The sequence below is a fragment of the Helianthus annuus genome, chromosome 5 (assembly GCF_002127325.2).
Source record: "Helianthus annuus cultivar XRQ/B chromosome 5, HanXRQr2.0-SUNRISE, whole genome shotgun sequence".
Taxonomy (NCBI): domain Eukaryota; kingdom Viridiplantae; phylum Streptophyta; class Magnoliopsida; order Asterales; family Asteraceae; genus Helianthus; species Helianthus annuus.
Window position 1 is genome coordinate 143,329,904 of NC_035437.2, and position 72,089 is coordinate 143,401,992.

General features: G+C 37.8%; 2 protein-coding genes and 7 non-coding genes across 19 annotated transcripts; 7 read left to right on the forward strand and 2 right to left on the reverse strand.

The window, feature by feature from the left end:
- Positions 1-6,704: 6,704 nt before the first annotated feature.
- LOC118492179 (protein FAR1-RELATED SEQUENCE 11-like) lies at positions 6,705-8,114 on the reverse strand. The gene is made up of 2 exons (XM_035990002.1): positions 7,908-8,114; positions 6,705-7,538 (listed from the first exon to the last, which is right to left on the reverse strand). Exons 1-2 carry the CDS (start codon positions 8,112-8,114, stop codon positions 6,705-6,707), a joined length of 1,041 nt encoding a protein of 346 aa, XP_035845895.1.
- A 5,416-nt stretch (positions 8,115-13,530) lies between these two features.
- LOC118479432 lies at positions 13,531-13,623 on the forward strand. Its single transcript, XR_004859567.1, has one exon. It is a non-coding gene; the product is annotated as a small nucleolar RNA snoR20a (small nucleolar RNA).
- Positions 13,624-13,683: 60 nt separating this feature from the next.
- Positions 13,684-13,767, forward strand: LOC118479421. The gene has a single exon (XR_004859556.1). It is a non-coding gene; the product is annotated as a small nucleolar RNA R38 (small nucleolar RNA).
- A 74-nt stretch (positions 13,768-13,841) lies between these two features.
- LOC118479420 lies at positions 13,842-13,922 on the forward strand. The gene has a single exon (XR_004859555.1). It is a non-coding gene; the product is annotated as a small nucleolar RNA R38 (small nucleolar RNA).
- An 11,519-nt stretch (positions 13,923-25,441) lies between these two features.
- Positions 25,442-25,512, forward strand: LOC118479431. Its single transcript, XR_004859566.1, has one exon. It is a non-coding gene; the product is annotated as a small nucleolar RNA snoR64a (small nucleolar RNA).
- Positions 25,513-25,588: 76 nt separating this feature from the next.
- LOC118479433 lies at positions 25,589-25,681 on the forward strand. Its single transcript, XR_004859568.1, has one exon. It is a non-coding gene; the product is annotated as a small nucleolar RNA snoR20a (small nucleolar RNA).
- A 60-nt stretch (positions 25,682-25,741) lies between these two features.
- On the forward strand, positions 25,742-25,825 carry LOC118479419. Its single transcript, XR_004859554.1, has one exon. It is a non-coding gene; the product is annotated as a small nucleolar RNA R38 (small nucleolar RNA).
- A 94-nt stretch (positions 25,826-25,919) lies between these two features.
- On the forward strand, positions 25,920-26,002 carry LOC118479418. The gene has a single exon (XR_004859553.1). It is a non-coding gene; the product is annotated as a small nucleolar RNA R38 (small nucleolar RNA).
- A 1,564-nt stretch (positions 26,003-27,566) lies between these two features.
- LOC110941520 lies at positions 27,567-42,038 on the reverse strand. 11 transcript variants are annotated; one of them, XR_002594137.2, is made up of 10 exons: positions 41,494-42,038; positions 40,779-41,333; positions 40,614-40,698; positions 40,491-40,545; positions 40,050-40,114; positions 39,698-39,741; positions 39,342-39,481; positions 39,003-39,177; positions 38,067-38,156; positions 27,567-27,798 (listed from the first exon to the last, which is right to left on the reverse strand). XR_002594137.2 is itself a non-coding variant. In XM_022183159.2 (5 exons), exons 2-5 carry the CDS (start codon positions 40,923-40,925, stop codon positions 40,069-40,071), a joined length of 333 nt encoding a protein of 110 aa, XP_022038851.1. In that variant the 5' UTR covers positions 40,926-41,333; positions 41,494-41,705; the 3' UTR covers positions 40,062-40,068. The 11 variants fall into 11 exon arrangements, 1 of the variants encoding a protein (XP_022038851.1); XR_002594144.2 differs by having other exon boundaries at positions 39,003-39,158; positions 39,342-39,385; positions 41,494-41,708; XR_004894509.1 differs by having other exon boundaries at positions 39,292-39,385; positions 41,494-41,708.
- Positions 42,039-72,089: the final 30,051 nt, after the last annotated feature.

A 72,089-nucleotide genomic window follows, 5' to 3' on the forward strand; every position in this document is an offset into this window, starting at 1 on the left:
ATATGTGATTCTTTAAAATGCATTTGTGCTTCTTTAAAATACATTTGTGCTTTATGATGTACAAACGTTTTTTGTATAATTTTTTTTGTTTTTATTTGTTTGCACATGTGCATCATAATGCATTATTAAACCGAAAGTGTAATGCATTATTAAAAATAAAATAAACAAAAAACTGAAATGCATTATTAAACAGAAACGAAGAACAGAGTAGTTAGAACAACGAATAAGAGAGGAGCTAGAACGGAAAAAAAGTCAGTGATTCAAAGATCTGTTCGGGCAGTTAAATGGCGTTCCATACGTACACGTTTATCACCGCATCAACTTTTTGAGGGGGTAAACGCAATGTCCAACAAACAGAAGCAAACAGTACAAAACATGGGGTTCGGGAGTATATTAAAGATCAAAACAGACAGCATACCACGAAGACTGGCACATTTTGTAGTAGATAGGTTTAACGAAAAAGATATGGTGATTAAGTTGAGTGTAGGTAATATAGAGGTCAACGAAAATGTAGTCAGCGGTTTGTTAGAATTAAGAAACGGGTGGAGTTGTGCTGAATTATCAAAGAAATTAGAGTAAAAAATGGAGAAGCAAGGATAAAACAAAGAAAAATGAAAAGAACGAGGAAACCAATGAGCACGACGAGGAAGAACAAGTGAATATTGATAAAGAGACAAAGAAAGGGAAAAAAAAAGGGAAAACACGCAGAAAGAAAGAGGTAAAAAGTAAGGAGGATTTAAAAGGAAACATAAACGATGTAAACGAAGAAGAAGAGAATGAAGATGAAAGGTGTGGGACATATGCCATGTGGACCCATTTGTACAAAGGGTGTCCAATGACACCAAGTAGGATAGTTGAAAGAATAGTATGTAATCAAGATGACGACGGGGTATTTTTCAAATATGACTTTTTAGCGTTGTTTATGAACACAATGGTAGAGACAAAAAAGATGGAACGTGTAAAACTGATTTTCTCGAGTGTTTAGATGAAGACATCGCCATGGAAAACGTGAATTGGTGCAAATTTATTTGCGACACAATCAAGAACAGCAAGGATGGTTGGCAGCGAGACAGCATGTCCGTATATTTCAATGGCGCGCTCACAATTATGGTGGTAAGTTAATTGTTATGTTTGTAAATTGTATAACGTATTATTATTATTATTATTATTATTATTATTATTATTATTATTATTATTATTATTATTTTGTTTATATAATTTTGTAATGTATGGTGATAATGCACATGTGTAACACCCTTGATGTTTCTACTGGAATTTAGTAATAAAACATAAGATTTTATTCAAAAGATGTCAAATTAAAGCCTTAGTTTCAAAAAGACAAGTTCTAAGGTAACAAACATTAGTTATCTACCGACCAATTAAAACATCCATAAATTATTTAGCAAACGGATTACATCATAACGTTGTTTAAACAGAGTTAATTTATGCGGAAGCTTCAAAAGTAGTGTTCGGTTCTTCAACAAGTTTGCTTGATCGCCATCCGTAGTTTTGCAACACCTAGAAACTGAAATGTTTACATTAAACATTAATGTTAGTGTTCTTAGAAACATTATATAAACAAAATTGTGCTTAAAACGGATTCGATTTAACTATGATATGCATAAATTACAGAATTTTCAGAACTCTACCGTAACTTTCGGTGCCTACCGTAAGTTACGGTAGACACTGGAAACTTCTGATCTACCGTAAACCAGTAGAAAACCACCGTAAGCATTCTGATCTCTACCGTAAGTTACGGTGGACACCGTAACTTACGGTAGTCCCTGTAACTTTATGTTTTGACTTTTTGTTTGTTTTACCCAAACTAGTTTCTCGGATTTCTCATTTTAACCAACCAACACACACTGATTTTTCATATTCTAATGGGTCTTTTATAATTGTTAACGAAGACCGAGTAACCATGCTACAGTGCATTACCATGCCTTATTTGGTTATTCGACCCGTTTGGCTCATCTAAGGAATTCTCCGCTTTGATGACTACCAACGAGGTCTAACCAGATTCTTGACTTATAATTCGACATAGCGAATATCCTCGCTTTAATCCAACTCAACTTTTAATAAACTATCCAACTACATATATGATAATTATCAAAATTCGTTTAATGTAACGAGTCAAGTTACATACCTTCAAAGCGCACCCTTTAGTCGTGCGTCTACACCGGCTTGTCCGCTCGTAGCTCTGGCTTCCTTTCCTATAGAGTTCAATCACATTGTATTTAGAACTCCATTTCAATCATATATCGCATAATTTGTCAAATTATCAAAATTATGCGTTTCGACTTTTAATTTCAGTTTCAAGCCTTCTTTGAGGCATTTCCACAAACACTATAAGGGCAGAATTTTATGTTATTCATATTCAAGTTCATAGCTTGCTATTTAGCTAGACTTAACAACAACGAAGCTTTCATATAGCATTTAAACATCATACTTTTTCTGAAATCACTTTCTATGATCAAATTACACTAGAATAATCATTTTAAACCCTAGTGTTCTCATCATCTTGTAAAACTCATAACCTACCTTCAATGTGTTCATGGAATTTCCTGAATTTGGACATGATTTCACATGTGGTTGTCTAGGTTTTACTTCTAGACACTATATCATCCCTAATCTAACCAAATCATAAACATGCATCATCAAATTTCAGGTTTCCTAAATTCATGAGAATTTCAAGTAGAGGATTCTCATCAAATTTTACATACCTTATAATCCTCTTGCGATGAGGATCACAATTCTAAGCTCGGATTTCGTTTTGGACCAGATTTGCACCTTCAATTTATGAGATTTCGTGGATGTTAGGGTTTGAGAATGGGGGTGTCGCGCCCTGCTTGTTCTTGATCGACTGGACCCCCAAATGAGGTGTTTGGTTTTTGTTTTTATTAAAATTAGTAACACAAGTTTCAATTTTAACATCATTGGTCCCTCCACTTTTGTTTAACACATCGTTTTGGTTATTTAACCCTATTTCAAGTTATTGTTAGACTTGTAGTTAACTAGGTTATAATTTTCCTAGTTAGTAAGTTCTTGTTTATTTATGCTTTATACTTCTAATATAAAGTTTTATATTTTCGGGGTGTTACAACATGCGCAGTTGATATACGTGGACCAAACCATATGTGGACATACAAATTCAGTTCGCACAACAAGTCCGCTATCGTTTTGGACAAAAGACATGTTGAGTATTAGGGAAAAATACGAGATAAAGAATGGGGGGGGTTTGGGAAATGATCATTACGAGAAGGATATATGGAGGATAGAGTTTCAGACAATGTTTCATTCAAAGGGGACGAATCAGGGGCACATGTGACAGATGTTAAAGGGGTTGGCGTTGATGTCCATGTCAGAGACGCAGATAGGGGCGTAGATGGTAAGGGTTCTGTCAAGTCAGATGATATCGGCAAATTCAACCGGTGTCACTTGATGTATGTACAATAATTATGTTAATTTGAGAATGCACAAGTGCATATTTGTGATGATCATATTAATGTTATGCATGAAGAATGCACATGTGCATAATTGGTTATAACAAACAATGTTATTTATGAAAAAAATGCACATATGCATTGGTAGTATAAAAAAAGGTGGATGCAAATGTTATGTAATAAAGAATAGTTAAAATAAAGTTGATGCACTTACAAAAAAAATTTATGCACATGTGCACAATGGTTTGGTGTTAGCATTAAAGTTAATAATTATACTAGTTATATATAATGCACGTGTGCATAATGAATATAAATAATGCATAACATGTAATGAATATAACAAATAATATTTCAATTGTACATATTAGTTTTATTACATTTATATGTGTTCATAATCAGGAACATATGGGATTAATCCAACAATTAATGGATGAGACATTGAGGACGAAAGCATTACTAGTTAAAAAGTTGGATGAAGCCTGTTCAAAATATCCAAAAAACGAGAATGTCATAGAGCTTGTTAGACATTATGATAAGGTGTTTAGAGGCGAACACAAAATGGCAGAATTGATAATTAGTACTAGTACAGTTGATGGTAACGAAAATGACAAAGTGGATACCGTGACGGGTCGTGTGGAAGGATCGATGGAAGGTGCGGGTAAGTTGGCAGATACGTTGGCAAATGCGGATAAAGGTGTCGTTAAGGGACAAGTGAAGGGAAAATTGCATGATGAAAAAGAAGTCGATTATTCGATACCAAGTTTCATGCTCTTATCACAAAGTTCACATAGCTCGCCAGATCTAGAAGTTGAATCAAGTGTGCATGGGAATGTTATTGAAATGAATGAACCGTTGAACGATGATGAAAAATTGATATGGCAATATCTGTTGACGGTTATGGACGATAAACGAGGGTAAGTATAATTACGAATGTTGTAGTTTTATAACATGTTTTGTATTGACATTATGACAAATTGAATTACAAACTTATGTTATAGGGGAGAACGTAATAAAAAGAATGATGATGAGGAGATAGACGTCGAACAGGAGATGAAGGAGATAAAGTTGACGTTCAAGTAAGTTTACATATGCATTATGACTATTATTACTTGTAATATTAATGTTGTTATTATTATTAGGATTCCTATTATTATAGTTGATTGATGCACATGTGCATATACAGTTATGCATTATGACATATGGACACCATATGTCACATGAATTATATTATTATAAATATTGCTTATAATGCATGTAATGTGTTTGATGCACATGTGCATAAAAAAAAAGAAAATTAATGAAATGTATGTGATGTATGCAGCAACTATATATTTGAAACTCAACATGGAATGTCAACCAGAGCATTTTTGATAAACACACTCGAAGAAGAAAAGTGGATTTCACAAAATGTAATAGATTGTTGGGCGGCACTGTTGAACTATATGGAGAAGAAAAAAAACCCGTCAGGAAAAAAGAGGTTATGGTGTTATACCACAACAATCGTAAGTGTGTCATAATTTATGATTAAAAACAATTGTGAATACATTAAATATTATTTGTGCATGACATGTATTGATGTAATATGTGCAGCAAGAGTACATGCTAAAGGCGAAACAAACAGAAAAAAGGGCGTTTGCAACAATAACATCGCATCTGAAAGAGGTGGTTGAGTGTGACAACGAACTGTTGAAGTTGAGAGATTTCAACATTATAATTGTACCCATGATTGAAAAAAACATTTCTACATGATTTGTTTTGATTTGGATAACGCAACGGTTGAAGTGGTTGATAATATGCATGATAGCTTCGCGTATTACAAGATGACATCAGGAAAAGGAAGAGGAAAAGGAACGAGTTTTATAAGTTTAGGGTCGCCTTCTAAAGTGGTAAGTATGTATTTTATATTTAGTGTTATATTTGTGAATAGTTATATTGATTTATCACAATGTATTTATGCATTACAGAAACATTACATTGTTGGGTATTTGAAAGATGTCGGACACCCAACGGTATCACGCATGGTGAACGCAAATGTGACGAGAAAGAGGTTGGGATGGGAAACGACTGACAATTTTAACGACTGCGGTGTGTTCACGATGCGACACATGGAAACGTATAAAGGTAGCGATGTTAGCTTTGAATGCGGTTTTAGTACCAATAAAGTTATTCAGAAGATGCAGCTGAAAAATTTGAGGATGAAAATAGCGACAAAGCTGCTGTTATCAGATGCAAACGTATATAAAGGAACTGTTATGGAGCTCGCAAGGGAGACGATACATGGAATGAAAGATGAAAGGGTGCGGGAGATGTTAAACGAAGAGGCGTTGAAACAAGAAGAATGTTGGAGGATGCTTAGCAAGTGGAAAACGGATCAGAAAATATAGGTTGTGTGTGTAGGTTACAACTTATTTCACATTTCATATTTCATGTTTTTGTTTAGTTATACATTTTATGTTCTTCGTTGGTTAGACATGTATAGTTGTTGTGATGCGGGTTGATATCATTCGGTACTTGGTTGATAATTACTTAGTTGATAATTGGAGTGTGTTATGGTTGATTTGATATGCGCATGTGCATGGTTAGACGTTTTATGTTTTATTATTTCACGTTTTATGTTTAGTTTACATCAGTTGATACTTAGTTAATAATTAATTAGTTATTAGTTGATAATTGGATTATGTTATGGTCGTTTTGATATGCACATGTGCAATAATATGGTTAAATGACCCATATGCACATGTGCATAAAGTGATATAAATGCATGTTATTAGTTAAAAATATATATGTTTGTTAAAATATGTCATGTTACGTTGATTAATAAATTAAATGACCCGTATGCGCATGTGCATACAGTATGTGCATAAAGTGATAAAACGCATAGACTAAATGTTAAGTTTGTATAATGTATTACAATTGGGTATATTTAACAAATGGTTCAAATGCATATTAATAACATGTATAATGTTAAACAATATTATATAGATAAACAAGTGGGTTAAAAACGGTATATACAACTTGTAAATACATATGCACATGTGCATACTGCAAGTTAAGCATCAATATCAATAATGTAAGTTAAGTGGGTATTAATAAAAAATAAACAAAACAAACATTGGTAGTCATAATTACATAAGTTCGGTAATCATAAATTGTAATATATAATACATCAATCAAGAATCACGAGCTATGTTGGATGGTTTGCGACGTATGGTTGAACGCCTAAGGGTTTGACCAGGCTCAAAAGAATGTTCAGATTCACGCCTAACATTTGTTCGCACGAGTAGATGCGGGTTTTTGCATGGAGACGGGGTATTCAGATGCATCGTAATCAGAAGAATTATACTCATTGATGTCATCATTGGTGTCATCGTCGGTGTCATCGAGATCAACATCAGTATCATCAGAATCGGAATCAGACGGGGCGGGCAGTCCAGCGGCGATAGCAGCAGCACGTTTAGCTGCTCGTGCAGCAAGTTTGGCAGCTTTGATTTTGTCGCAATTGCGGGAATCGTGGTCAAATACATACTTGTTGCATTTTTTGCATAAGCGGACAGCTTTTTGTCGTTTACCGGCCTTCTTTCGTTTATCTTTAATGTTTTGACCGCCAGGGCCGATCCGTTGTTTTTTGGTCCCACAACCTTTGTTTCTAATACCTTGCGGAGGATGGACACTTGTGCTTAGATTTGAAGGTATGTTTAATATGTCACTGATGTTTGCAGTTTTTTGAACGGAACGAGGCTGAGGATCACACGAGAACGATTCGAATACGTGGTTTCTGATGCGTTTGATCTCAGAAGATAAGGAACGTGGCTGATCAGGATTGCGTCTGAGTCGGTTTGTGCATTGAGTGACTAAATCCATTATTTCATTGTGGATGATAGCAAACTCGTTGTTGTTAGATGAGTAAATGTTAGATATGCTATGAACAACTGACGGGAGCGCATCTCGTTTCCAACGTGGAATGATGTAGTGGGACGGTATCCGTTCAATTTGGTTGTAACGGAATATGCAGAATACATGTCGGCAAAGGTATCCAATACGAGTGAACCCAAGACATGTACAGCTTACTGTTTGTTCAGGAACATTGAGCGACACCTGCACATGTGCATAACATATATTATAAGTAGAATGAATACATGAAGGGTAATATGCACAAGTGAATAACATAAGACAAATTTTGATGTATGCACATGTGCATAACAAAAAATTAATCAAACATACGGTTATAATAGATATAACATAAGACAAAATTTGATACATGCACATGTGCATAAAAAAAATAATCAAACAAAGGTTAATATGTAGTAATAATATGTAGTAATGGTATATTGGGGGTATCATGCACAAATACGTTTGTTGATACATGCACATGTGCATAATTAGGTATTTAAAACATATTAAATCATTTAGGTAGTTATGTTGTGTATATTGAACATTAAAACATATTGGATAGTAAGGACATACCTCGAATTCATTAACATAAGACATGTTTGATTTGCAGTGACGAACGGTGTAATTTTTTATGTCAGTCATTCCAGGACGTTCAATTGGCATGCAATGGAACATGCCCATGTATATCTCTTTTCGAACTTCAAGAAACATGGACCATGTGTATGTTTCGGACGCGTGTGCCTCTTTGCGAAGACCGGTAGATAAGCGAGGGGTCGACATATTGCTTTTAAATTCGAGATCTCGTTGCGTGTGCCGTTGAGCATCAATACTGGTTTCAAAACACATTAGAAATTGAACTAATGTGTTAGTTTCTGACGAGTTGACTTTAAAACGCGCGTTTGAGCTCTCGCATCTTGATGTAGTCTTCATCAAACAACACATCAGTATCTCTCTGAAATAACACGGGACCCATTCATGCCATATAGCAAACATCTCACAAAGCCACGGATGATTGTCTTGGTGATATTCATCCATTAATACATGCCATCTTTCTTCGAATGTTTGTGGTGTGATGAATAAATTCCACACCAGCTTATGTATTGACGAACGAATAGTGGTATTATCAAGGATGTCATTTGAAATCTGTAAATGAGGAAACGTGAATAATAATAATTTGAATTATTTAATCATATTATATAGTTTAATCGAAACCATGTTAATACTAAAATAGAGTGTTTACCTTGGATGGAAGTTTTCTCATTATGTGCCACATGCACAAACGATGGATAGAGTATGTGAAAACAGTTGACACGGCTTGTTTCATTGATGCGTCTTGGTCGGTGAGAACCAATATTGGTTGTTTCTTATGTGCAGCCAGAAAGGTGTTTAGTAACCATGTATACGACTCTATAGTCTCATCATATAACATGCCAGCGGCAAAGATAACACATTTCTTGTGATGATCAACTCCGGTGAATGGCACGAAAATCATTTTGTATCTGTAAGTAAAACATATGATATTAAGAAATATTAATAATTCACATGCTGAAAAGTATAGTATCTTACTTGTTGGAGCATTTTTGAATGGAGCATTGGGGTCAGATTCTGTGACCCGTGGTTGACCTTCTCTAGAACATAATATATATATGAGTGCAGATTTTCATATTAGGATTGTCATGATATTTTTTGTTCTTCGATGTGCCGATACGAGTCGAAAACCCGGATTGTGTAGCATACGTATTGTACATCATAACAATATCTTCCCAATGGGTAAATGTACTGTTTATAACAGGAAGATATCTAACATCAACTTGAGGTATCAAATACGGGGTGCCGTTAGGTGTAGCATGTATGGCAGCCGTAATTGTTCCTGTGAGAAATAATTAACAAATTAAAAAATTGTCAACATGATATACGGACGAATAGTATAATTGTGATTAATATGCACATGTGCATTGTCAGTTAATGTAGTTAATGTACGAGGTCATAAGTTATTTTTTTTCAATCATAATGCACATGTGCATAAATTTGCAATGTAACATAATTTGAAATATGATGCATAATTTGTAATATGCGGCAGTTAACACAATGCACATGTGCATATAACATTGAGTAATCATATTTTACAACATAAAACAATTCATACTTTATAACATAAAACAATTGTAAACATGCAGTTAACACAATGCACATGTGCATATACTAGTGAGTAATCATAATCTACAACATAAAACAGTTGTGAACATCATGCAAAAGGAGTATATAATTGAACAAGTCACAATTTACATAAAATGGATATAAATACCTTTAGTTTCAAACCGAATGAATTGTAAGTGTTGATGTTCTGTGCTTGTAGGTGCTGTACCAGTAGATGTGGTGTTACCAGTAGATGTGGTGTCAACTGTGGTGTTAACTAATAACGATTGATAGGTAAATTAGCAGTCTCTCGGAGCCTATGTTGCTTGATGTAAACATGGAATCAAACGTCTGTATTTCAAGCTCATAAAGGGTGTGTCGATTTGCAACTGTTGTAAACATAGGATTGAAACTTTCATTTGGATTAACAGCAGGTAACGTATTGACATCAACATCAGACGGACCCACGGCAGAAATAGGGTTGACCTTGACATCAGATGGGCCGCAAAAACCAGAATCGGGATGTGGATTATATGCAGAAGATGTTGTATGATCATCAGATGTCGTAGGTTCAACTCCAACACGAGATGAGTCAGACGAAGCCATGTGTAGCCAAAATCAGTATCCCAACGCCGTAATCAGTATCCCAACCGAATCCCTTGTAAGATCGCCGCCGTGAAACGCACTGCCGTAGATCTCCGTCGCCGATTAAGCAAAAATCTCCAGCGAAACCCTAGATTGTGAATGACGATGGTAACAGGGGCTGAAATAAGAGGAGCGCGTGTTTTTTTATTAAATGTCACTTAATTACAAATTTCCCATGTGTTCACATTGGTTCTCGCGGTTCTCGCAATTAAGGGTGGTTCCTAATGGATCTGTATCACACACACACACACACACACACACACATATATATATATATATATTAAAAAAATTGATGTGGCTTGGCCACGCCCACCATACCCCTATGAACTTGGGTTTATGTATTGAGTGCCCCATAATCCACGTGTCAACCCATGCCCCAAACCCCCGTCCCACCATACCCCACGGTCTAAGGGGACCCGGGGTGGGGCTATTTTTGTGTGTGATATATCAGTTTCACGCGTGGATGTTTCAAACAAACCACCGTCGGTACATGAGTTTAACGCGTGGAAGTGGTTTGGCGTGATAAAATTGACGCATGATAGAAGGAAGGATTTGAGGGGATGTGAGGGTTTATTGTTGGGTGTTGTGAGTGATGGGCATTTCCACTAAAAAAGGTTGTGAGTGATGGAATAATGGTCGATGACATGGCGGAACTTGATTGGATGTTGTGAGTGATGGAATTTTTGCAAGTGATAACCACCCCTACCCCCGTAAGTGTATCATTTTTCTTTTTCTTTTTTTAACGGTCAACTAACTCACCGGACAAGCATACTGGATTGCCCTCAATCGAGCCACCAGTTTCGGGGAAAAACCCGTCCGCCCGAAGACCCACTGCAGTAACACCCGATTTACCTTGGTTTTGAACTGATGACCTGAAGAAACACCAAACTAATCAAGTGATTAGTTTGTGTTTGTGTCTCGACAAATAAAGGTTATTTTTTTTTGTCTCGTCCAAGCTGCCGTGAAGATCCTGCAAAACAGTCAACACATCGTAAGCTCATTACAGGGAGGAGTATAGGGGGTTCTCTTTGTAACCACCCTCCGGCGTGAGAATAAGTAGGGCTGTAAACGAATCGAACGAACACGAACAAGGCCTTGTTCGTGTTCGTTCGTTAAGGAAATAAATGTGTTCACGAACGGTTCATGAACACTTACCGAACGGGATTTTATGTTCGTGTTCGTTCATTAAGGAAATGAGCGTGTTCGCGAACGGTTCACGAACACAAACGAACACAAATAAATCTGGCGAACGCGACGAAGGATAAAGATAGATGGTCCAGAGAGTAGCACTCAAACTTGAATCTCTTATTGTGAAACGGAGGTCGATCGTATTCGCCGATGTAAATAATGAGAAATGAAAGGGGAATGATGCATAAACAAGGTGAAAATGGGTTTCCTAGTTTAATTGTTAGGGTAATAAAATAAATAAAAGTTTAATAATATATAAAGTACAAATAAAATATAAGAAAGTACAAAGATCTTCAATTAAAACACAAACATACGAACATAAACGAACGCAAATCAATGAATGTTCACGAATACGTTCACGAACACCTTACCGAACGTTCACGAACACAATCGAACGAACGAGACCTCTGTTCATGTTCGTTCATTTAACTAATCGAACGAAATTTCTTGTTCATGTTCGTTCATTTATTAAACGAACGAACATAAACGAACTTCCCGCCGAACGGTTCACGAACTGTTCCCTAAACGTTCGGTTCGTTTACAGCCCTAAGAATAAGTATATGTTTTGAAGATAATAGTGTGTGTGTATAAAGTGAGAGAGCAAGAGAGCGATCCTTAAACCTGGAGGTGGAGTTGACTATTTATAGCCGAGGTGGTTTGTGAAGGATATGGGCTGATGGGCCTTGGGCCTGTGGTCGACAACAAGGAATATCCATTATGTCCCCTCTACCACGACCGTTAGTGATTTTAGGCGAGAAGATAGCTGGTGCATGCTGAATGGATCCATGTGTCTTGACAATTATCCTTGTTGTCTGGTCTGTCATTAGTAGCTAAGTGTAGATCGTGGAGCAGTGGTCGGCGCACGTTGATTGGTGCCACATGTGCGTCCTTGTGTACCTTTTTGTCTCTTGTACGATTGTCCATCATGCAGCATGATCGCATACAGCCTATTGGACGCTCATTGGCCCACTGCTCTGTCACTTGTACCTTTGGTACTTGTCCGAGGTTTGGTGAGTGGGTTTTATTTTTCCTTTGGTGAATCATGGAGGATAAAATAACTAACTTGTATTTTTTGAATAAAATGGGGGAATACATGGTGGTTACATCATCGGACAAACTAAACGAGACCATGGCTAATCGTTGAGGGTGGTCGATCTTATAAAAGTTGTAGTATGGTTCCGCCTGGAATAATACATCCAAGGGGTTTGAGCCATCAAAAGTTGCAACCGATAGTTTGGGATGGCAGAATTCCAGGTTATGGGTGGGTGATGGTTTTTTGGTGCCGAAGGACGAAGGTGTGTCAATGTTGATAAGATGGGAACACAATTATGGGGTTTGTTCAAACCGGGTTACGAGTTGGGACCGTTACCTATTTCAACTATATAACGTCAGTTTGGCCTGATTTTTGAGATCATGATTATCCATACGCCTCAACGAAAATGGCAAAGATGAAGGGGCTGTTTGGTAACCTCTTAATGACCATTCAGATGCTACCTCTTAATGGTTTAAAACCTCTGAATGAATAAGAGGTAACCTCAAGTCTGAATGGTTAAGAGGTAACCTCTGAATGGAAAATCATCACATATCAAATTCTTTTACCTTCTCATTGGTAAAATTCTTAATGGTTCCATTAAGAGATAGCCTCTTAATGACCATTCAGAGGCTACCAAACAGCCCCGAATATTCGAATGTATCACTCGTACTATTCAATTATTATTTATAAATACATTCCGTAATTATAATGTCAACTATTGCTCGGCCCTTTTAAACCCTTAATCCTATAAAATTCCTTTGAAAACGACAAAGCCCAATAAAAGGCTCAAGATGTAGCCCATAGTCTCAAGTGGGCTTGGGTCAACAACTCTGAATCAGTCCAGTTTTTTTTTTTTAACGATAAACAGGCGCATCAAACCCTTGCCGAACCAACCACGCTCTATAAAACCACCAATAACCTCAACTTCTTGCATATCCACCTCAAAACCCTAATCAATCAAGCGCCGTTTTCATCAATTTTTATTATATTTGTTCATCTTTCCTTCTTTTTTCTGTAAGTTTGTTGGAAAAATGGCCAAATGATGTGTTTATAATCGAGTTGAATTCCTGCTATGTGTGGGTATAGTGATTCTGACTCTGAATAGGAAGATCTGATGCCTTTTTCTTTTCAGTTTTACAGGTTTTGTTTTATTTCAGATTTTCATTGATTTTTTTTTAGTTTCGTGATTTATTGGCCAGTGATGACAGTTTATAAAATGGTTGACTGAAAAGCAAGTTTTTAAGCTTGCAAAGTTGCTGAAAATCATGAACTAGGACGGTCTGAGGCTATTCTGATTTTGGGTTTTTGCAAAGCTTGAATCTTTTTAATGTTTTTTTTGGTCATGTGGGTTGTGTATGATGATATCATATGTTCAATACAGTTATCCCTGTCTGATAATTCTTGATGTATTACATTTGATCTGACTTGTACCCATATGGTATTTTCTGTACCCTTGTTTAATCTTTTTTTTTTTTTAATTTTTATAATGATTTTTTTGTAATGTGGGTTGTGTATGATGATATCTTATGTCTAACAGTTATCCCTGTCTGATAATTCTTGATGTTTGCATTTAATCTGACTCATACCCATTTATTATGCCTGATCTTTGTTTCTTGGTGGCAGTGGCGGATCTAGAAAAAACCTAAAGGGGCAACCTTTCTATTAAAAGGGGGCAGCGACATCGAAAAAATGTCAAATTTTTCCAAAATTTACACTAATTTTACTCTACGGCCGGAGCGTCAAGGGGCAACAAGGGTTGCCCCTTGTTCTATGCTAGGTCCGCCCCTGCTTGGTGGTCGGCTGAAAATTTATTTCATCTAATGCTTATATTGAGATTTTATCGCAAATGTCATACCTTTAGTGATACGTATATTATGAGATTTTTTTATCTTTAGTTTTTTTTGTGACGACATTACTAGTATGTTTTAGTCAAAATGTAGACATAAATGAGATGCCTCCACATGATGTTTAGTTTGTTCAGCATGATTGAAATGCTACAAACATCGGCACAATTTGTCTGATCTTGTCTCAAATGGAATTTTATTTATTTGATTTTGATGGCTAATTCAAAATTAATTATCTTTGTTGTATTTTCAATTAATTTTTTGGTAAATTAATGTTCCGGACCGAACAAGAAGACATTGGTTTGGCTATGACTTGGATGCCTTTTACCGAGCAAAGCGACCGTCAAGAAACTATCATCTTGCAGCTTAAAGAATTTTGTGCGCTTACTTTAACAATTAAGCTTTTTATTTTAATTAACTTTTTATGTATTGTTTCTAATTAAATTGGGTTGTAATCTTTTTCTTTCTAGTTTAATAAAATGTTTTATATTCTTTTCTAACTTACTTTTTGTAAGTAACGAGTTTAGGCTAACCTGCTCGTTGTGAGACGTTGTGTATAATTTCTTATATGTTAGCCTCAAACCAAAAGGCCACTATTGAAAGTGAGAATATAATTTAAAAGTTTTTTGCGTAGTAACAGTTTTTACGTAGATAGATCCCAGTTGAGGTGTTCCTATCATTAGAAGAATAAATGGTTATGCAAGAAGCGTAAGAGTAGATTTATTGGCAAAATTTCTTATAGCCAAAATTTCTTATGCGACAAGAGGTTCCCTGATAAATTGAAAGGGAAATTTTTTAGGGTTGTAATTAGACCCTCTATGTTATACGGAATAGATTGTTGGGCCATCAAGAAAATTCATGCACGAAAGTTAGAGGTGGCAGAGATGAGGATGTTAAGATGGATGTGTGGGCATACTAGGTTGGACAAGTTAAGAAATGAGGTTTTTAGGGTAAGATTAGGAGTTGCTGGTATTTCAGACAAAATAAGGGAGGGAAGATTGAGATGGTTTGAGCATGTTAAGACGAGGTAGACGACAGACCCGACTAGAATAGTGGAAACACTCACTGTAGATGGAAGGAGTAGAGGTAGGCCGAAAATGACTTGGGAGGAGCGGATTAGGCAAGATTTGCTAGATTTGCACATCTTCGAGGATAGAACTTCGTGGAGACGTAGGATTAAGGTTAAGGAATTTTAGGAGTTTGGTCTGGTTTTTGGTTTAGGTTCTTCTCCTATGAGTTTAAATTTTTTCGTTTTCTATGAGGTGTGATATAGTTGTTTATAAGTTTCACTTATTCCCGGTGTCGTAGTTTTACTAACAACTACTTATTTATGTCTGTGGTTATTTTTATTATTTTTCTTTTCCACATTTTTAGTAGTTGTGCGCTTATATATGTTTTTCCAGAAGCTTTTGTCTTGGTTTTGGTTTTTTTGGAGCTGGGGGTCTCACTAGAAGCAGCTTCTATATTTCTTGGGATAGAGGTAAGGCTTGCCTACATCCTACCCTCCCCAGATCCTATCAATAGCTTTGCTATAAGTGAGATTATACTGGGTATGGTTGTTGTTGTTGATGTCATAACTATTACTACAATTAAATACTAAATTGATTGATATGTGTGTCTTCTAGCAAAGATTAAAGGATTGAAATAATCATTTTAATGAATTCCAGTCTATTAATTTAAGAAAATCTTTACAACTTACAGTTCAAGTCGTTTAATGCAAGAAAATCTTTACAACTTACTGTTCAAGTCGCTTGTGTTATTTGTGTATGATTAAAACTCATGTGTAGCCGGTTAAAATATTTTAGTGATTATATCCTAGTCTCGTAATATACATATTTGTTTCCCCTTAACACACATGTTTTTGGTTTTATTTTGAAAGATTGGACTTATTTATTTGTTTAGGAAAACTACCAATTTATAAGCAATTCAATTTGTTTTCAAGTCTATTTGCAACATAAAAATAAATCGAAACTATAAACTATTTTTATAAATAATTATAAAGAAAAATAATACTTATAATAAATAAATTAATATGCAACATAACACATTACACACGTCTCACATGAAATGCCAGTGACACTTCTCGTAAACTCACAGCTATAGGCTGTAGCGGTGAAATTTAATAAACTTTGAATCTCTCCAATCCCTTTTACATACATTATCAACTATCAATCTAATTTATATTAATACAAAAATCAATATAGTAAAGTTGGGTGATATTTTTAGTGTAAACAAACATGTGTTACGAATTAAAAAATTGTAATAGAAATATGTTTAAACTAATTTAAAATTTAGTAACAATTTCAATTTTGTGGGTTGTCCTTTACGAAAACAGTGTATACAAAAAACAGAGTTCAATTTCTAAGCATTATATTTTCATGATTGACATTTCTTGGAGATTTTTTTTAGATAAACTGATGCTTACTCAATTCGTTTCTCAATTTTAATTCCAAATTGGAATTGAGTCATAAAAGAATGATTATGGGTATCCTTTTATTTTGTTTTGATTAATGAATCAATTTTTTTATTTTGTTTTGATTAATGAATTAATTTAATTATGTTTAAGTTGTGATTTTTTTCGGCTAAGGGAACTTTCATTGTGCCTTTGTTCCGACTTAATCGATGATAAAATTTGACGGATTCAGATTTGAACAAAATAATCTGTATGAAAAGTATTTGAGTAAGCTATTTGCACTTGATGTACAGGATACATTATAAATTCATAACATATTGTACAAACCAAATAAGCCTAATGCGATAATAAAAACCCAAATTTCAGTGGTTTTGTAAAAGAACTAACATAAAAGGAGATGAAAGAAACATATACGGGTTAGAAATCTAGTTTTGCATTTATTCCGTATTCAATCGCTGATTAGAAATGTGAAGAAAGACATGTGAAATCGATCGTGACGATACAAAAGAAATCGAATGCTTCGATTATGTAGGAAAAATGCGAAATCAATGAACCCCTGTTCTTCGTTGTGTTCTAGTGTAATCTAAAAAATTACCATGTCAGTCAGAATTGAAACAATAAAAGAAGTATATGATTAATTTCTTACTTGAATCATGAAGATCCCGATCAATATTGATCAAATGGAAAGCGCCTATCGTTTCGTATTAACCCCTGTTTTGAAAGGTTTCAAATTCAAACCATTAAGATCAAGATTTGCAGATAATATTCAACAACAATTGAAGGTTTAATTGTTTGTTACCATCCCAAGACAAAGAAAGGAATGGTTTTCTCTGGGTAATTTCTTTTTGAACAAATTTAACGCCTCTATCCCTTCGAAATATTAACCCCGTTTCATAATCGCCCTTTCCAAATGTAGACTTCCGGCTAACCGTCACAGCGTTTCATCGACCGGAAAGCCAACACCCATTAATCATTAACTGTCACATTATACTCGAAGTCGGAGTCGGCAACATTGATATTCATTCATCCTCTATTTCCTCACGTAATTCTAAGAAAAACTAAGGAAAACAACGTCATACAATATGAAACTTCCGGTGAACGCCGTATGCGAAGCAGTCAGGCAACACGATTCATATTGATACGCCGTAAAGAACAGCAAGGCGACACAACTCTTCGATTCGAAGGGACCGACGATGACGAAACCCAATGTAAAGACGAAGAAAACGGTGTTGAAAATTCTAATAGGCACAAAAACAGGGCGAAACGGTTATTACGTGAAGATTCGAACCCATAGAAATCGATCTACTTTGCTCCGCCCTTATTCTCTCCGCCGGTTTGGTAAGTTCCGAGATGGATCGAAATCATTGTTTTACGTTATTTGCAATTGAACATGCTTGTTTATATATTTGTTAACTAAATTCACATACGCTTCTCTGAAGTTGTTGATCTTGTCTGAAACGGTTGTAAAGAAGGATGAGACATACATATTCACGTAAATGGATATCTATTATCGTCATTTTTGTTATGTAAAAAGTATATAACAAGTTTAGCCATTCAAAAAAAAAAAAGTATATAATGCATTAATGGCAATGATATGTAATTTTTTTCAACAAAAGGATAAGAATGACATATGACGGATGAAAATTATAGGGGTGCTAAACGGGTCGTGTTCGCGGGTTGGCGGGTTCAACCCGACCCGAACCCGGAAATTTATACGAACCTGAACCCGAACCCGACCCGAACCCGAAAATTGTGTCATCCCAATGAACCCGAACCCGACCCGAATATTCGTAGGTTGACCAGAACACGACCTGTTCAACCCGAAAACTTTTATTTTTTAATTTTTTTACACAAATTAATGTATTAAATTTAAAGTTTACTTAAAAAACACAAATATATATAATACAATTAAATTTAAATTATAAAATCTTATATGAATTTCTTTTTCTTTGTTATAATTATAGTATAATATACATACCCAATTTAATTTATAACATAAAACATATTGTAAAAAATATTATATAATATAAAGGGGTTAAACGGGTCAACCCGCCAACCTGACCAGGTTGACCCGAACCCGACCCGTTTAGCTAAACGGGTTCGCGGGTTCAACCTGAAACTGACCCGAACCCGTTTAGACTAAACCTAAACCCACAAATTTCGTGTTAGGTTCGTGTCGTGTTTTCAGAAATTCACACCCCTAGAAAATTATAATGCTTAAATTAAAGACAATACCTACAACAATGAACCTCCCATAGAAAATCACTCCTTCAACGATATCATAACCTTTCTCCATCTCTCAAAAATCAAAACTCTCTCAAGGCCGCCAACACCAACACTAACCTCTTCGCCACCACGCACAAAAACAAAGTCATAGAAGAACCCCTCAAAGTCGTTGTTTTCTGGTCAAATGACGTTTTTTTCCGACAAAAAAACAAAACGTCAAAACCCATGATGGTTGTACGTTTGTACTGGCTGGTAGATGTCTACCAAACTCATCGCCATTTGTTTGCTCCGTACACAAAAATCCATCAGATCTAGGGTTGGCCGCTTCTAGTGTTGGTGATCAACATGTGTTTGCAAAAAGGGCCGATAGAGACATAGTTGCAGGTTTTACTCCCATGGCTAGAAACGATGAGGATGTTCGGAGACTGAAATGCAAATGACGGAAAAGGCCGGCGTTCTATCGCCTGAAAACGATAATCGTCTTCGCGAATTCGTTACGAAGACGGTTTGGTTTCTTCTATGCCGCAAGTTATATATATCCCAATTTCTTTGTTTGAAAATTTGCATGTAAGTTTATTTATATATGAATGTGAAGGGATATGATGGTTGACTGTTCATATTTACGACGGTTTCCCGATCGGAAGTCGGAGGGGATGCAACCGCTGTTTTTGTGACGGTTAATGGATAAGTGCGGCAATCCGAGTGATCTGTGACTGCAGGGTTATGTATTAAGTTACTTTTGAATGTAAACGTGACGGTTGTTTTTGGTGGGTGTGACGGTTTAAATGTAAAACGCAACCCATGTTGCTTTTTGTATTATAAGATAATTTTATTAATTTTAAGATTAGTTTAAATACATTAAAAGATTTATCAATGTACACAACTAGGACTGCAAACGAACACGAACAGGTCCTTGTTTGTGTTCGTTTGTTAAGAAATATATGTGTTCACGAATTGTTCATGAGCGCTTACTGAACGAGATTTTATGTTCGTGTTTGTTTGTTAAGGAAATGAACTTTTTCATGTTCGTTTGTGTTTGTTTGTTAATTTTAGGCAACGAATGAAAACGAACGATGATGAACAAAAATGAGCACAAACTAATGTTCGTGAACACAAATGGTAACAAACGAACACAAACAAAGTTCATGAACAATATATATAATACGTTAACACTTATTAAATATTTTATTTGTCGGAATTTTGAAATATTTAACTAAAATATAAAAGCTAAAAACACTAATGAATTATCGAACACAAACAAACATGTTACCCCTGCAGTTCCTTCCAGCATAATCTTTAATCTTTCCTGTTACGCCTTCGTTCTCGGGCTCTCTGTCTCCTCTTCTCAGCTTTTTCCTCTAACATTCTTTTCCTTATAAACCTTCCTTCCTCAATCCACCATTTTCTGTAAACCGGATCACCATCACGCTTCCTGTCCCATTTGGGAATCTTGTTCTCTTCTTTCTCGATCGGCGTTTGATCTGTTGGTGGCGGCCTCATGAACTTCATCTTTCCAAGCTTTGCTGTTCTTTCTGATATAGCCTTTGATCTTTGTTCTCGTTTGTACTTTTTCAGGAACTCATCAATCTCAAGATCTCTCCACTACGAACATAATGAACGAACGCGCCCTCTGTTCATGTTTGTTCATTTAACTAAACGAATGAAATTTCTTGTTTGTGTTTGTTTGTTTAATAAATGAACGAACACAAACGAACTTCCCGCCGAACAGTTCACGAACTGTTCGCCAAACGTTTGGTTCGTTTACAGCCCTATACACAACTGCTTAAGGGTAAGCTATTAGTGTAGTTCTGTCACCAAAGTGGGTTGAGTCCCCTCTAATAAGAATCTAATTGACATAAACATGCACATACCAATAGAGCGACAGAGAGTATGGAAAACTAAGTGCGCGAAGTTTGCGTGATACAACAGGAGACCTTATTTAACAAGCCGACACAACGTGGACTAGTGAAGTTAACAAACCAAAGAGGTTGTGCTGTTTGTGTATACAATCTCAGATAAACCATCATGAAGAAACACGTTGACATCTACTTGTCGAGGCGCTCATCTATATGAAAAAGGAACATATAAGACCAACCGTATGGTGGTTGGTTTACATATGAGAATTAACCAACTTCCAACTTCATAATGTGCATTGGATATGTTTATGTGATATCTGTACAACTTATTAATTTAAAGCTACACTCAATTAGTTTTTTAATATATGTGTTTCTTAACCTTTAGAAAAGGAGTAAATTACATAAAAGAACCTTTATGTTTATAACAAATTTCAGTTAAACATCCACATCACTAACCTTATGATCAAATGCAAATTTGATAAATTTCTTGACATCTCCTTCATTACCCTAGGCTTGAATGCCAAAGTCTAAATCACTACCTAAAATAATAATTAGTAGTCTGATGCAGAAATCCCCTGGTGAAGTTCTAATATAGAGAACTTGTCTACGTTGAATAAATCAACAAAATGCACATACTCATTCTTGTACCTACGATGGGAAAGCTACTAAAAGAACCACCATGATGTAACTTGATAGTTAAGAGATTAGTATAGCCCCCCACATATTTTTTAAAAATCATCTCCCAAAATAGGGTATATCGACCATCTTGATTATCATCGTTGAATGTAGAACTAGTACCTTATATATCATCAATGTTGTAATCATAATAAGATTCCGGGCTATGAAAGTTCCCCATGTCGTCAATGTAGTCATCGGAATTTAAATTGTTGCAGGCAATAAGATTTCATTTCAGTCATAGATTGTTTTTTAAGGAAAGACAAAAGGAAAAAAATAACCAAGATACCTTCAGGTACCAAGGACCAAGGTTAGAACCAAACAAAAAGATAAAGGCTGTCCAGTATAAGTTATAACTAGTAAATATAAATGTGAACAAGTGGAATTAGTTATAAACATATGGTTCTTTTCAGTAATTTACTCTTTAGAAAAAAGTCACCCAAGGGGCGGTGTTTGGGGGCGCTATATGGTGTGATGGAAGCATTTGGCGTTGTATAACCTTCCACTACGGAGGGACTTAGGTAGTTTAGAGTAGTGGATGAAGTGAGTGATGTGATGGGTAACGATTAGAGGATGTTAGGGTAGGAAGGACAAGTGTTGATATATACAAGTGCCAGTCGTCGAGTTTTTATAACGACCGGAGGTTGTTCGACTTGGTTCATAAGCCGTCGCTTAAGGTGCTGGTCGTCGAGTTCGAGTTCAACACGAGGTACCAGCCGGTCGACCTGAGGAGGAGGATGACCCGTATCACCCATGGATCAAGGTTAGCTTTCGTTTGGCGATACATACATTTGAGATGTCATTGCGCCGTTTTGCTACCATCTGCGGCTTATATTGGGCCTCACTCCAGACCAGGATCCCTTGGTCAAGGTCGGTGAGTCGATCCACATAGTACACTGGTCGGCATGCGTATGAGATGTCATTGCGCCGTTTTGCTACCATCTGCGGCTTATACGGGGGTTGGCTTTCGCGGCGACCGCATTTTTGTCCATCACCAGTTACCGGAGGCCAAAGCTTCTGTGGAGCGTGCCGAGCTAGTCAATGAGGCTAGCGACGAGGATGATACTCAGGTCGACCGAGACCTCTCACCACCGCCACCGCAGCCGTAGTCGCCGGGGGTGCCTCAGTACCCCCAACATGTTTATGATGATGAGTTGCCTCCGGCTATTGCGAACGTGTTACAACGGATGGAGGTTCAGTTATATGCCCGAATTGACACCCACATCGCCTGCACTGAGGCGCTTTTGCTATGGGTGATCAAGGGGGATATCGAGGCAGCCACTGATCGTGGTTCGAGGCCCCTACCGATACCGTAGCCGGCCGTCCTGTCGCAACCCCCGTCTCCTATCTACCCGGGAACGGGCGGCCGCGAGATCAGATTCAGTGGTATCGGTGTTTATCAGTTTGGCAGCGGAAATTACATCAGGACATTAGTTAGGAAATATTTTATCAGAGTAAAATACCACACTTTTATAATATTAAACACATGGGAAAAACCCAAGTTTCCATTACACACATTTTTATAGGGATAAACCCTATTTTATTTAAATAAAAACATCACTTTATTTAGGTAATTTTTATAGCCACTTTTCCAAGCCTTCAGTGCTGTCCAGCTGGCTTCTATTTGGCTTTCACATTTTGTTACCTGAAACGCGTTTAAAAACATTTTGTCAGTGGGAAATACTGGTGAGTGAATCCCAGTTTAATCAGGACAAGTAAAACCGTTTACAGCATTGATGGCGGTGACGCAATTACATTTGTTTATTTTCTACTTTAATTACCACCCACGGTACAGTCAACCCGACTTGTGGTCATTTTACTACTCACAGTGTAGTAACAAATTTTGTATACAAAACCCCAACATACCGACGATAATTGTAGAATACAAATACTCAATCACTGTTTAATATAATGTAAAACATTTGAGGTTTTGTAAAAACAGTTTGCAAAAAGGAGGATTACTCACATTGCTGTCTTAGGGTTTTCCTTTAGGATTTCCTGGTGATTATCTATTAATTACACAATGCACACGTGTAGTATAATAACCCAATATTTACATTAGTAATACTCTCCCCGAGACAGAATTCCAACGACTACGTCGGGCAGAAACACGACAGCCGTTACGGAATCCGAGATCAATCGGGCAGCGTATCTAATACGTAAACGGGGGTTATGATACTTACAACGAGGCAGAACTTCGTTATTTAGGGGCGTATTATGCCCGAAAATTATGTATACTATGCAGAAATTGAGAGAGAGATCGAGGGAATGGGCAACGGATTTGAACTGCCGATGCCTCTGCTTATAGGGCTGATTCGGCCGTCCCTTGCGCCCCGCGTAGACCACACAAGGGGCCTTCGCGCCCCGCGACCTAGGGTCCGTAGGGCCTAGCTTTGATTTGTCACCGATCTAGCTTCGCCACGTGTTGACACGTGGCGGCTTCCGGGTTATGCCGCATGTCCAGGCACTCGCGACCCGCGTAAGATAGAGAGTAGGTCTTCGCGGCCCGCGACAGATCATAAAAATTGATTTTTATTTAATTTTTAATTATATAAGGTATTTTGGGCACGGTTTTCGTATACGGGGTGTATTTTAAGACGTATAAGGGCACTCTAAATGTATTAGGGGTGTCGAAAATAATTTTGGAGGGTTGTTATACGTCCCTCGTCAGGATCCGCAGTCGTCAGGCGCCGATTAGGATTAGCCAGTTTAGGACAGTTTGTTGTCCTTTTTTAAATATTTACTTTTTGATGTTTTTGGATTATTTTATGTACAAACAAACTTATTATCTAGTTAAATTTGCAGTTTTAGTTTATTTATACATGTGATGTTTATTTACAATGTTTGGATTTGTTGGCTTGCTTCGTATAATGTACAATAATATACGACACATTATGATACAATTCGATACGACACGTATGGATAAAATATGATATGACACGATATGATACAATACGACACGACACGTAATGATACAATATAATACATATTATATAAAATACGATACGATATGACATGGTACAATGCGTCACAATAAAAAAACAAAACAAATAACATTAATTAAAAAAAAAACAACAATAAATGCCCATCTTTTACATAAAAAATTTATATGTGTCGTATAGCTCTATATGGGTCCAGTGACGGATCCAAGAAATATTTTGTGGGGTGCGAACGAGGGGTTTAACCAAATTTTCAAGGGGTGTGATTAGAATTTTGCTCTATAAAATACACTATCTGTTTTTTCAAGGGGTGTGTCCGTCCACCCAACCTCTACCTAGGGGTGCAAATCAGCCGAGCCGAGCCCGAGCTCGAGCTCGTTTAACATATGAAAGCTCGAGACCGAGCTCGGGTCGAAGGTAATTTTTCAAGCTCGAGTTCGACTCATTTAGTATATATTAATTAATTTATATTAATTATAATATTACTATACATATAATTTAGTTATTTTTTATATTTATATAAAATGGTAATTATTATTGTATAAATATATTTTTAATATATTAATAAAAAATATATATACAGAAAGCTCGTTTAGGCTCACGAGCTGGCTTGAGCTCGATAAGTGAAGCTCGGGTTCGAGCTCGTTTACTAAATGAGCTTGTTTTTAGGTTCGGGCTCAAGCTATTTTAAGCTCGGCTCGTTCGAGTTTTTTTCGAGCCGAGGTCGAGTAGCTCGCGAGTTTGCACCCCTACCTCTACCTAGGTCCGCCCATGTATGGGCTGTCTACGACCAACCGCCATACACAAATTGACAATGTTGTTTAAGGTTAAACCTATCCAACTCATATAGATCTACAAATCGTATGAGGGTGAGTTGGTGTCGATATTGACCAAATAGATTTGGCTAAATTATTTCATTTACATCAATTATTTATGCACTTCAGTGTCTTCATTAATTTCTTTTTTAATTAAAAAAATGGGTTTTCTACCAAAACCCAAAACCCTTGCCGGGGTCTATAAAACGACCAATTACTTCAACCTCTCTTTTCATCTTCAACACTACATGCGCCGTTTTCATCTTCCTTTCTTTTGCTTTACAATTTTAAGCTTTTATATACTATTATCTGCTAGAAAATTGGCCAAATGATGTGTTTATTATCGAGTTGAATACCTGCATCTGTGTGGGTATTGTGATTCTGACTCTGAATAGGAAGATCTGATGCCTTTTTCTTTTCAGTTTTACAGGTTTTGTTTTATTTCAGATTTTCATTGATTTTTTTTAGGTTTCGTGATTTATTGGCCAGTGATGACAGTTTATAAAATGGTTGACTGAAAAGCAAGTTTTTAAGCTTGCAAAGTTGCTGAAAATCATGAACTAGGACGGTCTGAGGCTATTCTGATTTTGGGTTTTTGCAAAGCTTGAATCTTTTTAATGTTTTTTTTGGTCATGTGGGTTGTGTATGATGATATCATATGTTCAATACAGTTATCCCTGTCTGATAATTCTTGATGTATTACATTTGATCTGACTCATACCCTTATGATATTTTATATGTGCAGGAATTGTGTCTGTGTGAGTTTTTTTTTACAGTTTTAATCTTTTATAAGTTTTAATTATTTCTGTTATGTGGGTTGTGTATGATGAGATCTTATGTCTAAAACAGTTATCCCTGTCTGATAAATCTTGATGTTTGCATTTGTTCTGACTCAGACCCACTTGTTAGGCTTTTTCCATTTTTCCTTGATGGGTTAATTTTTCGTTAAACAATGTGGCCATGTATGTATCACAGATTCACAATATGTAAATGTTTATGAAAGATTCAAGATTTGATCACAAATGATACCTAAAACAATACTATACCAAAGGAGTATACATCGGATTTTTTTTTTGTTAAAAGTCCTTCCTTAATTGGAACTAACAATTGAATTTGGTGTATACCCTTTGATATAATATCAGTTTGGTATTTTCTGAAATTGGGGGACCAGTGTAATTAATTGTATTGTAGCGACGAGTCTAATTTAGGCTGGTTATTGTACGAAACTTAATCATAACCCAGTTTAACTAGTTTAATACCTGTCCATCGGACGGGTACTTTGACATCAAAAAGACATAATTATATTTTTCTTTGCATTCTAAACAAAAAAGATTATTAGACCATGTGTAGTGGTTAAGTCAAATAATGCCCCCACCATGGGGCGTTTTGCGACACGTGACAGTCCAGTCCAGTCAGCATGGGGCATTATTGCAAAAGTGACGTAGTGCGAATAATGCCCACCATGGGGCGTTTTGCGACACGTGACAGTCCGTTTTTTTTTTTAATTTAAAACATAAAAAATTTTATTAATTTAAAATAAAAATTACTTTATTAATTTAAAATAAAAATTACACTACTTGAAATAAAAAAAAAACCGAAAAAAAAAACAGAAAATAAAAAAACCGAGTAAGCCGGCTTGTTGTTGTGAAGGTTGCGACCTGCCGGTTTAACCATAGCCGAAGGTGGGAGGCATGAACGGAGTGGCGCCACTTAAGTAAGCCGTGTACGTTAAAACACTCGGGTCCAAGTCTTGAAGGTTATACGGGTGTTGCGGTTAGGTTGTGTTCGGGTTCATGGGTCTTGCGGGGACACCAAAGGGAGGTCGGAATGGATGCATATTTGTATAAAATATAGAAGTAGGAGAGAGTGTGATTTTTTTTTTTTATAAAAAATAGGAAGAAGTGGGTATTATTTATATAGTGGGTAAATTTTGGAATTAAAAAAAAATTATTAAACAATTGACCGTTGTCAACGGTCATCTCTTGGCCCAAAGCAATTTTCAGCGTTTTTTTTTAAAACGCCAAGTTCAATTTTTTTTTTTCAAAAATCACGCTAAATAACGCCTACCGTAATGGGGGGGGGGGTGTTTTTTTTCATTTTTTTTTTAAAAATACCGCCCCACTACGGGTGGTTTTAGTTAAAAAAAGATATGGTATGTTTCATCAAGTTTTCAATGTTACCCATTCTACTCGTAAGAGATAAAAGGTTACACTGCCAACCCATCATAATAACCGAGTCAAAATTGTCGTTTCTAATTGAGAGACACTAGTCGTTTACCCGCGCGATGCGGCGGGAAACATATCACTTAGGTTGGTGAGTTTAGGGCTATGTACAGAGTGGTTCGGTTTGAAACATATCACTTAGGTTGGTGAGTAGGGACCCGTGCGTTTCGACGGAGTTGACGATTTGCATGGTTATCCTTGTTTTCTGTTAGTTTGTCGATTGTTTTGTGTAGTCATGAATGGCTTAAAAGAAGTGGTAATTAACAATTTAGTATTAACATGAGTTATAATACCTTTGTTCAAATCCACCTACATGGCTACATCTAACAGCAAGGAACCAAGTCCCCTCACCTAACAAAATACAAGGTTGATAATTCTCATTAACAATAGGAGAGTAAGATAACAATTGTAGATCAAACGTGAGTTGTTCTGGTGCAGTAGTTGTCAAGCAAAGATTTGTACTTCAAAAAATCTACAACAAAAGTTAAAACATTTGTATCATATAAGACATATCAAATAAACAGTTTAAGTTAAAACATTACAACATAAGAATTTCAATTCTCTTTTGATATAAGCAGGTACTTCAAAAAATCTACAACAAAAGTTAAAACACTTCCATAATATAAATTAGCAACATTTTAAACTCCACTTTTAGAAGACTTCCTCCTACCTAAATATCGATCCAAAAAGTTTTGCCCATGCCATTACCTATTTTTCTTCTTTTTTTTTCTAGGCATGAAGACTTCTACCTTATGCATAACTCATGTTTTACACTCTTCAAAAGACACGTTGCTTTGTCTAGTTTGTATCATATAAGACATATCAAATAAACAACTTAAGTTAAAACATTACAACATAAGAATTTCAATTCTCTTTTGATATAAGCAGATGCGAAAAATTCACCCCATTTACTGATGGACAGGTCAATTTGGGTTTTGATCCCAAACTGGTCAAATGAGTTAAATAAAAAAGCTAGCTAAAAGTGGAGCATGGCAAACAAGTTGGAAATCCTACGGAATCTATTTCTTATGTATTCAACCTCCTAAATCGTTATAGTCATAAATATAGATTAATATTGTAATAATAATATTTTTAAATCATAAGTAAAGCATTACAGTTTTATCAAAAAGTAAAAATAAAGTTATAAATGAGTGCACGGGTCGGGACAATCCAATCCAGTCCCGTACTAAGAGATGACCCGTTGCAACCGAAACCCATTTAACCTGTTACCCAACTTTCAACCTCCAGATCCAATTCATATCTATCGATGCAGAATATAGAAATATATTAGGAGAACTTTAATTCAAGGCAACAAAAGAAATTAGAACAAGTGGCATTTCGCCTAACTAAGCTAAATTTTGGTAGAAACTTGAACAGTTAACAAGTTTTCAAGACTTGTAACCAACTTACAGTGAAAGTTAAAAACAATTCTTTATTAATAGTTTTAGAAGCTAAAACAGCCACTACAAAATGTGTCTCAACTGCACTTTACGTTTAAGAACTGACAAGGCGGTGATTGGCCGCATAATGAAAAAGAGGCTGGTGACAGGTGCTTTTACATATCTAGCCATCTCTTTAGTATAATTTATATCCCTGATATCATATTTTTACTAATACTTCAGTTTACAGAGGACACAGTAGGTGGCATGAGTGAAGGATAAATTCAATCTGCTCTGTTAATTTCAAAGAGACATGGTTCTTAGGGTGTGAGGGGTGCATGCCCAAAGAGATTAGGCAAACTTTCCACCCACCCAATCATATTGTGGCATGTATTTCTCCTCTCATTCTTGCCTAATGCCCAAAAAACATAAGGGGTGCATGCCTAAATTTGAGATTAGGCAAACTAATTTTTTTAAAAAAAAGGATGATTGGTTGACAAGATATGGGCCCCACCACCGATCGGCAAGTTAGGGTTGGCAGTGGACATGTGATACGTGGTCGAAAACCGGTGATCGTTTATGCTTAAGTTGATGTTTTTACGTAGCTTTTAATCTTGAATAGCTTACTTTTAATGAGATTTGTGTTTTACAGGTCTAAAAGAGTTTAAGGAGCTAATCGGGAGCTAAACGGAGCACCGGGACGCGAACGGATCAACCGGGGATGTGAAATGAAGAAAACCGGGTTAATCACTAAGAATGGATGTATTTTGGGGAATGTTGATGGATTTAAAATGAATATATTGGAAGATGGCATGATAGAGGGCTGAATTACGAGAACGTGGGCGAAAACGGTGAGTAAAACGGAGCTATAACGAAAAAGTTATGAAGAAAACAGTTTTGGACGAAACCGACAAAACCAGGCAGCGTCGGGGACGCCCAAAAGGGCCGTCGGCGACGCCCTCTGGATTGTTCCGTCGGCCAAAAACCTCCGTAAACAGCTAATTAAGCCGTCGGGCGAAACTGAGACTTCCAAGGGCCGTCGGGGACGCCCTAAATGGCCGTCGGCGACGCCATCTGCATTCTCATATCGCGAAAATACTTGATTTTTGAGTTGGGGACGAGTTATAACATCAATTTTGACCAAGAAACGTGGGTTACACATTATTTTGAAGTTTGAATATCATATTGGGGCCCCTAATCACCATCTTCACCTATCATTCCATCTATCATCCTCTCTACAACCCGAATCAAGAACAATTCATCATCATCTTCTTGATTCAAAACCCTAGCTCCACGAATTCCCTAATCCATCAATTCACTCATCCATTCACCATCACCAATCATCCAAATCCCTAACCTTCATCCATCAATCCATCTTCAAGCTTCACAATGATCCAATTCATGCTTCCAACATCCGGTGATCAAGTTTCTTCGATCATGCTTGGCTAATTTCTTGGAGGTTTCACCCCGGTGTAGACTTTTGTAAGGTTTAGGGTTTATTATGTTTTGTTAATTGTTTTGTGACAACTTGAATTGCGTTTGAATCTTAGACAATTGTCCTACGTTGGTATTGAATTTGCAAACTGTCGAGTGAATGATTAAATTTGACTTTGTGAAATGAGTACACGTATTTATGCCTTGTCTTTTGGTAGGATTTGCTAGTCCAAAGTAACGAAGTGTATCATGGTCCGTTGTTTACGACGTTGATAGCGATTGACACCTAAGCTTTGTGATTGTGATCCGTTAATGAACTATTTCAAGTGAAACTAATTAAAATACATAGTAACCCTAAGTCTTGCAATTGTTGAAACCGGGTGTGAACCTTGTTTTCTCAATATTGTTCAAACAATCATTTTCAATTCTTGCATTTAGTAATCTCGAGTAGTTAATTTAATTAATCATTTTAGTAAGTCTAATTCACATCTTCCAATCAAACAAAAACACAAAAATATATCTTAGCAATCTTCATAATTGTGATAACTTCATAATTCAATCAAATCCGTACACAAACCACATACTCTTCGTGGTTCGACCCCTCACTACCACTAGCTATTTGTTAAGGGTAATTAGGGTATATAAATATTATCTTTGACCGGAGCGCGACACTCCGATCAAATTTTGGCGCCGTTGCCGGGGAGTGCGTGCGCTTTGTGTTTGGATATTGTTTGAAGTTGTGTGATTAACTGTTTAATTTGTTTTGCTTTCTTCTTGTATTGTCTTTTTCCTTGTTACGCGGGGTTTGTTACTTGTGCAGATTACAGGTAGTGCATGCGTACACGAAATTCCGGGAGGACTTCACCTCTAGTCTACGAACCGGAAATTGAAAGACTCGCAAGAAGAAACTTAGCAAGCCGGTTAGAAGCAACTCTTGCTTCTAATCAAACCAACCGAACACCACCACTCACACCGACCATTGAAACCGATTCAATGGCGAACCACAATTCCAACCAAAAATTTAACCCAAACCAAAACCTCCACCCAAATCAATTCCAAACCCGAGGAACCTTTTTCCCCGCTCAAGAGATACCGGGTGGTAACACCAATGCAAGACCACCCACTCCACCTTTCCGAAACCAAAACACCAACAACACCCAACGAACACCTCAACAACAACCTCTTCACCGACAAGCATCGTTACCTATTAACCTTGATGATCGGAATGTCAACTCCGATCGAAGAGGTAACCGTGATCACGGCAATCCCGTGAACGAAGACCCATTCTTCAACATTGACGATTTAAGGAATGCAATTCCCGATGACGAACCGTATAGTGTTCCCGGTTATCAATCGCCGGAACACGTGAGCATTCATACGGAAAATTCGGACGATGGGGGTTATTATGATGATCGAGCCAATGATGATGAAGATTGGGGTTACTTGAATAGGGGAAACGTATACAATGCTCGAAGGTATGACGATGAGGAGTTTGGGTCTCAAAACGCCAACTATGTTGGGGAAGAAGAATATGGTTACGGGGGTGGAAGAAACAATGGGTATGGGAACAACCGTCAACCACAAAACAACAACCAACGGAACCGGAATGAAGGGTTTTACAACAACAACAATAACAACAACAATGTAAACCCTAACCGGATTCCTCGTTTTGTGGGAGGTGGTAACCCGAGAGATAATCGAAGAGAGGAGAGACGGGATGAAAGACGGGATAATCGAAGACCGGTCGATCAAGAAGTTAATGGGCCACAACGTCGTCAACAACCTCCACGGGGAGTCAATGACCGTTTCTGACCGATAGTGACCGAAAACAATTCTCCAATAGTATGTGAAAGGAGGATGTTTGATTGTAAACCCCATTACATCAACATTCTTCCTCATTTCAATGGAAGGTCTAACGATGAGCCGTACAACCATTTGACGGAGTTCTCATCCATTTGTGACACTATTGGAGGACACAATTTCGCATTAGAGGAAGTGAAGCTTCGCCTATTCCAGTTTTCATTGAAAGATAAGGCAAAGCAGTGGTTCTTTACCCTTCCGGCCAATAGTATTCGAACTTGGGAGCAAATGCAACAAGCATTTTTGGACGAATACTATTCCATGGCCAAGACCGACGATGCTAGAGATGAAATTCGGTCATTTCGTCAACTTTCAAGTGAGCCTTTACATGAAGCGTTCACCCGATTCAAAGAACTCATGAGGAGATGCCCACATCACCAAATAGAAAAATGGGAATTGGTGAAATGCTTCGTACGGGGGTTGGATGATGCAACTTGGAATCGTCTTGAGACGACAAGCAATGGTACACTCTTGAGCAATCATGAGGATGACGATTGGGAATTCTTGGAGAGGATGAGCAAACGGTCCAAACAAAAAGAATCGGCCGATAGAGCAAAAAGGCATCCGGTTTCCCGATCACTCCCCGATCTCGATTCCAAGGATAGGATTTCCACTTTAGAGCGGGAAATAGCTCGGTTGAAGAAAAAGAAGGAGGTGAACGCGGTTCAATTCGATGTGTGTGAAGATTGTGGTGATATTGGGCATAGCACCAAACAATGTCCAACGGGGTCGAGTGACTACGCCGAAGAAGTCAACCAAGTGTGTGGGGACCGAAAGCAATATGACATGAACTCCAACACTTACCATCCGGGTTTGAGAAATCACCCTAACTTCCGATATGGTAACGCTTCAAACCAAATGAACCCGAATTTTCAATCGGGTAATCAAGGAGGTCAAGGTGGGTCCTCATATAACAATCGTCAAGGTGGTAACCAAGGGGGTTACCAAAGGAATTACAATCAAGGGGGTAACCAAGGGTATCAAAACCGTGAAGGTAATTATCAACGAGGTTACAACCAAGGCGGAAATGGGAGTAGTGCTTCAAATTCTCAAGGTGATGACTCGATAAATTCGAAATTTAATGCTATTATGAATGCTATCAATCATTCAAATCAAGAGATGAAGAAAGAGTTTGAGGTACGAGATAAATCCCATAAGGCGTTGGAGAAGCAAGTGGGGCAACTTGCTCAAGAGATGGCTCAAATTCGCGGAAGTAGAGGAGGACTTCCAAGCGATACTACAGTGAACCCGAAGCATCAAGGTTTTAGCACAAGCAACGTGAGGGATGCACGCGTTAGCGCGGTAAGTATTCTTTTAAATGATGAAGTTTGTAGTGTTGAAAGCATTCCACCACCACAATTCGTTGATGGTGTAGTGGAAAATATAGGTGAGGAGCCGGAAAGTGAAAATGAACACAAAACGATTTCACAAAGTAAAAATGAAAACGTAACTAAAAATTCTTTTTGTGAAAATTGTTTAAATCAACTTAACCCGCTTAATGCATCGAAAAGTGAAGAACGGTGCCCACCGAAGGACGAGGGGTGGGAAAATTTTAAGCAAGCTAAAATTAATTTACCGTTACTAGATGACATTAAAAAGGTTCCGGCTCATGTGGAATGCTTAAAGGAGTTAAGCATCGAAAAACGGCACAACAAATTACCCGAACCGGTTGATTTGATATCTCATGTGAGTGCCGTTTTATCGAGTGCCCTTCCCCAAAAAGCTCAAGATCCGGGAGACCCTCTTATTCCAATTCAAATCGGAACATTTAAAATCGAGAGGGCGCTCCTAGATCTTGGAGCTTGTGTGAGCATCTTGCCCGGGAGTTTGTATGACCAATATGATTTTGGTCCATTAAAAATTTTTGATACTCCCGTGGTATTGGCCGATCAGACTCCCACGCATCCAAGGGGGATGGTGGAGGATGTGATTGTTAAGGTGGATGATTGCTACTACCCAGTTGACTTTTTGGTAGTAGACTATGTTGGGTGTGTTGGGGACACCCAACCAATAGTTATACTGGGTAGACCGTTCCTGGCAACTGCTAATGCCATAATAAATTGCGCAACGGGGACGGTAAGCATGAAGTTTGGGGACCGGGAATTAAATTTAAATGTTTTTCCAAAATTTACTAACCCACTCGGTGAGGATAAGTGTCCTAAAAAGGACATGAATCCAAACAAAAAGGTGTGTGCTATGGTTGGTAGGTTTGTAGAAACAAAGAAGAAGCCGGTCAAGAAGAAGAAAGCAAAGAAGTCACCTCTAGAAAAGAAGAAGGAAGAGGAAGTGAGGAAGTTTGGACCGTTTGGCAACAAATGGTATGAATCACCAGTCGGTGATTTCGAGGAGCTTGTGGACGGCAAGCATGCCATTCGACCACCATGAGGTGGTAAGTTAATTGTTGTTGTATATTTTATTTCGCATTTCGTTTTAGTGTTATCCGTAGTTTAGTTAGTATTGTTGTTGTTGTACAATTTTGTTATTTCATTTTAATAGTTAAATGAACGTTGTGGGTGTGTTCTCTATATAACCCTCACGAGACCTACTCGTCCTCCCAAGCTATTGGGGGGTTTAAAAGGGCTTGTTGCATACGCTAAATGCAACCGTGATTCCTACGAAAGTGAGTTAGGCTTGTTGTTGTTGTAAATTATTTTCCACATAATTCAAAGTGAAATAACGCATGGCTTGGTAAGGTGTTTCATAAAAAGGGTAGAACTAGGTAACTAACAAATTTTGATGGTTGTGAGGAGCATGTTTCTACACAAGGGTTAGAATTTGTAGGTACAATATGTTCGCGGGACAACCGTTTTTATGAAGAGACAAAGGAGATATGAGTATCAAGCGACAAAAATCAGGTGCATGTGCTTCTTTTTACTTTGAGTCTTAGTTAGGAATAAGTGGAGTGTATTTTTGTATTTTATTTCCGGGGTGAAAATTTGGGGGAATTAGCCGTGTCACATCCCTTGTGCATCTAATACTCTAGTTTTCACACATTGAGGACAATATGTACTTCAAGTGTGGGGATGGGGGAGTAGTAAAAATTTTCGTTTTTGACCCGTTCATTTAAACACTACACATTGAGGACAATGTTTACCTCAAGTGTGGGGATGGGGGAAAATTTCAAAAATTTTTCAAAATATCTTGTCTAAAAAAAAGCGATCTTAAAAGCACAAGTAACTAAGTCAACGAGGGATGTCACAAACCATTTGGTCTTTTGTCATGGTCAAGTTCAAGTTAATAGCATGACGGGTATTTAGTGGGTGGTTATTTGGGAATAATCCGCCTAAGAAATTAGTAGTTTATGCATGTCACATACCATACCCTTCTAGATATGTGAGAATTTGAGCCACTTTTATATCATAGATTACATGTTTGTGTTTCTTTGTTTGAGTGGACCATTAGTCATATATTGTAGAACTTGCAACTTTTGATACGTTTGAGACTATAGACCGAATACAAGCACGAGAATGATTAAGGCATTAGGTAAACCTTTTCTCTTAAAACCATTTATCTATCCTTACCCAAATAAATCCCCTAGTTGCCCAATTTGAGCCTAAACCTTTCGTTTGACCACCTATTGCCCATAGCCGCTAAACCTTTTCTTTTAAGCCCGTGTGATGAAAATTCGATTATAGGAATTGCATTTGTATAGTTGTTTTGATTGTAAAAAAAATCAAAATTAGAAAATGTTATGAAAAAGAGTTGAAAAGGCATTGAGAAAAATACAAAAAGATGTGTTAGTAGTCGTTGAATAAAAGGCGAAAGTTGTTGCTTATAGTTGATAGTTGTATTTAGTTTTGTCTAGGTTTGTGGTTTGTAATAAAAATCGAATTTTCATCGCCTTAGCCACTTTAAAAATATCCTAATTCATACCCTTTGCCTAGCCCCATTACAACCCTTACAAGACCTTATGACTTGTGCTTAGTGTTCGTGATCAATAGTGGAGAATGATTGAGTTGCAAGCTTATGCGGGTATATGTTCTAATCGGTTTGAGTGCATATTCTTTGAAGTGCTAATACATTATAAATATTAGCCAATTTATAAGCCGAGTGGAGAGAACATTGTGAGGGATGTGCATGAACTGTTGGTTTCACGGGCGGGTTAATCTTGGGTAACCATTTGTGCAAATAAAATCACATTACCGCTAAATATATTGAATACTGTAAAGAGTTTGAACTTTAGCATGACATTGGACCTTAACCTTCGTCTCGGGAATGGGGAGTGTATTCGTTGTTCGACCCACGTGAAAGTGAAAAACAGATTTGCTTGAGGGCAAGCAAACGACAAGTGTGGGGATGTGATACGTGGTCGAAAACCGGTGATCGTTTATGCTTAAGTTGATGTTTTTACGTAGCTTTTAATCTTGAATAGCTTACTTTTAATGAGATTTGTGTTTTACAGGTCTAAAAGAGTTTAAGGAGCTAATCGGGAGCTAAACGGAGCACCGGGACGCGAACGGATCAACCGGGGATGTGAAATGAAGAAAACCGGGTTAATCACTAAGAATGGATGTATTTTGGGGAATGTTGATGGATTTAAAATGAATATATTGGAAGATGGCATGATAGAGGGCTGAATTACGAGAACGTGGGCGAAAACGGTGAGTAAAACGGAGCTATAACGAAAAAGTTATGAAGAAAACAGTTTTGGACGAAACCGACAAAACCAGGCAGCGTCGGGGACGCCCAAAAGGGCCGTCGGCGACGCCCTCTGGATTGTTCCGTCGGCCAAAAACCTCCGTAAACAGCTAATTAAGCCGTCGGGAGAAACTGAGACTTCCAAGGGCCGTCGGGGACGCCCTAAATGGCCGTCGGCGACGCCATCTGCATTCTCATATCGCGAAAATACTTGATTTTTGAGTTGGGGACGAGTTATAACATCAATTTTGACCAAGAAACGTGGGTTACACATTATTTTGAAGTTTGAATATCATCTTGGGGCCCCTAATCACCATCTTCACCTATCATTCCATCTATCATCCTCTCTACAACCCGAATCAAGAACAATTCATCATCATCTTCTTGATTCAAAACCCTAGCTCCACGAATTCCCTAATCCATCAATTCACTCATCCATTCACCATCACCAATCATCCAAATCCCTAACCTTCATCCATCAATCCATCTTCAAGCTTCACAATGATCCAATTCATGCTTCCAACATCCGGTGATCAAGTTTCTTCGATCATGCTTGGCTAATTTCTTGGAGGTTTCACCCCGGTGTAGACTTTTGTAAGGTTTAGGGTTTATTATGTTTTGTTAATTGTTTTGTGACAACTTGAATTGCGTTTGAATCTTAGACAATTGTCCTACGTTGGTATTGAATTTGCAAACTGTCGAGTGAATGATTAAATTTGACTTTGTGAAATGAGTACACGTATTTATGCCTTGTCTTTTGGTAGGATTTGCTAGTCCAAAGTAACGAAGTGTATCATGGTCCGTTGTTTACGACGTTGATAGCGATTGACACCTAAGCTTTGTGATTGTGATCCGTTAATGAACTATTTCAAGTGAAACTAATTAAAATACATAGTAACCCTAAGTCTTGCAATTGTTGAAACCGGGTGTGAACCTTGTTTTCTCAATATTGTTCAAACAATCATTTTCAATTCTTGCATTTAGTAATCTCGAGTAGTTAATTTAATTAATCATTTTAGTAAGTCTAATTCACATCTTCCAATCAAACAAAAACACAAAAATATATCTTAGCAATCTTCATAATTGTGATAACTTCATAATTCAATCAAATCCGTACACAAACCACATACTCTTCGTGGTTCGACCCCTCACTACCACTAGCTATTTGTTAAGAGTAATTAGGGTATATAAATATTATCTTTGACCGGAGCGCGACACTCCGATCAACATGCCTAGCGGCATGTGGGGTTGCCGAATGGGGTTGCCGAAGGCACCCCGCACACCCTTAGGCTCTTAAGCTAGAACAAAAGGCATACCGACATGTAACCCTTGAGTTTATAATCAATAATCACAAAGATAATTCCAAGTCAGCAATCTTATACATGTCACAAATTGTTGCAAAAAAACATATAATACAGAGCACACTTACCAATTGAGGACCATCGATTATACATCTACTCCATAAATGATGGATCTTTCACCTATTTCGGTCCACCTGACTTTCTCCATCCTCTTATCTCTGAAACATCAAAAAAGTTATTATAATTTATAAACTTTCTCTACTCTACTTTCAGCTTATATTTTAACACAAAAATACAGGGGTAGGTCAAAAGATCCAAGGGCATACCAGTGAAGTCGGTATCACCGAACAAAAGTCAATTAGTTTTTAATCAAATTACCTTTCTGCTTGGCATTTCAAACTTAAAAAAAAAAAGAAGATTTTTGCCAAATCACTGAGCTGAGCTAGGGCTTTGCAGTAGATGCCAAAGCTTCAGTCGAAGTTATCATAATGATGAAAGCCCAGGCTTCAATTGGTTCAAACAAAATAAGAAAAAACATAACAGTTAAACATCTAACTTCTACAATATGTCAAAAATGAACAAAAGAATCAGAATGACCCATGACCCAACATGTAAACCAGTTGAACTCACCCAATGCATTTAAAAACACAGCAAATATAGTCAAAAAAAAAAGATGAAGCAGATCTGAAAATCCAAAGCTTTCAAAAGTGCTCGAGTAGGATCAAATTCAATTTTCATAAATCAAGCATGCTAATTGCTAAGAAACCATGTTGGATTGTAATGAGTCACTCCTAAAGACAACCTTCCAAATGGTTAACAATGAATAAAACAAATGATTTAGGATGCCTGAAATTCAAAAGACAGAAAATAAAACAAAAGAAATAAAGGTTACACGTAAAAATGAAAGTGACTATAAATTCTTGATGTACTATCACTAATGTCTTTGAATTATGTTAACCGAGAATCAATCACTCAAAAAAGTTAATCGAAAAGTTCGTACATTGTTCAAAACACAATATCAAAAATCAATCTGTAAAATACGAAGTCCAAAACAAAACCACTACCTTCAAGCCTTGTTTCTTAACCAGGTAACCAGGTTGTATCCACTCTGATTGTTAGATATGTTCCGCCTACAACTGCTCCGACCCGTGCTTTGCCGTACATCTCCCTTTCTTTGAATTGTGTAAAGGTTTCGAGATATAACTTCGCCTTTTGGTCATCTTCAGAAGATGGAATGAACTACATGTCAGCCCATACAACCAAATCAATTAACAGTTACATAAAGATACACACACACATATCTATACTATATATAATATGCATACCCATTCCACCCAATCATCAAGCCCATACCCACTGTGATTTCCGGCTACAAAGCAAACATGGTGAAGTGAAACACTAACCAGCCCCATAGTGTCAAGATCGTGCTTTACGGCTCTTCAACGCCCTTATAAGAAAGCCAAAATGACAAAACCCGTCAAACATTCTATTTCCAAACCGCCAAGCAGGTTATCATCCTCAAATTTTGGAATACCAAATTCCTCTACAACTCGAAAAATGATACTTGTATGTCAATACCAAAAATATATTAGAAACTGATTATTGTTTATTTTTTATTTCTTCTTGCATCTATATAATTTTCTTGGATCATTAAATAATTGAGCAAGCCTGCCTATGTGATTCAATAGCTAAGGTCATTTGTGTAAAAGGGCATACTTATTTGAACTTGAAAGTTGGAATCATTCAAAGAGTTGCTTACCAACATCCAAGCCAGTTAATTTAAGCATGAATCACCTAACATCCCTGCAAGAAAAAAGCTTGCATGAAGGCAAATAAATAATCCACATAGAAGTGGGGAATTTTGTCGATTACATTCTAAAATATATTATCTTTTATGTAAAGTGTGTTTATCCCTAAATTGGTAGAACACAAAAAGAGCCTTCTTCTGTTGTCATGTTTTATGGATATACTTCTTTTAAATTCAATAAATATAAAATTATCATTGGAAAACTGGTAATCATGGGATAATGTTTTTCTCCTCACACTACTTCCATCGATTGTTTTTCAACATAAATATAGGTACCAAATAAGGAAGCAAATGCCGAAGTTACCTGTAGTAAATCTTTTTTTTCACCAATTAGGATTCCTCTCCTCATGGCATCTCCAAACATTATATCTGTACAAATATCAAGTCCCATAATCTCAAAAAACATGATAATAGCGAAAATATTAACATATTGTGCATATCCATATCTGAATCATTCAGATCTAACCTTCAAATCTAGATCCAAACAACATAATTTTAATACAAACTACCAAACCTTCAAATCTGGATTCAAATATGTAACCGTCTAAGCTACCAAATCAACAAGAATAACAAATTTTACTCTCAAAACCTCACCAAAAGCCAGAACTAAATCCAAAAATCAATATCAGGAAAACAAATCTGGATCTATCTACTCATTTACAGCTTTAGGGTTTCAAACCCAGTTCAAATCCCTAATTTTCCTCTGTTAAGACTACAATTACGTCTAGATGGTCAGAAAACAAACCTGTGTTTCAATGAAGAGAGGACAAAAGTGTCAGTTGCACCTCTTCTCCGTCGATCTGTGGTGAACACATGTTAAATCATAAAATTTTCAAAGGAAATAACCACAATCAACAACAAAGCTTACCTGATACCAGATCTGAATGTTTGAACGCATTAGGGGTTGGGGGCCGTAGATCTAAAAGTGTCAGTTGCACCTCTTCTCCGTCGATCTGTGATGAACACATGTTCATAGGAAATAACAACAGTCAAATCTTCAAAGGAAATAACCACAATCAACAGCAAATCTTACCTTACGGTTGTCGAGTGGTCGGAATGCCAACTTAACCAGACAACCACCATCAATAGAACCCGCAACAAACGCACTCTTCCTTCCATCATAAGCTAACAGCAAATTTCCGAGGTGTGAAGCCCGATACAGAAAGCTGAGAAATTTCATGATTTCTCAGAAGAAATTGATACCTAAAACCAAACTTGAAATAACATTAGCACAGAGTATCATTTATCAATGCATTATCACCTCACAAGCAATTAAGCATTATAAACGGAACACGACAAATAAAATAATAAAAATGTAATTTCCAAAACTGAAATAACATTACAGAAATAAAATTAAGCATTATAAACAGAACACAGCAAATAAAATTATAAAAATGTAAGTTCAACACTTATCTTCTTCGACGATGACGGCACCAACAGTGAGTCAGCCGACTGTTGCTGCGCCGGCGGCGTCTGAACCGGACGCTGTTGCATTGCTGGTTGTTGCGAACCAGAACCTGTAGCGGGTAACCCTAGGACCAGCCGGGAACTCTTCTCCGTAGCCACCGATCTTTGCAGACTTGATTCACTATAAAGTACACGATGCCCGATTTGGTGAGTTATGAAACCCTAGGTCTCAAAATCGTAATTATTGTTCCAAAACTCATGGATATTGAAACCCTAGACCTCGAAAATCGTATTTTTTTTGTTCCAAAACTCATGGATACTCAGATTAAAAAAACACAAACCTGATGGTTGTTGAATCGGAAGAACGAACTTATTCGAAGTCATATCTCCCTGATTTAATCTTCAAATCGGAGATTAAATCGGTGGTGTTAGAGAGGAGATGGAGCCGTTCAATACACATGAGAAAGAGATCTGGCATGATGTTCTTGAGTCGCAGAGAGAGAGAGAGAGAGAGAGAGGGGGGGTCTGATGAAGTTTTGTGACGTGTGAGTTGTGAGAGAAGGAATGGAAAGATTGATATGTGTGAGCCGTTAGATCACGATCCGTGTGAAAAGTGAGACAAATGGATGGTTGAAGATGAACCAGTTGAAGGGTAAATTATTTGTGTTTCTTGATGCTTTAAGTGTTGTACATTGTGCATTGATGGTGTTTTAAGTACAAAAATAATTACCTTAAGTTGCCCCTTGGATATGCTTATTAATATAGTATAGATAAAGCATGACCTTAGTTTCTGGGCGTAAGTATTGCTAGCTCCAGAATATCCATTGGCAACCCATCAACTTTTAGTTTTCTTTTAAAGGTATAAACAAAAAAAAAAAAAAAAAAAGAACAGCTTTTCAAAGTTCCTAAAAAAGTGCTTGTTCTTTTTAGTTTTTATCAAAATCCATTTTATGGCATAAAGAACATAACTAATGAGATAGTTCAACAAAAAATAGAAGCACCATTAAAACATGTTATGTCATCAGTGCAGAACATTTTACTTCAAATTAAGAGCATGTGTAATGGGGCTCCATATACCGCCCAAAAGAGAGATAGCGCCCCCATAGCGCCCCGCACACAGCGACGGGCGGCGTTATGGGGGGAAAAATGGGGGCAGGCGCCATATATATCACGGCGTTTTGGGCTTTCCTTTTCAACCTTTGACCAATCAAAATAAAGCATGGTTTTTATAATTAATTAATAAAAACAAAAATTAATAATTAGGTAATGATGGGTAGGGGCTTTATGACTACGGGCTCTAGTGTTATAACGCCCCATAAAGCCCTTGTGTGACGTGGCACGACACGTGTCGCATAACGCCCCACAAGGGGCTTTATGACTACGGATGGCCTAATAACTCACTGGAAGCTAAAAAACATAACAAAACACTTTACTTCAAATTAATAAACTTGACCGTGAATCCGTGATCTACTTTTGAAATCGATTGGGCTTCTACAAACTCCTCAGCCTCGAGTGCTAAGACATACCTGCCATTATCAGGCTTCTATTGAAAGAGTTAGCTTCATATTACTTGTTTTTAGTGTCAAATCATACAGCGGGTCAATGGTCGGGCTATCAAACAGAGATAACTCAAATAACCATAACAAACAACTTTCTTTTCTAATATAGTTTTAAGGAAAGTATATCAAACTGAATATAATTTTAACCTATGAACATGATGAGCTCCATCAGCATGTCTATCCACAAGAACCACACCAGCTGTAAGTGGAGCTCTCTAGAGAGTCTCTTGACTGTTTCAAAATAGTACGACAATCTGATATCAAATACTATGATAAAATCAATTGTTGGTGCAGTTGTCTGTCGACTACATCTTCGTTCGAGTCTTAGGGTAGGGAAGATCGTATTGTGAACAGAAAACGAGATTGTATAGATATTAGGCTTAGGATCGCTTATATGACCCAATTAGAAGTTAGGACCGCTCGAACGACAGGATAATGGACCGCTCGAGTGACATTATGTTGGACCGCTCGAGTGGCAATTGTCTGGTTCGCTCATATGGACTTGTCCATATAAGCGAACCCAAATGCTTATAAATAGGGGTTCATTTGAGCGGTTCATGTGTGTGTTTTTCAAGGTGTAACGGCGAAGCCCTGCCCGTTTGTCTCCGAATCTTGTATATTTGACATATTATCAATAAACGAGACATTAAATAGTGAAATCAAGCTTTACGAAGACTAATTCAATGAATTCCGCCTCTGAATTAGTCTAAGCGCTCTTCTGAACGACTCGTCAGGTCGGAAAACGTTCCTACAAGTGGTATCAGAGCTCAGGAGGAAGAGTTTTTACCGTTTAGCTCGATTTTTGCTCAAAATTCTGGTTTCTACACCTTCTTTTCTTAGTTCGGAAAGTTTTAACGGTCGGAATCGTCTCAAAATCTCAGGGATTGTGCGCAACTATACAGAGACAAACCCTTGAAAGTTTGGTGTCAAAATTCGAAGTTTTAGTGGGTCAAAAATGGATTCGAAGTCAGTCCGCTCGAACGAACACCCGGTCCGCTCGAACGGACATTGATTGGGATCGCTCTTTTGGACCGCTCATTTGAACATTTTCTGGTCCGCTCGAACGAACAGTTTCTGGTTCGCTCGAACGGACATTGAGGCTTATCCGGTCAGTTCGCTCCAAGGTTATCCGTTCGGTCCGCTTATCTGACCCACCTGGTCCGCTCAATTGGACCGCTGATTCGGACAACCGGTCGCTCATCTGGTCCGCTTATTTGTCACTCGATCCGCTTATCGATACACGGTCCGCTCAACCGGTTCAGTTCAAAATTTCCGGTCTGCTCGATTGACTGGCTCGCTTATTTGACAGCTGATTGTTTCGTTTTTGGTCAACAAACACGTATTGGGATTTTGTGAAAAATGACGATGGTATTTGATGAACAGGAAAACAATAAGCTTGAAGATTTCAATAATTGGTATATGAGAAATATGGATACCGATTATAGAAATGTGAGTTCGGATATTTGGATTAAGAGTTTTGAACTATTCATATGTCAAAAGGAGGAAACGTTGAAAGAGATAGAAAAACGGTTTAAAATTTAACGGACAACATGTGGAGTACGGGTATTAGGATGTCAAATGATGAATATCTATCAAAATTGACAACTGCATTACCTGCTAAATGGGATGAGTTTATGGTTGAGCTAAAACAGAGAGATTTCTTTCCAGAGCTTTTTCCATATCAGTTCTTTAATGAAGTTAGAGCAGAGTTTTATAAGGAAGAAAAGAAAAGGAGGGATTTTTTGGCTAAGATGGAAAATAATTTAGATAAACTGGAACTGGATGTACTCATTGAAGTTGATAGAAGAGTTTGTGGTTTTCTTGCAACAAAGAGTAATCTGAAATATGATATCAAAAGGAAATGTTATATTGATGATAGTATGAATCCTTTTGATTTTGTTAAACTCTTTTGTGCAGGAACAAACAAGATGGAAACAAAGGACGCTCCAAAGGATGAGGAATCTGTAGAGTCTGGATCTTCAAGTTCTGCATTAGTATGCTCAAAATGTGACAGCTTCAAGACTGAAAATGACAAACTCTGGAAGGATGCGGAAAGTTTGACATCAGAAGTCAAGAAGTTGAAAGAAGAAAAACAAACTGATGAAAAGCAGATTCTTATTTTGAAGGAAAATTGTGAGAAGTTGAAAGCTGAAAATGACAAACTGTTAAGTAACATGAACAGTTTGACATTTGAAAACAAAAAATTGAAAGAAAAAGCAAAAGTTTTTGAAGGAAAAATTAAGGATTTTGAAATGGAAAAATCAAGAAGTGAAAAAGAATTTCAAAACCAAATGAAAATTCTTGAAGATGAGAGAAATGTTTTTAGTCAAAATAACATTGAGAAGCAAAAATTGATCAATTCTCATCTTCAGAAAATTATAAATTTGGAAAAAGAAGGTGAACGTGCTCAAAAGAAAATCAAAGAGTTGGAAAAAGAGCTTGAAAGCAAACAGAAATCTTCAGAAGATTTAGATTTCTGGATTAAGTTTGAAAACAAGAATCTGAAAGCGAATGAATCAAAATTTCAGGAACAGATAAAAGTTTTGATGAATGAAAAATCTGTTCTTGAAAATTTGAAGAATGATAATGAGAAAACAATCAAGTCTCATTTTGGGAGAATATCTCAGCTTGAAAGTGAAGCTGAGAATTCGAGGAACAAAATTGATGAACTTGAGAAGAAATTGATAGGTTTTGTGACTAAATCAGACAGTTTGAATTTTCCCTGTCCAAAACCAATCAATTCTGTTCCAATAAGTGACAATGTCACAAACTTTGATAATGTCAAAGTTGAAGATTGCGATGAAAAATCTGATGATGTAAATGAAAAACTTGAGAAACAAAAATTATTTTTGAAAACAAAAGAAAAGTTTCAGAAAACTGTTCTGCAATCGACTGAAAAAGGAGAATGCTCTAAGCAAAAACCTTTGAAGAAGAAAGTGGAACAGAAACAAAAAGTTAATAAAAGTTCATCAGATCGAGCATCCAATCGAAATAAAAAATTACAAAAAATGAAAAATGAAAACTCAAAAATTGTTGGTAATAAGTGGTGCAGGTTGGACCACAATGCTTCAAAGCCAAATCCAGCAAACTTGAGGAAAGAACATCACCAAGCCAAACAATGCTTTGATCTGAGCGTTTGGACTCAAAATGGTGATTGGTACGATAACAGAGTGTGTTACAGCTGCGGATATCACGGACACATTGCTGTTAACTACCAGTATTGGAGTTATGAGACCAGGAGGTGCTTTAACTGCAACATTAAAGGTCACATTGCCAGAGATTGCCCAAGTAGATCAAATGAAAGATCAAGGGTTGTATCTCAGAAAGTGGCAAAGATTCCAGTCAAAGTCAAGCCCCAGGAACAGAAGGTTCTGAAACCTAATGTTCAAGAACAGTCATTTCAAGAAAAGAAAGTTAAACTTTCACAGGGGCAGAAAGACCGACTGAGGAAGAAGAGGAAGAAAGCAAGAGAATATCTAGAGAAGATATTGTCCTCGGGTTCATCCGTTGGAAAAAATAAAAGTTCTGATGAATTGATTTCTTCGATTGAAAAGTCTAGCAAGACGAATTCATCAGATACAAATCTGAGGACAGAACAGAGAGAGAAAAAGAAGAAAATGGTCGGCGATGAATCTGACAGGTCAAAGTCAGACAAGCCACCTGCAGGCAATGATTCTGGTTCGTTAAAACCAGAGGAGCCATTGGTTGAGATAAAAAAGGAGAATTCAGGTTTAACAATGGATGATGCAAATTTTCCACCATTGTTGAACAAGAATTCGAAATCACCCAAGGACCGTCAGGCTTGGGTGAATCTGTTTAAATGAAAAACCTGACTTGCCGGAGATCCCAAGATGGTATTGTGGATCATGAATCGGCATCCTTCTTAATCTGTGTTTGAGGTTTTGCAGGACTTGCCGGAACTCCCAGGTTTGTAAGCGAGGAGTATGAATCGGCACCTTGAGATTCAACCAAAAGATGGTAATTGGTTGAAAAACAGGTTTGAAAAGCTTAATTGCTAAATCTACAAGTGGTTGTATGTTTGTGATTGTTATAAATGGTTCAGAATGAGAACTAGTTGTTCGTACAAGTGGTTAAATCAAGGTCATTAATTTGAACTTGATTTAATTATCGTTCATGAAATTGGTAAACAATGTGATGATTTTGCCCCAATTTTACAAAAGGTAAAAACAACTAAACTTATTTTCCGAAAAAACCATTCTGATTAATACAAACTTAAGTGTTTTGAAATCATTATGGGAAAATAGTTTGTTGTGAGGGGGAGTTCTGATTGTTTAAGCCAAACGGATGGAGAATTGAGGTGTTTCGATATCAGTTGTCATGTTCTGTACAGTTTGTTTTCAATTTTCTTTAGATGTATTTGAATTTTAGGGGGAGTAAGAATTTTTAGAAAATCCAAAAACATCAGAAAATTTGAAAAAGACAAAAACATGATAAAATTGAAAAATGAGTTTTTGTTGCATATAAGAGGAAATGATAGTAAATCAGTGGACTATCACAGCACGCTAAAGAAATGTAATGTCAAATGTGATAAACGGTCTCACTGATGATGTGACGATAGGTTTTCGTACATTTAGTAGATTTATTCGGGATATAAACTTAAAATTTCAAACTTGTGAAATTCGTGGGGAACACTACTTGGATATATAGGTAACCCCTGAAATCTCGTTTGAAAGGTCTCGTATTCTGATATACTAGGTGTTTATACTCTATGATGTCTGGGGTATTATTCCGGGACTTCTGCTGAACGGTAGTTCTGACCTAGTCCTTGGCTAATACTTTCCGCAAAATGCTTGAAACATAGCATAAAGCATAAGAATTTTTAGAAAATCCAAAAACATCAGAAAATTTGAAAAAGACAAAAACATGATAAAATTGAAAAATGAGTTTTTGTTGCATATAAGAGGAAATGATAGTAAATCAGTGGACTATCACAGCACGCTAAAGAAATGTAATGTCAAATGTGATAAACGGTCTCACTGATGATGTGACGATAGGTTTTCGTACATTTAGTAGATTTATTCGGGATATAAATTTAAAATTTCAAACTTGTGAAATTCGTGGGGAACACTACTTGGATATATAGGTAACCCCTGAAATCTCGTTTGAAAGGTCTCGTATTCTGATATACTAGGTGTTTATACTCTATGATGTCTGGGGTATTATTCCGGGACTTCTGCTGAACGGTAGTTCTGACCTAGTCCTTGGCTAATACTTTCCGCAAAATGCTTGAAACATAGCATAAAGCCCTCAGTTGATTAGACAATAAAATTGATAATCATCTGTTGTAGCTAAAAAGATCCTCTAAAGGGGACACACTGCTAAGTCGAAGCTGATATCTCTCTGCTGAACGGAAGTTCTGACCTGAGATCCCTCAGTTCTCGCATCTTTCCCCTAATTTATGTACAGACATCATTGTAGTATTCATACCTGTAAGACTGAATATTGGGATTCTGGATACGGGAGTATATTCAAGAGGTGGGACACATGAATTGAACTAAGTTCATAAAACACCTAAATAGTATCCTGAATAGATTGAAAATTGTATGAAAATTTAAGAGGACAATTATATCGTCAATCTACGTGAATCGTTTAGAACTTAAAACGATTAGAAGCTTAACGGTGCTTGTGATGTGTCTCAAAAACTGATATGATCCTCTTGCACAAACTCACAAAAATATGTTTGTTTTGCGTTTAAATTCTTGTCTGTACATTTACGTTTCATATTTTGAAAAATCCAAAAAGATTTTTGACAACTGATGTTGAAGAGCTGATTTTCAAAATCTCAAAGGCTAAACCTGATGAACAGACAGGTTGGTTAAGTGGTTTGAAATGTTTAAAATGATTCATTAGGTTGAATCAGAAATTGGAATGTTTCAAATTTGTGATCAGTGTTTAATTGTAAAAAGTATCAAATGATTAGTTGATTCATTAAGTTGAATCACAATTGTGTTGTATTTTGATAGTGTGTCTGAGTCTTGCAGGTTTCTGATCCTGTTGCTACAGATAGCCAGGAGACACATCAGAACCAGAGAAAAGCTTAAACGGAGAAAGCCAGGAGTTGATTTCAATGGTGATAACGATTTCCAGACAGAGATCCCAGCATGATGATAGGGGGAGTCTGATGAAAGTTATAGCCAGAGAAAGATCCAGGCATATACTTCCAGGGAGAAGTTCCTGAAGAAGATTTGATTCCAGGCAGAGTTCCTGAAGAAGACCGAACAAGATTGAAGAGCTGTGAATGATTGAAGACTCTCACTGAAGATTCCGTCAACATTCAAGGGGGAGTCTGTTGGTGCAGTTGTCTGTCGACTACATCTTCGTTCGAGTCTTAGGGTAGGGCAGATCGTATTGTGAACAGAAAACGAGATTGTATAGATATTAGGCTTAGGATCGCTTATATGACTCAATTAGAAGTTAGGACCGCTCGAACGACAGGATAATGGACCGCTCGAGTGACATTATGTTGGACCGCTCGAGTGGCAATTGTCTGGTTCGCTCATATGGACTTGTCCATATAAGCGAACCCAAATGCTTATAAATAGGGGTTCATTTGAGCGGTTCATGTGTGTGTTTTTCAAGGTGTAACGGCGAAGCCCTGCCCGTTTGTCTCCGAATCTTGTATATTTGACATATTATCAATAAACGAGACATTAAATAGTGAAATCAAGCTTTACGAAGACTAATTCAATGAATTCCGCCTCTGAATTAGTCTAAGCGCTCTTCTGAACGACTCGTCAGGTCGGAAAACGTTCCTACATCAATGAAAGAGTAGTTAATAAGGTCACCACAAGGGGCATTTATAAACCGTTAAAACTGAGTGAAGCACCCAACGAAAGCAAGTCGACAGGTTCGGTTCAGCGTTCCGTTTGGCAGTTTGACACTCCGGCTGACAGTTTCTTCCTATTTTTGTGAAAGGGGTCCATGTATAAAGTTGACAAAAATAAATTAACGATGGATAACTGTAGGCATCTACTCTGTAATAATGATTTCTTCTATATACATGGGTAAAGCTACATAAACACCATTACAGTTAGTTTCTAATGCAGAATCCATTGGAAAAGATTTACCTAAAAATGCATTTGATTTGGGATATCTCTAATAGGATGAATGAAGAAAATAAAAAAAAAAGTAGCAAAACATAGTCAATATTAGAAAAGTTGAACATGTTTGAAAGCGACCAACATGTATCTAAATTGTTACACGTTTTATTGTGAAATGAAGACTACATTTTTACCATATAGCTTCCATAATCATAGTACATAATCCATTAATATACTTCTATATAAAACATGAATAAGTGTTTATGGGTCAACTAACCCAGCCCGTTTTGACTTTTAAAGTTACCTTGACAAGTTAACCCGATTTATTAATTACCTCACGAGCCATACAGCGATAGATCCCAATTTCTGCAGTCATCATCCATGTTAATGATTCTCCTCTTTCCAGACCAAAATCAGCAAATTACTGATTTATGATCAACAATGATTTCTGAAATTAAAAAAATATAGCTAGAGTGACACATTAAGCAATAGGTAATCTTACATGTCAAGTAAAATAAAATTGGACTGAGACTTTACTTAAATACCAAAAAGAGAAAGTAACAACTGTATACACAGAAATATAAACAAAAAGAGAGCTCACATTGTTATCTTTGCTACCTGTTACAATTAATGTTCTTCCAGATCTTATTGTACACGTATCTAAACATAATACAATTTCGGCGTGGCCCGCTATAACATATGAACATGACATCGAGCCAAGATCACACGCTCGCACCTATAATAATGAAAACATTAGAATACAAATGAACAATCAAATTTCATATTGATAAAGAACCGTTTAACAAAAGTTGAGTAAATTGCCTGTTCAACACTTGCAAGAAACTGTTCTTCAACACCGAAGAACTTCATATCCACTATCTCCTCATCGTATCCTGCAAGTAGTGGCACATAACAACCCTTGACCAGATGGCAACATCACAGCTGATGTGAAACCTTTTTTTAGGTTCCTCATCATCCTCTTTGCTGACTGTAACATTTGAAGATTCTTGCTGAAATAGGCAAGCTGCATATCCATACGATTCCATGAAAATTCCATATCTGTACTGAAACAATTGTATAATTGCTTGATTTTCCCTTTGATACATTACAACTGTATATATAATTACAAAACCATATCAGTCCCCTGCCGCGTCCTCGTCCGCGGCCTCTTCCCCTGCCCCGCTCCGTAGTATCAGTCGTCCGATCAATGCGTGGAGAAGATTCAACGGTGTTAAGAGCGGTACCTGCTGCCTGTGCAGCGTGTTTTGCCTGACTGATTTTTCGGGTTTCGGCCATGCACAAACGGGACCTGGTTTCATAGAAATACAGTAGGGGTTTGGTTTGTTGAATAAGGAGGCCGATTCCTTCATATTGTTCTGTCAACCCGGTGAGAATCTGTAAAACAAGTTGCTCGTCGGATATCGGAGATCCAACATTTGTTAATTGGTCGAAGATGACCTTCATGGCCTGGCAATAGGCTGACATTGAAGAGAACTGGTTAAGGCGGGTATTAGCAAACTTGTTGTTTAGATCAATAATACGGGTAGCTTTATTATCTTGAAAAAGATTAGCGAGTGCCGTCCAAGCATCATAAGCCGTAGTGTTAGGTTTGAGAATGGTGTGAAGCAAATCAGTAGAGATAGTACCATATATCCACTGCAGAACTATAGAATCGAGCCACTCCCAAGACTCGATTTGGGCTGCGTCTTTGTCTTTGTCAGATCCTTTTTCTGTTCCGGAAGAAGATGTTGCGGGTTTTAGCTGAAGGTGATCGAAGACTTGATAAGCCTTGAACTGTATTTTGAAAAGCTCCGACCATGTTGTGTAGTGGCCAGTTTCGATGTCAAGGGTGACAGGAAACAGTTGTTTGAAGTTCGAGACTGTGACAGCAGGGTGTAGGTTAGAAGCCATTAAAGAAGAGTGAAGGAGATGGTGAGTGGTAAACAGAAGAGAGGTGGGAGGTTGCTTAGGATCGGCAGCAGTAGGGTGGTCTCGATACCATGAAAGAATTGTATAATTGCTTGGTTTTCCCTTTGATACATTACAACTGTATATATAATTACAAAACCATATCTCCTATTCTTTGGAGAGATATGGCTTACAACTGGAATATCTCTTTCTATAATATAATATTTACAATTATATTATGTCGGCTATTATGTACAATTTCATGTCACCAAGTGAGGAATAGAAATGCTGACTTGTCACTAGTTTTCTTGTTTTGCAGACATGAAGCAAAAGAGGACGTGGCACCAATAACACCTACAAATTCAATTGCTTCCTTGGTAGGTATTGTCATTATGCAACTGTGGTCATGAAGATTCCACAAGTTTACAACCGGAATTATATAATAATTCCGAACTAAAGCAAGAATAACATAAACACATTAGCTAATATCAATAGATCCACATAAGGAAATAAATAGTCAAAAAAACACCTGATCTCTGTTGCCACTCAACAGAGTCCATCCATCTACTATTGCAAATTGCAATGCTAGTCACATTTTGAACATTGTCTTTCTAGAGTTGCTACACATTTCTTGTTTGTTAGATCCCATACACGTATAGTTGTACATCGCATAAAGAAAAAAGCTAATAGTGAAAACAATAAGTAAAATTTGTTGTAAAGCAGTAAAAAACATTTAAAAGTGCAACACTACTAACAACGATCAAAGAACTATTATAATCACAATATAGTGGTTATTAATGTATCATAAAATGTACCAGCAGACGAGCTGGGTCAAGATGGAAAATAATACTAGCCACCACCCCATTATGATCCATAAAGATATGGGTACAGAATCCACCGTCAACATACTATACAAGTACTTTGCCATCAGCTTCAATTGTTGCCAGCAATCCACCAAAAGCATGACATGACATCCCCATGACCGAACCCTGGTGACCCTGAATAAATTATCTTGATTTGGAAAATGGATTTAATGGAAAATTATAACAGTTAATTATTCCAAATCAAACCTAAGTACTAAAATCACAAACATAATTTCAATAAAAGAATATAACAGGAATGTACCTACGTCCTTTAGTTAGGCAAATCATTAGACGAGTAGGAGCTTTGACCATGACTTTGACCAATATGGCCATATATCCAACAGGTTACGGGTATATGCTAATGAAAATTTGGTAAAAAGGGGGAGAAGGGATGGGGACGGTGGCCTAAGGAGGTGATTGGGAAGTTACATATGGAGGTGAATTTTTGAATGCAAGGGTCTGTATTGTATAAGACGAGTGGGAAACTGCATTCTACCCATGTCCCAGGTTTGTAGCAACAGTTCTTAGTGGAGAAGATGGGCCGTAAATGATGGGAGCCTACAAAACTACCAAAAACTGCTGAAATAGCAATTAAAAAATAGAGTTTAAATGGCAAAATCCATATATATATATATATATATATATATATATATATAATTGGTTTGACCATACGGACAGTAGGGATAACCTATGGTGCTTGTTTATGTAAAATGTGATAATATCATTTCCCTGTTGTATGCAAATTGTATTCAATGTCATATTTTTGTCTATTATAAATACTACTAGACTAGATGCAAATTGTTTTCTGGACAGGGTCTCCAATTCCCTGCTCTGGAGAGCAATCCAGCCCCATGGGTTAGTCACTGATGCGAATGTCGCCAAGAAGAAAGATCCAAGGGGCAATCACTTTGGTTTAGTTAGATACGTGGGTGCAGAGTAGAGGTGTACAAATCATTTTTTTTTTGGGTGGGAAAAACCGATTTTTAACGGTTTTACATAGTGGGATGCTAAATGTCACGGCCCTTTGCCCCGGTTTGACCCGGTCCAGTGCCGCGGAACACGAAATCCCGTGGTATTTAATTTAAGTGACAGCGGAAGTCTTTAATACAAGATCTTTTAATACTAAAAATGCCCGTTTACATAATATAGGGATAAAACCCTGTAATTTACAATAAGGTGATTTCACTGGGAAATCTTTATTTTACAAAACATGTTTCTTTTATTCACTTATATTGAGCCACTTTCCTAAGCTTGTAGTGCTTCACGGTACTTTTCTTGGATCACAACAGATCACCTGAAACATGTTTGAAAAAGGGTTTTGTCAGCGGGGAAATACTGAGTGAATCATTCAGTTTACTGAAAACGACATATTTTGTTATAATTTACAGTATTAAGAGCGATTACAATGTTCCTGATATCAACCAACTACCCACAGTATTTGTCACTCGACCCATTGGCCCTCCCGTTGTCCAATGGTGTCTGTGACTATGGTCATATCACCCCTTGGCTGCCCCAATGGTGAAGATTATCAAGTAATGTATACAAAACCCCACATACCGGCTGTAATTTGGTGATTACATAGACTTAATCCCTGTAATTATAACTTTGAAAATAATTTGGAGTTTTGTAAAACAGTTGATAAAAAGAGAATGACTCACATTGCAGATTTAACGAGCAGTGTATAAGCCTACTGATTAGCCTTGTTTAACCTAATTTAAATAATAATGCACAAAAACTGGGTTAGTAACTAATACAACAGTTACGACAATTCACGAGATTAAACCCTCACAACGATTGACAAAGTGCGATACTTAAACATTCAGCGGATTCACAACGAATGACAGAGTATAGGGTAGGGTAGGTTCGTGTCCAACATAGCCTTGGTGAGTCATAATTCGACAAAATTCAATTCCTACAACAAATTATAAAGATAATCGTTGGCTAGGGTTTACCCCCTTGAGTTTTAGGGGCCCTGATCCTGATTCTGATTGTTCTGAAAATTTTAGGGTTTATGCAGGATTACTTGGGTTTCTCAATTAGGGTTTCCTTACTGGACAATTAATATAATAATTTAATAGTTTTGGTGAGAGTTGTTACATCCTCCCACCTTAAGAAAATCTCGTGCTCGAGATTTACTGAAATAAATGAGGATATTTCCGTTTCATTTCTGATTCCAGCTCCCAAGTGTATTCTGGTCCTCTTTTTGAATTCTATTTGACTTTGACTAGCACTAGTCGCTTGTGTTTGAGAAACTTGACTTTCTCTTCTTCTATTTGCAGTGGTTTCTCTACAAATTTTAACCTTTTGTTTACCTCTATCTCTGGAAGAGGTATTACCAAGGAGTCGTCTGATAAACATTTCTTGAGATTGGATACATGAAATACATCATGTACTCCAGCTAGTTCTTCTGGTAGTTGTAATCGATAAGCAACTAGTCCTATTCGGTGCATTATTGGAAATGGTCCTACGTACCTTGGACTCAGCTTTCCTTTCTTACCAAATCGTACTATTCCTTTCCAGGGAGAGACTTTCAAAAGTACTTTGTCTCCGACTTGAAATTCTAGTGGCTTGCGGCGATTGTCTGCATAGCTTTTCTGGCGATCTCTAGCAGTCTTCAGTCTTTCTTTGATTTGAGTTATCTTGTCAGTGGTTTCTTGCACAATTTCAGGACCTGATAATTGATTTTCTCCTATTTCTGCCCAACAAACTGGAGTTCTGCACTTGCGTCCATACAGTGCTTCGAATGGAGCAGCTTCGATGCTTGAGTGATAACTATTGTTATAGGAGAATTCAATTAAGGGTAAGTGGTTATCCCAATTACCACCGAAATCAATTACACATGCTCGGAGCATGTCTTCCAAGGTTTGTATCGTCCTTTCACTTTGTCCGTCTGTTTGAGGATGATATGCAGTACTTAAATTTAGTCGGGTTCCCATTGCTTCTTGGAAACTAGTCCAGAAATGGGAAGTGAAACGACTATCCCTATCCGATACAATGGAGAGTGGGACTCCATGTAAGGATACTACTTCATCTATGTACAATTTGGCTAACCCTTCCATGCTAAAGGTTTCCTTCATCGGTAGAAAATGAGCTGATTTGGTTAATCGATCCACAATTACCCAAATCGCATCATTACCTTTTCTGGTTTTGGGTAACTTAGTAGCGAAATCCATTGTTATGAGTTCCCATTTCCATACCGGCATTTCTAATTGTTGTAGTAGTCCTGAAGGTTTCTGGTGTTCTGCCTTAACTTGTGAACAAGTAAGACACTTAGATACGTATTCAACTATATCCTTTTTCATTCCTATCCACCAAAAATTATTTCTTAAATCTTGATACATCTTATTGTTTCCTGGATGCATGGTATATCTAGATTTATGAGCTTCTTCTAAATTTTTTTTCTTAATTCCCCCTGCTTAGGTACCCAAATTCTCTTCTTGTGGAATCTCCAAATTCCATCATTTCCTTGTTCTAGTTCCTTTACATAACCTTTCATTCCTTCAGCATCGTCCTTGATTGCCGTTTCCTGAACTTTCTTCAATTGTTCCATTAAATCTAATTGCAGATTTAATCTAAGCATACGAACTCGTCGTTGCTTCTCATGACACTTACGACTTAAGGCATCTGCAACTACGTTCGCCTTTCCTTCGTGATATTGAATATCACAGTCGTAATCGCTTAGGATTTCCATCCATCTTCTTTGCCTCATGTTCAATTCTTTTTGCCCAAATATGTACCTTAAACTTTTATGATCCGTATATACAGTAAACTTACTTCCATACAGATAATGTCTCCAGATTTTAAGGGCAAAAATTATGGCTCCTAATTCTAAGTCATGAGTCGTATAATTTTCTTTGTGCTTCTTCAATTGCTTGGAGGCATACGCAATTACCTTCTTGCGTTGCATCAACACACATCCGAATCCTACTTTTGAAGCATCACAATATACTTCAAAATCTTCAGTTCCTTCTGGCAAAGCTAAAATTGGGGCATTTGTCAACCTTTGTTTTAATATCTTAAAAGCCTCTTCTTGTTTGGGTCCCCATTCAAACTTAACTGTTTTACAGGTTAGCTTAGTTAATGGTACAACTATTTTGGAAAAATCCTTAATAAATCGTCTATAGTATCCAGCTAAGCCTAGAAAACTTCTAATCTCCATAGCCGTTTGTGGGACCTTCCATTTGGTGATTGTTTCTATTTTAGCAGGATCTACGTGAATGCCTTCGTGATCCACCACATGACCTAAAAATTGTACTTCTTGCAACCAAAATTCGCACTTCGAGAATTTGGCGTAAAGCTTTTCCTTTCTTAACAAAGTTAAGAGTGCATGCAGGTGCTTACAATGTTCCTCCTGACTTTTGGAGTAAATAAGTATATCGTCAATGAATACGATTACAAATTTATCCAAATACGGTTTACAGATTCGATTCATCATGTCCATGAATGCTGCGGGTGCATTGGTTAATCCAAAGGGCATGACTGTAAACTCGTAATGACCATACCTAGTTTTGAAAGCAGTTTTAGGTATGTCTTCTTCTTGTACTTTCAGCTGGTGATATCCGGATCGTAAGTCTATTTTAGAAAAATACCTAGCTCCTTGGAGTTGATCAAAAAGATCGTCAATCCTAGGTAATGGGTATCGATTCTTAATTGTAACCTTATTTAGCTCCCTATAATCAATACACATTCGCATCGATCCGTCTTTCTTTTTCACAAACAACACTGGAGCTCCCCAAGGGGATGAACTAGGTTGTATAAATCCTTTGCTTAATAATTCATCTAATTGCTTTTTCAGTTCTAGCATTTCAGTGGGTGCTAATCGATAAGGTGCCTTGGCTATTGGTGTAGTTCCAGGAATTAGATGAATTCTAAATTCTACTTCTCTGTCAGGTGGTAACCCGGGTAATTCTTCTGGAAAAACATCTGGGTACTCCGAGACTACAGGGATGTCCTGAAGTTCCTTACTTTTAGTGTTAATGATTACAGAAATCATATACACCACTTCTTGTTTTCTTGAATAACTAGCCAACTTCATTACTGAGATAAATTTCAATGGTTTTCATGGCTTATCTCCTGTAACTAAAATTACCTCTCCTGTAGGGGTACGAATTTCTACGGAATTTTTATCACAAAGGATTCGAGCATGGTTGGCTACTAACCAATCCATTCCTAACACCACATCGAATCCAGCTAATTTCATAGGTAACAGGTTTGCAGAAAACTTATGACCTAAAAATTCTATTTTTCCTTCTTGCAAAACCTTATCTATATTAACAGAGTTTCCATCTGCCGTTTCGACTGTAAAAATCTGCCTAAGGGTGGTTAATGGTAAATTAAGAGCTTGGCAGAATGAAGTATTGATAAAACTTTGGATGGCACCAGAGTCAAATAGTACTTTAGCGTATATGTTATCGACTAAGAATGTACTAGCTATCACATCTGGGATAAGTTCCGCCTCCTGAGTAGTCAACTGGAATGCTCGTGCATTCTTCTTGGTAGCTCCGTCAGCTGGCTTGCCTTTGTTGTCTGCTGTTTTAACCAATTTAGGACAATCTGTTTTGAAATGCCCTGCTTCTCCACAGTTAAAGCAGACTATGGTTTTCTTTCTGCAGTTTTCTTCACTATGTCCTACAGATTTACAAAAATTGCAGGTTACATTGCATCTTCCAAAATGTTTCCTTTTGCAATTTCTGCAGAATGGTGGGGTTGAAGATTGCCCTGTTCCTTTTCTTTTGAAAATGTTATTATTACCCGTACGAAACCCTTGGGTAATTTTCTGAGCCAATTCCGTCTTCCTGTTTTCATCTCTTGTGCGTACCAGTTCATCAGTTAGGGTATTAGCTAATTCCACAGCATCGTCAATAGTACAAGGTCTCGCAGCCTTAACAATGTTACGGATTTCACTAATTAGTCCCCAAATATAGCGAGAAATGAGTACCGATTCTGGCGAAGCCAGTGTTGGTACCACTCTAGCATATTCAAAGAATGTCGAAGTATAACCGCGTCAATCTACACCCGTCATACGATGATTTAGGAACTTATTTGTCATTTGATCTTTTTCATATTCGGGACAGAATTTTCTTTCTACAAAACTCTTAAATTCTTCCCAGTTCATGGCATAGGCCATCCTTCTTCCTTTTGTTTGTAATACCGTGTTCCACCATTCTAACGCCCCTTCTTTGAATAAATTTGACGCATACATGACCTGATCGTCCATGTCACATTTACTTATTGCAATTACTGCTTCAGTTTTCTCTAACCATCGCAGTGTTGCAGTGGCCCCTTCATTACCTGCAAATTCTGCTGGTTTACAGGCAAGAAATTCTTTGTAAGTGCAACCAGGCGATGCAGCTTTCATTTTCTTAGGAAGTGGGGCCTGCCGTGGGTTATTATCGTCATAATTGCCACCTCCATTTATGCTATTACTGCCATTATAATCTGGAGTACGTTTACTAGGAATGATTTGTTGAGGTTCAGCAGGTTTCTGAGCAGCAGCCAGGATTGCTGGAATAGCATTGGCTATCCCTTGAGCAACAATGTTCTCGATATCTTGTCTAGTCATAAATTGGTTTTCCTGATTTTGCTCAGATTGGTTTACTTCATTAACTGGTTCATTATTAGCGTTTTCCATCTGATGATTATTATAAGTGTAAATTATTAGCACCCAATAATTAATAGTTAAATATAAGAAAACAATTACACATAAGCACATAAACTTTTATAACACATATAGCCAAAATTGTCGATTTCTCGACTTTCATTTCATTTTTAATAGATTATATAGGCATCCATACACACTGTTTATCTTACAACGTTTTATTTCTATTTTACAGTGTTATATGTTTGTTACTACTTGTTATTATACAACCACAGCTTTCTAACCCACTATTTCTTTGTCAACTGGCATTTTAGTAACGAAGCTCTCTTTCGTCGTATTTCCAGGAGATTTGTTCCCCTATTTCCCGGATCCTATTCCCTGTACCTATCAGTTCTTCACCAAACTGACAAAGTTCGGCTAAGTTTTCGTTGCTCATCGGCGGGTTTGGGCTAGGTTCTGGATCAAACTGAGGGAGAAAGGTATAAGGACTGTTGATTATGTTTTGGAACTGCCAGTCGTTAGTCCACCACTCTTCCATTTTGCCTAAAGGTCGAGTGTGGATTAGAGGGTCTGGAATAGCTGGTTCCAGATTTACTGGAAGTTGGGTTTCGGCAGGATAAGGGTAAAGGTTGTTGTTGATAGGTCTAATGGTATCACAGTTTGCTAGTAGGCGATCTATTTCTTCTTGAAATGTTACTTCTTTAGTTTGTTTATAACTCTCTACAATTTCTATTCCTGTTGGCCTAGAATTTTCCCTGATTTCTATCCCTGCTGGCCTAGAACTCTCTCCGGTCTCGACCCCTTTTCCTTTATCCATAGGGTTTCTACTTTGGGGAGTTTCCTAGTTGCTGGCTTCCTCCTGTGTACTTTCCTTCATCCTACATATCTTCTTCTTTTCTTACGCTTTGCCTTTTCCGGAGGTGGAGCTTGAAATTCCAGGGGTTCCTCAACATCAGCGAAATAACCAGTAAAGTCGTTGGAGACTTCGATTGGCACTGGATAGAGATTGAGATTCTGAAATGCTTCAGATAGCTCACTCATGCTGTTTAGCATATATGCAAAATGCACAAAAATGCTAAGTTAAAATCTTATAATGACATTTAATTAAATATTCAGTTTTATTGCATATCGAAAGACTAATTTTACAAAGGATAACGGAAATTTTAGAACACACTAAGATTTATTTATTTACGGAGTAGTGGGGTTTTGGATAAAAGTGCTACTACTAAATCAGGATATTGGTAGTTTAGAGGTTTGCATTTTCTGCTACAGTAGCTAACATATAAAGGTCTGCCCATTTTTCATCTAGGTTGTCTTCCCAAGGTGGATTTTTGCCTATTTCCTGGGTTTCTGGATTAAATCTTACTTTCTTGAATTGGGATTTCTTTCTTTTTTCCTGACTTTTCCTAATAATCGAATTTCTTTTCTCTGGGGTAAGAGGATTCTCATATTGTGCCTTACGGACAAATATCCCTTCTTCCAGATCTGCTGGGTATTTTGAAGACGAGGTTCCTTTTTCTTTAGGTGCAGTATCTAATTTGTGGTAGATAGCAGAAAGTCTTTGTTTACCCATACTGTAACTAACAAATAATCAGTTAATAAAACATATATTCACAGAATGGCAATTAGAAATCTTAAGTATTCCTTAAATACTTTAATAGGCTTAAATCAGTAGTAAGCTTAAAACAGTGGCTCTGATACCACCTTTTCCTGTCACGGCCCTTTGCCCCGGTTTGACCCAGTCCAGAGACACGGAACAGGAAATCCCGTGGTATTTAATTTAGGTGACAACGGAAGTCTTTAATACAAGATCTTTTAATACTAAAAATGCCCGTTTACATAATATAGGGATAAAACCCTGTAATTTACAATAAGGTGATTTCACTGGGAAATCTTTATTTTACAAAACATGTTTCTTTTATTCACTTATATTGAGCCACTTTCCTAAGCTTGTAGTGCTTCACGGCACTTTTCTTGGATCACAACAGATCACCTGAAACATGTTTGAAAAAGGGTTTTGTCAGCGGGGAAATACTGAGTGAATCATTCAGTTTACTGAAAACGACATATTTTGTTATAAATTACAGTGTTAAGGGCGATTACAATGTTCCTGATATCAACCAACTACCCACAGTATTTGTCACTCGACCCATTGGCCCTCCCGTTGTCCAATGGTGTCTGTGACTATGGTCATATCACCCCTTGGCTGCCCCAATGGTGAAGATTATCAAGTAATGTATACAAAACCCCACATACCGGCTGTAATTTGGTGATTACATAGACTTAATCCCTGTAATTATAACTTTGAAAATAATTTGGAGTTTTGTAAAACAGTTGATAAAAAGAGAATGACTCACATTGCAGATTTAACGAGCAGTGTATAAGCCTACTGATTAGCCTTGTTTAACCTAATTTAAATAATAATGCACACAAACTGGGTTAGTAACTAATACAACAGTTACGGCAATTCACGAGATTAAACCCTCACAACGATTGACAAAGTGCGATACTTAAACATTCAGCGGATTCACAACGAATGACAGAGTATAGCCTGAGTTCGAGCAGTACTCAAACATCCTGTCGGAATCACGACGAATGACAAAGTATAAACCCAATTTGAGCAGCACTTAAACATTCGTTGGATAGTTTCAATCGATCGGACTTTGAATCGTAATAGCGATCGAGTTATTACCCTGTTTATCACGGCAACGTTTCGTGATTCGTGTGTGTTGATAGTAATTAAGTGATATCTCAGCGTCTATTTGGAATTTGATCGTCGAACAAATGCCAGAATTCAAGTCCCAACCCCCTCTATATATATTGAAAATTTGTTTCCCTCGCGTGTCGCGACAGGGAGACTTGTCTCCTTCGCGTGGCGCGACGGGTAACATTTTTAGGGTAGGGTAGGTTCGTGTCCAACATAGCCTTGGTGAGTCATAATTCGACGAAATTCAATTCCTACAGCAAATTATAAAGATAATCGTTGGCTAGGGTTTACCCCCCTTGAGTTTTAGGGGCCCTGATCCTGATTCTGATTGTTCTGAACATTTTAGGGTTTATGCAGGATTACTTGGGTTTCTCAATTAGGGTTTCCTTACTGGACAATTAATATAATAATTTAATAGTTTTGGTGAGAGTTGTTACACTAAACTAGTACTAATCGATTTGGTTCGGTTAAAAACCGACTTGGGCCAAAAAACTGATTTTTAACCGGTTTAAACCGATTTTTAACCGGATTAAACCGGTTTTTAAAATGGGTTTTGGTTTTTAAACCAGTTTCAAAGATCAAGAATATTAACCGGTATACAAACTGTCATTTCGGTTTGGTTGAAAACTAGTTAAAAAACTAGCTTCGTTTTTTTTTTCCGGTTTCGGTTTTTTTCGTTCTCGGTTCTAAAACTAGGGTTTTTGTACACCTCTAGTGTGGAGGACGTGGAGTTGGTGCTGGCTAACATGGAACACTGATAAGATTTACTAAGCCAAGTTATCAGTTTCATTTCATTGGCGAAGTATGATAAATATCATAAGAAGTTCATTTACACATCGGAAGTTACTAGTTGGAAAACATGGATGCCAAAGATTGCTAGCTACATCGCCGGCCAACCAACTGTTACGGAGCATGCTAATAGAGCTTCAGTCAGGGAAGGGGTGCTGTTTTGGGACATGGTGGCTGACAAAGGTGCAAAATTGTCTATCAACTGGAGGGGTGTAACGTTTTGTATTCTTCATTCATTTCCAAGCTTGTAATACGAGACATCGATCATAATGAAATTCATCTTTTATACTTACACTTGTCATACTTATACGCAATCAATCTTTGGATACTTGTTTTATGCAAACTGAGACTTATTATATGCTTTATTCTTATTTATACATACACGATACGTGAACTTGGATATGCACTTCTCGCGGCCAGCGGGAAGATTTCCCTTTTTCCTCGCGGGTGGCGAGAAGACCCAATCCTCAAAACGTTGTTTCTTGCATACGGGTTGGCCAATTTTCTACCTCCATTCTCACCCAATCACCTTCTAACTCCATTAAAACTCAAACCCTAGTTCACAACTATATAACCAAGCCTCTTACACCTCCGTTTCACTTTTCCAAACCCTCAAACACTCCCATGATCCTCTCTAATCAGCTGAAAGTCATAGTTTTGGGCATATTATACTCAAGTACAAAAGTGAGCCCTTACCTCACTTTTCTTCAAGTTTTCTTCACTTCTTCTTCTTCTTGAAAGCTTGGAACACCTCTAGGAGTGTTTCTTCAAGTTTACCATGGTAAACTAAGGTGGAACATCACCATTTTGAGGTCCAAACTTTCTGTTTTGATAGGATACTGAAATGTAAAAAAAGGATATAAACTTTGGTGTTTGGATGAAAAGAAAGTTTTTTTATTCAAAAGATGTTAAGTTTTATGAGGATGTCTATCCTTTTAAAACTAAACAGTGGATAAATCAAGAAAGTTTTGTTAATAAAACATTGAATCATGTTAATTTTTTTTGATTGTGTTGAAACAAGTGTTCCTAAGGTTTCTCTAACTCCCAATGATGAAGAGGGGGTTAATGGATCTCATGAGTTTCCTAGTGATGATCAGCAACTAGATCTTCCTTCTACATCTGCCTCCTCAAGTCAGGATGGTCAGCCTTTAGAAACTAGGGTTGAGAGTAGTAGTAGAATGGATAATAGCAGGGTTTAGGACACTGGGATTTCAACTGAAAGGACCAACCTATCTAAGGGAATTCAAATTAGTCCTAGAAGGTCTACTAGGGTTGTCTGTAACAATTTTATTATGGTAAAAGAACTATTGAAAAATGATGATAAGAAAGCTACATACCACCTATCTATATATAGGCATACATAAGAAAAGGAAATAAGACAAAATGGTCAAACAAGCTAGGGAGAAGGCATGGGCAATGGACAAGGGAAAATGGGTCAAAGAGAGGATTTGTAGGGATTGGGAGACCACATGTAAATTAGCACATTTCCATCTATTAAAATATGTAAATTAGCACATTTCCGTAATGCTCAACTTGCCAAGTAAAGTGCGGAAGCAGTTGGTACCCAACGATTTAGTGAGGAGATCGGCAAGCTGCATTGTTGTATCTATTTTCATGGTTTGAATTTCTTTGAACTCGACAAGTTCACGGACAAAATAACAATCCATTTCAACATGTTTGGTGCGTTCATGAAACACAGGGTTGTTTGCAATGTGCCTGACTGCTTGATTGTCACAAAACAATTGTGTCGGTCCTTCTTGAGGGATATCAAGTTCCTTTAAAAGCCATCTCATCCATATAATCTCACTAACCACAGCCGCCATGGCCCGGTATTCAGCTTCGCGGCTGAATATCAAGAAACCACCGATTGTTTCTTTGATTTCCAGGATATAGGAGCGCCTCCCAAGAGAAGTAAGTACCCAGTTCATGACCTCCGTGTGAAAGGACAACCAAGCCAATCCGAGTCACAGTAAGTGATGAGGTTGGTGCCGCCCTGCTTTGGTAGAAGAATCCCTTGTCCAGGAGTGCCTTTGAGGTAGTGAATGACTCGATTGGCAGCCTCTAATGACTAACTCTTGGGTCACCAACGAATTGACTCAAAATATTGACGACATATGCAACGTCGGGTCTAGTAGCCTGAAGGTAAAGGAGTCTTCCAATTAATTGTCGGTATTGGTTTGCATCGACTTGAGCTTCTTTATCACATTTATCCAATTTCAAATTTTGTTCCATTGGGAATTGACTCGGACGACAACCAGTCATTCCTGTATCCTCCAAGATGTCTAAGATGTACTTGCGTTGGCTAAGCACAAGGCCTTCTTTGGTGCGAGCTACCTCGATACCCAAGAAGAATTTCAATATTCCTAGATCTTTGATGCTAAATCGTTTGTCTAGGAAGGTCTTGACGTTTTGCATTTCTTCCATATTATTCCCAACTAGTATAACATCGTCAACATAAATGAGTATAGCCATGAATACTTCGTCTGTCTTCAATAGGAACAAGGAATGGTCCACCCCCGTTTGTCAGAAACCGATTTCAAGTAAGGACTTGGTAAACTTTTGATACCAATTCCTTGATGCTTGTTTAAGACCATAAAGCGACTTCTTGAGCTTGCAAACACGTTGGTCATTTTGTCTCACAAAGCCTTGTGGGATTTTCATGTATACGTCTTCATGAAGATCTCCATGTAAGAAGGCGTTGTTGACGTCAAGTTGATGAATGTGCCATCCCTTTTTGACTGCTACGACTAACAAGGTTCGGACCGTGACTAGTTTGGCTACTGGTGCAAAAGTTTCATGAAAATCAATGCCTTCTGTTTGGGTGAAGCCTTTTGCCACGAGACGCGCTTTGTACCTTTCAATTTCTCCATTGGGTTTGTATTTTATCTTGTAAACCCACTTCGAGTCGATGGCGTGCTTTCCTTCGGGAAGCTCTTCGAGGACCCATGTTCCATTTTCTTCGACTGCTTGAACCTCTTTCTTCATGGCCTCGACCCATTTTGGATCCTTCACCGCTTGGCTAAAACATTTTGGCTCATGATTGGAAGTTACGGCCGCCAAAAAAGCTTTATGATTGTTAGTAAACTTATCATAGGAAATGAAATGTGCAAGAGGATGTACCGTTGAGGACTCTTGATTGGAGGTGGATTGCTCATGGTCAATAGATGGGGGGAGACAGACTTCAAAGTCATCGAGATGCTTGGGACGTGACCTGCTTCTTTTTTCTCTTTGTGGTTCAACGATTTCGAAAGCTTCATGCAAGCCTTCTAGATTGACACTTTGATCATGGGTCGTACCAACTTGGCCCATAGGATTGGGGTTGTGTTGTTCCTCGGTGGGATTAGTGGGCTCAGTTTGGGTGTGTTGATCAGTTGGGCTTGTGGGATCAGTTTCATCGGTGTTTTGCGGTTGTAAAGATGGCCCAGTTTCTGGGTCTAAAAGAGGCCCAGATGGATCTAGCTCAATATCCGGTTCCCTTTGTTGTTTCACAGGTTCACTATCCCACCATTTTGGGGGTATAAAGATTTCTTCTTCTTCTTCAAGAGTGGCATTTTTGAAAAGGAAAATGTTTTCAACAAATTTGACATCTCTTGAAATAATTATTTTGTTTTGTTTGACCGAAAAAAATTTATACCCTTTTGTGCCCGGTGGATACCCCACAAAAATACCCGGTTTGCCTCTTTCAACAAATTTGTCACCAAGTGTTTCGGTGCTCTTATAGTATGCTAGACAACCGAAAACTCGCATATGTTCGAAATCGGGTTTTTGATTGTATAGAATCTCGTAAGGAGTCTTGTTACCAATAACCTCCGATGGTAACCGGTTTATATGATGTATGTGGCGGTAAGAATGCATTCGCCCCAAAACCTTGTTGGTAAGTTGGACTCGAATCTTACGGCCCGAACCATCTCCAAAAGGTGTCGATGTTTCCGTTCCACCATGCCATTTTGTTGAGGTGTGTTTGGACACGTTGTTTCTAATTAAGACAATTCCTTCCTTTGCATAAAAAATGAGCATGTGAGTGGATGTGAACTCTCCCCCATTGTCACATCGGATTCTTTTTATTTTTTTTTTCAAATTGCACTTGTATCATCTTATGGAAAGCGATGAGACAAGTGCTTGCCTCGTACTTGTGTTTTAGCAAGAAGACCCACACCGCTCTACTAAAATCGTCTATGATTGTCAAAAAATAGCTTGCTCGTGAATGAGAAGGTGTGCGATACTTCCCCCATACATCATAATGTATTTGATCAAAGCAAGCATTGGTTTTAGTAGTGCTGACAGGAAACGGTAATCTTGCAAACTTAGCCTTAACACAAGAATCACAAAAAAACATTTGGTTCAACTGGGCGTTTTTAAGAAAATCAACATGAGTAAGTTTAGAATTCGAAGCATGACCCAATCTATTGTGCCATGTATCAACCGTGGTAGCCATCGCCCTTCTTTGTTCTCCCGTCATCCCCATCTTGTATAGACCGTTCTCGCAATCACCCACTCCGATCAACGTCCTTGTACTCAAATCCTGCATGATAAAAAAATCTGGAAAAAAAGGTTATAGCACATTTAAGGTCCCGTGTTAGTTTACTAACAGATAGGAGATTGCATTTGAATTCCGGAACATGGAGAACATCCTTTATTTTCATGCCATTGGGTAATGTGAATTCTTCTCTTCCTCTTACGGCTATGGCATCACCGTTTGGTATGACAACCGGTGCTTCATAGTTTTTCTTTGTTTTATTCTCACAAGTAATGTTTTCGGTGGCACCCGAATCAACAACCCACTTACCTCCAACCCATTTACCTTCATGGTTGATGTTACCTACCATGTTAACGACCGGCGTTTCTTCCTCTTTAGCGGTACTCATTTTGTCACCAAAGTTTTTTTTTGGAGGGGGGGGGGTTGTTTTATGTAGGAACGTGTGTTTGCTCTGATACCATAACAATTTTATTATGGTAAAAGAACTATTGAAAAATGATGATAAGAAAGCTACATACCACCTATCTATATATAGGCATACATAAGAAAAGGAAATAAGACAAAATGGTCAAACAAGCTAGGGAGAAGGCATGGGCAATGGACAAGGGAAAATGGGTCAAAGAGAGGATTTGTAGTGTAAGGCCTCCTAATCCAAGAACTCACTCAGCTAAAGCAACCAAAAGGTGTGCGGAATCCACCTGATGATCAACCACTGCAGATGAAACACTAGAATGCAAGGATTTGAGAGAGAAATCAAGAATACACTGAGTATTCTTGATGAAGATGAATGACGTCACTCACACAAAGCAGCCGCCAGACAAAACACAATGATTAGGGTTAGGTGCACAGAATTTCACACAGAATCGCTACCTTGTCTATTCCATATAAAAGTATATATACAAGGCAAAGCCCGGACTTTCAAGACTAACTAGAAAGCCCGGACAAAACATATAGCACAAAGCTTTTGACCTAGACAAAACTCAGACAAAAGGTCTACATAAACAAACTCTGACCTTAGTCCCATACAAAAAGGTCTGACTAAAGAAACTAACCTAAAACTTGGACAAAATGTCCCTAGGATAAACTTGGGACTATCTTTTACAAATGTACAATAAAGACCCTAACAAATTTGGAGACATGCACTTATCACCTAAAGTGCATTAACAAACTCCCCCTTGATCAGTGCATGGTCTTCATTGCTCTTGAGATCTTCATACTCTTCTCGAGAAGCGGCTTCCTGCCCAGACCTTGTTCTTCACACAGAACTGAACCACCTTGATGAACTGGTCCGCTAGAACACGATCTTCTTCATTGTACTTTAGAGGCAGGCGCCGAAGCTTCTTCAACTGAGCTTCTCTAAGGTTGGCAAGCCAAATTGGATCCATAATCTTAGCAATCTCCTCCATCACTTTCTTTTCAGTAATCACGGCTTCCCCAGTCTTCCCATTGAGATACCAATAACCTATTTTGTCGATTTATCGAGATCGAACTTTCGCATAGGAATTTTACGAAGGCAACTCGCTGGAGGGTAAACCACTTTCCATTCTTCTTTACCAGTGAACTTGTTTAGATACTTAACTCCTCGACCGACTGCTGGCTTGAACAACTTCCACTTACTCTCACGACTCTCAGCAACGAGATGAGGAATCAATCCTCTGATACTGGCAACATTTGTATGGTTGTTGAGATCGAGTTGAGCAATGTGATGAAGATCATGTGCTGGAAGAGTCTGAAGATCCTTAGCCCTAGGCCTGAAGTACTGAACCCCATCGGTCCTTTTGATCATTACCAAGCCGTGCTGCTCATCGAAATCCCAACTATGAATCTATCCCGAGTACTCACCTTTTGTGGATAAGTACCTCTTCCTTTGAGTGTCATCTGGAAGATCCCTAAACCATTTGTGAGCTGCCACACTGACTTCTTCGGGAATTCGTATAGGGTTAAAGATTTCTTCGGGCATTTCAACGCCAAACACAAAGCTTCTGATAACATCGCTGTTGACTGGTAAGGACTCATACTCAATTGTCTTCCCTTTCGCAGTCTCAATGAAGCTGAACTTACCAGCCAGGTCGTCGTCTGTTCGCTAATCCTCAAACGTTTCCTCAACCACTTCGCCAGCTCCCAAAACCAATTCAGCATCAGCCTCTACAGGGCCCTTATCTCCCCCTGCAGCTGCACCTGAGGACTCCCCCTCAACATGAGCCGGGATTGCAGCTTCAGGAGCACGTGCGCTCCTTGACTGCTCCCCCTGCTTCGACGCATTGGGATCCTTGTCCTTGTCAAGATCGTCTCTAATTTTCTTTAGTTCATCCATCTTGCACTTAGCCTGAACCTAAAAATCCGAAGCCGAAATCTCCCCCTGAGCAACAAGGAGTGATACGAGATCTGTCACAATCCCGAGAAGACGATCCGTCGTACTAACCAAAGTCTGTTGTCGGGCAGACGTCGATGCATCTTGAGTTATGAACTTACCCAACTGAACACTCTGATCCTTGGTTAGACAAAAAAGCTGAGCCATCTGCTGGTCTCGTTCTGCATCCCTTTTCTTCAAGAAGGCAATTTCTTTCTGCTGCCTAGAAATCTGATCCTTGTGTTGAACAATAACCTTGGCTGCATCCTGAAACTTGCCACGGACAAACTGCTGAAAGTTCTGTCCTTGACCTGAACCTAACGGTCTCGAAGCAGAAACTGTAGAAGATCTAGGGGTAGGAGGTCTTGAGCCAGACGGCTGTGTCCTGGATGGCCTAGGACCTGAGGATGGTGTCACTGGAGGACGCAAAGAACCTTTCTTCGGTCGCACTGCTGGCGGATTCCGACCGAAAGCGACATTCGGACCTGTTTGTCGTGTCTCTGGTGCTGGCAAATCTATAAAAGTACTAGGTCTCGGTGGCAGAGAGGAACATCCTGATAAGGCAAACACATTGCCCGTACCCGTTTGAGATGATAACGACTCAAATAGCGGTACTACAGGAATCGGAGACGACATCATCGGCGTTACCGGTTGAGAAGAAGTAACCATACTGGTAGCTTTCACAAAGGAAGTGAATGGAAGAGAGGAAGATAGTGACGGGAGAGTTACCAATAACTCCATATTAAGAAGACCTCTGGAGTCTGATGGAGCAGAGCTGGATGTAACCATGACCGAAGCAACCATCGGACTTGAAGACTGAAGAGCCGAAACAACAACACGTTGTCGCTTATATGTCCTGAGAGGAACTGGTACACGAACAGTATCAGAAACAAGACGAAGACGGTCTTCATCATCATCATCAGAAGAGGACGAGTTAAAATCAATTGAATCCAAATTGTTGGCTTTATCATTCCAACTGGCTAAACGAATACTCCACTCGGAAGAGGGACCGAGAGAAGCAACTTTAGCTCGAAATAACTCTAGCTTTTCTCTCTCGGAAGGTGAAAGACGATCTTGAAGTTCTTTCATTACTAAACTAAGGTATTGTTTTTCGGATGGCATATCATCAATGGATTCATCCACAATAATTTCTTCCATAGGACGTTTCCCTTTGTCAACTATACGGGAGGACGGACCCGCATCTAAAGCAGCATCAAGCTCTAAAATCACATCATCAGTTTCTACAGCAACCCCTGTTGCCGAAGACGTAGAAACTGGAGCTTGAACAGACACAACTTCTTGAATAGAAGCAATAACAACTGGTTCAGAAATCACTGGTTCTTGAACGGGTTCAGGTTCCGGAAGATTAGCCGGTGGTTGTTGAAGATCAACCTGAGGTTGAACTACCACGGGCTCTTGAGCATTTTCAACAAGTGCTTGCTTACCTCCAGCAAATATTTGATCAACACCACTTCGAATGTCTAACCACTTCGGATCATGATCTGGATTGTAGTTTCCCTGAAGAATAGCACCACACAAGGGAGTCGTCACAGGACGAGCATTAGTCCTTTTGGACTCGTTAACTTTGGCACAATCAGTGAAAATACGAGTAGGCATTGGTGCTTGAGCGTAGGTAGGTAAAGTTCCTTCGAACGAAAGATTCGGCAACAAATGTCGAAAAATAAGACAAATGAAACGAGGATACAGAATCATCAAACGCTTATCATTTGCCTTCAGACCAATCTGGTGTTTGAGAGCTTGGAGTATCATGAGAGAGAAATTGTACGGCTGGTTGTAAGTTAATCCAATCATCGCAGAAAGAAGATCATGACCCATCGTATCAGTTCCCGATTTTCGTGCAGACAGACACTGCATCAACACATGAAAGAAGTATCTCCACTGCCCAATAATCAATCCCTTCATGATCTCCTTCATGGTAAAAGAACCAACATAGCCGAAAGACCTAACTCCACGTTCACGGATTTGACGCACATAGCACGTGTTACCATGATCTAAATCACCAAAACGTAGGGCCGCACGAATAACTGCCTCCGTGATAACAATAGAACTGCCAGAAACAGTAGCTTCGATAGTATCATCAACAATCCGAGCCGTACGCCAAAAATCATCAATATACGCTTGCACTTGGTGAATATTCTCGGAAATCGCAAAACCAATCCTTGAATTTCGAAGAAAACGAATACTATCAGCATATTCGGCTCCACCACGAATTTTCTCATTTAGCAAGGCAGTTTGATTATGGTTTCGATGAAACTCACGAACTGGTCGAGGTTGTTCTGCCATCTCTGTTTAAAAACACACCAAAAACGAAACACATGCATCAGTTATGATACTTAAAAAAATAAAAAAAATACCAGCATGAAATTTACACATAGTAAACTTCAGTCTTCAATGTTTGGCAAGATAAATGTCACACAGTTTAAACACACAGTCAAACAAATGCAAGACTAGACCTTCAACATTTAAACAAAACACACAGTTAAAAAAAAATATTGGAATAGGTTCAAACATCGGACACATTACACCCGTGTAAAACATGAACTGTCTAAACATCGGAAAAACAGAGTAAAAACTCGGAGCAACAGTTTGTTACATCTGTAAAAC

Bases quoted from the DNA above. Each gene is read 5' to 3' on its own strand.
- LOC118492179 (XM_035990002.1), bottom strand. From the start codon at position 8,114: ATGTCGACCCCTCGCTTATCTACCGGTCTTCGCAAAGAGGCACACGCG. The intron at 7,539-7,907 runs GTATGTCCTTAC...GCACATGTGCAG, and splicing joins CTTATGTTAATGAATTCGAG to GTGTCGCTCAATGTTCCTGA.
- LOC110941520 (XM_022183159.2), bottom strand. From the start codon at position 40,925: ATGAAATTTCTCAGCTTTCTGTATCGGGCTTCACACCTCGGAAATTTG. The intron at 40,699-40,778 runs GTAAGATTTGCT...TGTTCATCACAG, and splicing joins GACCACTCGACAACCGTAAG to ATCGACGGAGAAGAGGTGCA. The intron at 40,115-40,490 runs GTTTGTTTTCTG...ATATTTGTACAG, and splicing joins CTCTCTTCATTGAAACACAG to ATATAATGTTTGGAGATGCC.